The 63,005-nt window shown below is 40.9% G+C and overlaps 2 protein-coding genes across 7 annotated transcripts; one reads left to right on the forward strand and one right to left on the reverse strand.

The window, feature by feature from the left end:
* The first annotated feature begins 12,869 nt into the window (after window positions 1-12,869).
* Window positions 12,870-35,017, forward strand: mier3.L (mesoderm induction early response 1, family member 3 L homeolog). 5 transcript variants are annotated; one of them, XM_018266016.2, is made up of 14 exons: window positions 12,871-12,997; window positions 15,636-15,660; window positions 19,556-19,615; window positions 21,575-21,720; window positions 22,506-22,637; window positions 22,842-22,962; window positions 27,364-27,449; window positions 27,536-27,608; window positions 28,639-28,775; window positions 28,982-29,063; window positions 29,380-29,474; window positions 31,692-31,819; window positions 31,927-32,072; window positions 33,728-35,017. In XM_018266016.2, the coding sequence occupies exons 4-14, from the start codon at window positions 21,622-21,624 to the stop codon at window positions 34,180-34,182; spliced, it is 1,554 nt and encodes a 517-aa protein (XP_018121505.1). In that variant the 5' UTR covers window positions 12,871-12,997; window positions 15,636-15,660; window positions 19,556-19,615; window positions 21,575-21,621; the 3' UTR covers window positions 34,183-35,017. The 5 variants fall into 5 exon arrangements, with proteins under 5 accessions (XP_018121489.1, XP_018121505.1, XP_018121481.1 ...); XM_018266000.2 differs by lacking the exon at window positions 19,556-19,615 and having other exon boundaries at window positions 12,870-12,997; XM_018265992.2 differs by lacking the exons at window positions 12,871-12,997; window positions 19,556-19,615 and adding an exon at window positions 13,026-13,263.
* A 5,894-nt stretch (window positions 35,018-40,911) lies between these two features.
* On the reverse strand, window positions 40,912-56,325 carry setd9.L (SET domain containing 9 L homeolog). Of its 2 annotated transcripts, none has more exons than XM_018266051.2 (6): window positions 56,136-56,325; window positions 52,937-53,292; window positions 51,431-51,554; window positions 47,647-47,762; window positions 45,028-45,133; window positions 40,912-41,426 (listed from the first exon to the last, which is right to left on the reverse strand). In XM_018266051.2, exons 1-6 carry the CDS (start codon window positions 56,237-56,239, stop codon window positions 41,339-41,341), a joined length of 894 nt encoding a protein of 297 aa, XP_018121540.1. In that variant the 5' UTR covers window positions 56,240-56,325; the 3' UTR covers window positions 40,912-41,338. The 2 variants fall into 2 exon arrangements, with proteins under 2 accessions (XP_018121540.1, XP_041425230.1); XM_041569296.1 differs by lacking the exon at window positions 56,136-56,325 and adding an exon at window positions 55,680-56,072.
* Window positions 56,326-63,005: the final 6,680 nt, after the last annotated feature.

The following is a 63,005-nucleotide window of genomic DNA, read 5'->3' on the forward strand; positions in this document are numbered from 1 at the left end:
TTTTAAAACACCTGCCAAGGCCGGGGCCGGTATTACAAATTTACCGGCAAGACAATTGCCGGTAATTTGTAATACCCTTTAAAAAAGCCCCTGGCCTGCCCCCAATTCGCAAAGAACTTACCTTTTTTCCAGCGCTGTGGACGTCTCTGCGGTGTTGCTCCGCCCCTTTTGTGGCACACTGTGTAGCTCCGCCCCTTTTTAGCATCACGGACCGCCACCTTTTGGTGCCTGCCCCCCACTGGCCGGTAAAATTTTTTAATAAAGGTGGTAACCCTACCCACACGTCACAACGTTACAGATGCAACTCCATAGCAATTATATAGTTACATAAAATTACTGAACATTTGTCATGAATTTGTATCAGGAAGTGGTTTGGAATGTCAATTTCTTTACTCAGTTCAGTTTTGGGGTTTACATTCCGTTTCAGTCTTGGTACAGAATAAACATGTTTTCTATTTAGAATGGAAGCCAGAGTTGCTATATGGCTAGGGTTACCACCTTCTCTGGAAAAAAATACCGGCCTTCCTATATTCTTGCTGCTTTTTCCTATTAATAACATTGACATCAAGCGTTATTTTTACCGGCCAGGCCAGTAAAATACCGGGCAGATGGCACTCCTGATTAGCGGGGCCCGCAACAAATTTTTCTGGGCCCCCCCTACAAGTTAAAAGAAACCATTGGTGGCCAGGGCCCCCTACAAGTTAAAAAAAAAACAATTGGTGGTAGGGTTGCCACCCGGCCGGTGGTCAGGCCCCCCCCCCAACAAATAAAACCAAAAAAAATCACTGACCCCCCCCACACACACACACAAGTTAGAAAAAATTGGTGACCAGTAGGGTTGCCAGCTGGCCGGTAAAAATTATGCTTGTTTGCTTGAAATGTTGTTAATAGGAAAAAATGGCAAGAATATAGGAAGGCTGGTATTTTTTCCCAGAAAAGGTGGCAACCCTAGTGCCTCTTCAACCCTAGTGCTTCTTCTTCGGGCGACTAATCTCCTCTAAATGCCTTCCGGCTGGCTAGAATGTAAATTGCCGGCGGGATGGCACTCGGATCACTTCGGCTTTCCGAAGTCACCGAAGTTTCCTCGTGAGGCAACTTCAGCCGACTTTGGAAAACAAAGTGATCCAAGTGTCATACTGACAGCGATTTACATTCTAGCTATCTTGAGGAGATTAGTCGCTGGGTGACTAATCTCCCCACAATCGCCGCATCTGCCACCACCCTTATCTCTTTAGAGCACAGTTTGATAAATAAAAATCCCCTTATCTTTTTAGAGCACAGTTTGACCTATGGGGAAAAAATGTTATATTCTCCGTTAGGCTTTTATTGCATTGCGAATCTTAATTGTGCATTGCTACCTGATCTGGAGTTTCGTTAAATATTTTGTCGCAAAAAAAAAGGTTTGTGATTGCAAAATTTTAATAAATACACTGCGAACTTTCGCAACAGCAGTTTGGTCGCAAACTGTGCGAGGAAGTCATTGAGGTCTTAATCAGTCAAAAATGGTTCAAACAGTCTAAAAGTTATTTGTAAAAACAATTGCTATTGGAAGCAGCATTGGTTATTACTATTTAAGCAGTGTTGCAAAAGTCTTGGTTCCCCAGCAAAGACAGGTCTGTTAATCAGCTGCCTTGTCTTACATTGTATCAACAGTCTTGGACATCAGAACAGTGAATAGAAAGGGACCAACATTGCTTTCAATAGCAAAATATATACAAATAATTTAAAAACCATAGAAATTTTGTAATGAATGTATATTGCATTAGAATAATGTTTTCTTTTATTAGGCAAATTTTTATTTTGGTATTGACTTACCCTTTAAAGCTATACATCTAGTTTTGGAATTTCGAACTAATTCCACATTTATGCTTGTTCCATCATTTGCCATTGCTATTTTTCTGTCATGCTGTACTAGGAATGGCATTTGTATTTGAAATGTCCTATTTTCGGTGCTACAGACTGCCAAACTTTGTGATTGATTTTATGCAACAAGCCTCCATATGCTTCCACTGAGTGGACATCTGATTAGTGGTTTAGTGGGTTAAGTGGCTCAGACAATGGATAATCCTTGTAATAAGCTACAGTACAAAATTCAGGTCTACCGATTAAATATTTAGACCAGTCTCTAACATAGAAACCCACAAGTTGTTCAAGCCTGCTGGTACCTCACCATTAGTATATGGATTATATTTAGCCCTATGTGAATGGAAAACCCAGAGACCTAATTTAAAACGGTATGTTCTCAGTTGTATCACTCACTGCTGAGTTCTAAGCTGTCTGCAGATGCAATATCAGAACTATTTGCAGGGATTGTGGGGGTAGGGTTGCCACCTTTAAAAAAAATAAAAATTACCGGCCATGGTGGGGGGGGGCGGAAAATAAAGGGGCACAAAAGGGGGTGGAGCCGACGAGGGGCGCCGCAAAAGGGGCGGACCGTGTGGAGTAGCGTCACAAAAGGGATGGGGCCACGGGGAGTAACATCACAAAAGGGGCGGGGCCACCACCCAAAGCAGACGAAAATGTAAGTTTTCATCGGTGGGCAGGGGATTTTGTAAATGGTATTACAAATTACCGGCAGCTACATTGCCGGTAAATTTGTAATACCGGCCCCGGCCCTGGCAGGTGTTTTACCGGCTAGGCCGGTAAAATACCGGCCGGGTGGCAACCCTATTTATGGGTGATCAGAGTTGAACAAACCTAACATCACCATGTGCAATGCTAAGCATAGACTGGAAGGCCCAGGACCGCCATCAGAAATCGAAGGCCCCATACGACAAAATTTCCTGGGCCCCCTGGGCTGCGCCCACCGCAAAGATGGGGGCCCAGCTAATCAAGTAAGTGTGGCGTGGCCAGGCCCCCCTTACTCTCCTGATGGCTGCCCTGGGAAGGCCACTGCCATTGGACTCTGAAGCAGTGATAAACAGTTCTCTGGAGTGATAGACAGCATTTCCCCATCTGGCAGTCTGATGTAAAAATCTGGGTTTGCAAGCCGGGATTTGTGAGAAGGCCACAAAGGCATAGGCCTAGGGTGGCATCGCGCCCACAACTGATAAGGAGCTCTAATGGCTACTCTGCCCACTTTCAAACCTCCTGTTCCCGGTGCTGCCCATTTCTCCTGTAGAGCGATGCACTGGTTAAGGGGAGGAGGTAGTGGGTACAACTCCCTTGCAGTTCTCACATGCAAATAAACGAGGGAGGGCCGGTTAGAATGGGATCACAGGCTGGCCTAGGGGTGCATAACTTCAAAGTATTGCCCTGTGGGTTTGGGAAATGGCAAAAGAACATATCTGCCTCACTGCATAATGGTCCTTCCTGTGTAGCACAATAGCCGGCCGCTATGAACAAGTATGGATGGTGGAGAATGGGTTTGCAGAGATTGAAGTAAAAGAACTTGACTGGCCTGTGCAGAGCCCCATCCTCAACTCAACTGAACTCCTGTTGGATGAACTGGAAAACCAGCTGCAATTTAGGTCTAATGCTCAACTTCAGTGCCCAAACACATTAATGATCTGGCTAAATCCCACCAACAATGTTCCAATATCTAATGGAAATCTCTCCCAGAAGAGTAGAGGCAGTTTTAGCAGCAAATGGGCAAACGTCATCAATATGCCAACATTTCAAAATGAGATGTTGGACAGTGAGATGCCCAAATACTTTTACCCATATAGTGTATATTTCTGTATGATTTATGAAATTACATTTCACATTACATTCAGGAGATTTTTGTTTCAATGTTTAAGCCATAATAGTGCCTATTGCCAAAAGAAATCCTCTATACAGATGTCAAGTTAACTTTTAATAAGGACTCCAGAAGTAAGATATACTTTCAGGAATATATCCCGTGACCTGGACGCAGTTGGGAAAGGAGTAATTCACATTTTAGCTACATTTTTATTTCTATGCCTATATTGCCTATAAGTGGAATGTGTTTATATAGGCATTGAACAATTCAGTATCCTCATAAGTGAACATAACAGACATGTTTGCTCTCAGACCATTATTTAACCACCAAATTATTTTTCCCTTAAATCTGGCCTTTAAATGGGGCCAAAGACCATTTTAAAGGAATAGTTCAGTGCAAAACTGGGTAAATCGATGTGCAAAATAAAAAATATTTCTAATGTAGTTAGACAAAAATGTAATCTACAAAGGCTGGAGTGATTGGATGTGTAACATAACATAACAGAACACAACACAACTTCCTGCTTTGAGTTAGTCAGCAACTTTAAAGGGGGCCACATGGGACATAATTGTTCAGTGAGTTTGCAGTTGACCCTGCATGCAGGTCAGATTCAAAAGCAAACAGTTCAGTGTCGGACTGGCCCGGCGGGATACCGGGAAAAAACCCGGTGGGCCCCGACCCTCGTGGGCCCCCCGCCGGGCCAGAACCCTTCTCCATTTATTTCCAATCGGCAAAAATATTTTTTGTTTTCGGGCGATGCGCGCCGAGTGGCGCGCCGAGCGCCGTTCTTGCGCATGCGCGCCGAGCGGGGCTGTTGCGCATGCGCGCCGAGCGGCGCTGTTGCTGGCCCGACGCGTTTTAGTAGGGGGGCGGGGGTCGGAGGGGGGCCCCTGGACAGCAGTCCCGGTGGGCCCCGGGCCCCCCAGTCCGACCCTGAAACAGTTATAACCCGTGCGCCCCTGCCCATCAAGTCACTGAGGGGCGTAACCAATTGGTGGAAACCAAGAAAGCTGCAAAGCAGGAAGTAATGTTCTGGCTATTTTTGTAGACATCCGGTCACTTCAGCCTTTATACATTACATTTTTGGCTAACTAACTATATTGAAAACATTTTCTATTTCGCACAGCCTATTTACCCAGTTTTTATTTTTATACTGAACAATTCCTGATGGTTTGTGGCCTTATTTAGGGCTATACAAAAGAACTTCCAGAAGAGTTAGGTTGTGTCGCACCATCCATGTACCAAATTTTTAGTGTAGTGAAAAGGAAAGGAAAATTGGTGAGATAATTCAGGATAAAGAAAAGTTCATTTGACTCTCTCAAGAAAGATTTTTTCACGTTGTGCTCATTTGCAATAAATTCATTGCTAACAAAAATTGTAAGTCATTCATGTAATTATTTGTAGTGAGTTCATTGAACAATAATAAATATAAAGTGCATTCAATTGATAAAGTGCCTTGTGTCAATATTTGGTATAATTCATTGGAGAGCAGACTTCATGTGTTAGACTGATATTAAAACGTAACATTTAATTAGTCGGTTAAAAAACAATATCACAATTAATGGGGTTAAAAACAATTAAAAAGTATTAAGATGCATAGATCTGGTATTGTGTGGTAAAAAGTGAATAAAGTACCCCCTCTTGTAAAACATAAAGATATTATAAGTTAGCGAGGAGTTTCATGACCATATAAACACGAGGCCGAAGGTCATGGAACTCCGAGGTAACTTCTAATATCCTCATATTTTACAACTGGGGGTACTTTATTTATTATAATATACAAGTTTCAGTGAGTCATGTGACAGAGATGACATCAGAACTCACCGTTTATAACTGATGACATCAGAACTCACCGTTTATAAGGATATAATTTACAGGATATTCATGGCTTTTGTGTATTCCAAAATATAATCGCAGTAAATATATCCCACCTAGATCATAACATCTGACCACAAAAAAACCTTTGCTGAAGAAAACTTGCTATATGGGGGGTATAAAAGTAGTGAGGAAGGGGTGTAGGTTCAATTAAAGTAGTTGGTATTACAACCGGTATTCAATGAATTTATATAGTCACATCTGCCATTGAAGTAAATTAGAGCTCACTCAAATAACTGATTCCAGTACAAACAAAATAACTGCCTTTTGCACAAATCCTGCATGTAGAGAGACATGATGGCTGGTGATTTTAATAACGTGCAGGGGTGCTTCGCCAATGAGGCGAGTTGAGGCTGTCGCCTCAGGCGGCATTGCCCCACTAGGTACCAGGGGCAGCAAAAATGCTGCTCCTGGTGCTTTAAGAGCGAATTTCCGGGGGAGGGGGGGGCAGCAGCAACTGATGCTGCCTCAGGCGGCGGAGGGGCCAGGATCGCCGCTGATAACGTGAGCTCTAAAACATCTGCTAGGAAAGGAAGCCCCCTTATAAGATATATTGGATCTAACTGTCAATGAATATCTGACACCAAATTAATGCATGAAGAGAGAATGAAGAGAAACAGATGCTGAGAGAGGAATATTGAAGATAAACTTGATTATTTCAGAAATGGTATAGAATTGTTAATTGATTATACTTAAAAACTTCTTATTTCAGTATGCTGAACTGTATATAAAACTTTAATTTTGTGATAGTTCCCCTTTAAGGGAAGAAGAATAACCAGGAAGGAATGCAAAGAGCCTGTTGTACCAGATTAATTTTAGATGAATACCACTCCCAATTAAAATAAAAATATCACGGTACTGCTTTCGATTCATCAATGTTTTCCTCACTCCCTTTATGAGTAGTTTCTAACGCCCTGTTTTGCTCTGCTTCTCACCCATCACTGCTTCTGTATGCCAGAGAAATATAATTCAGTTGTATTGAGCAATCTGAACATAACTATACCTTATAAAAGTGGTCACAACAAAGCACTGGTATGGTACATATTATAATCATTTTAAAAAAAACACCAAAACTGATGTTTAATATCTCTCTTTTAACACTTACAAACAGCTGGTATACACAATGTCACATACAGCAGCTCTTTGACAGTTACCACCCCCAAAATCTTCTACTGGTGCATTAATTGATGCCCCTTCATCATTGCTGCCACTGGTACACAAAGCGCAATGCTTCAAGTTTCCCTTCACATTTTCACATAAAACTAGACTTCACTCCAAAATATGATGCAAATAAAAATGATTTATTATGCTAAAAGTAGGGCTGCACTGAATCCACTTTTTTGGATTTGGCAAACCCCTCAATCCTTTGTGAAAGATTCTAATTCCTTGTTTTGTGATGAAAAGTCACATGATTTTAAGGATTCGGATTTGGTTCGGCCAGGCCCAAGGATTCGGCCGAATCCTGCTGAAAATGGCTGAATCCTGGCCGAATACCGAACCGAATCCTGGATTCAGTGCATCCCTAGCAAAAAGGAACATCTCAGAGTCTGAAATTCTGTCTAAGAAAATACCTCCAACTTTTTGTATTTAAAGTAATTTGAAAAGTATTAAAACTTAAATCTTAGCCGTAAAACTAATTTATCATTTTTATCGCAAACATATTTTCCCATGGGGTTAATACATGTGTTTTTTCCAGTGACGTAACTAGAGGGGTGCGGGCCCTGGTGCAGGACGCACTGCCAGGCCCCCCGCCGCCTCCATACACCTGGAACCGTCTGGGAATCGTGGCGCGTGAGCCTGAGGGGGTGCGGGCCCTGGCCCAATCGCACCCCCTGCTCCCCCAGTAGTTTTGCCACTGTTTTTTTCTGTACTAATATGTAATTTGAATTTGTTTAACATGTAAATCCTATATGTACCTTATTTCCCTTGGACAAACTAATCATTTATGTATTAAGGGGAGGGGGGTCGGGAGTCAGAGGGGGTCGCGGAGGTTGTCAGAGGGGGTCGGCGTCCAATTCGGGGGCCCAGTTGAAGACTGTCCCGGCCCGGTTGTTGGGGACCCCTGTGCTAATACCTGGTGCAGGTGGCTATGTTGGGGCACACGCATGCACATAAAGAGCCAGTGTTGCAACCTACTCATGTGCATGCATGTGACATCAAATTGCGAGTGCCATAAAGCTGGCCATAGACACAAAGATCCGATCGTATGAATCCTCGATTCATATGTTTTTGGACCTTGTGTGGAGAGTCCCGACATTTTTCATCCCATGGAGATCGGTCATTTGGATTTTTGTCGGCTGACGATAATATCTCTTCATGTATTGCTGATCTGACGATATTGCTATGAGATTCCTAGTAGAATTTGTTGGCAATACTTCTGCATGATTGCTGTGACGGGCAGGACATCAGCTGGTTTGTTCTCTTTACTTCTTTATTTTATCTGAATGGTTAGTGGCAGGTCAGGAAAGGGCACCGCTGATATGAAGGTAAAATCTGCACATCTATGGCCACCTTAAGTCAGAAGCTCATTACACGCATGCACACTACACAACATGGCTGCACGCACCGGGAGCACCCTGGTGGGGACGTTTTACAACTATTGTTTCCTCCAACCAGAGTGTGGGCTCTCTTAGCCACATCTGGTGTTGATATAGTTGTGAGAGGTCTCTGGTAATGATATAGTTGTGAAAGGTCTTTGGTGGTGATATAGTTCTGAGAGGTCTCTGGTGGTGATTATGTTGTGAGAGGTCTCTGTTTGAGATATCATTGTGAGAGGTTTCTGGTGGTGATATAGTTGTGAGAGGTTTCTGTTTGAGATATCGTTGTGAGAGGTCTTTGGTTCTGATATAGTTGTGAGAGGTCTTTAATGGTGATATAGTTGTGAGAGGTCTCTGGTGGTGATAAAGTTGTGAGAGGTCTCTGTTTGAAATATCGTTGTGAGAGGTCTCTGGTTGAGATATAGTTGTGGGAAGTCTCTGGTTCTGATATAGTTGTGAGAGGTCTTTGGTGGTGATATAGTTGTGAGAGGTCTCTGGTGTTGATATAGTTGTGAGAGGTCTCTGGTTCTGATATAATTGTGAGAGGTCTTTGGTGGTGATATAATTTGAGAGGTCTCTGGTGGTGATATAGTTGTGAGAGGTCTCTAGTGATGATATAGTTGTGAGAGGTCTCTGGTTGAGATATAGTTGTGAGAGGTCTCTGGTTGAGATATACAGTAGTTGTGAGAGGTCTTTGGTGGTGATATAGTTGTGAGAGGTCTCTGGTGGTGATATAGTTGTGAGAGGTCTCTAGTGGTGATATAGTTGTGAGAGGTCTTTGGTTGAGATATAGTTGTGAGAGGTCTCTGGTTGAGATATACAGTAGTTGTGAGAGGTCTTTGGTGGTGATATAGTTGTGAGAGGTCTCTGTTTGAAATATCGTTGTGAGAGGTCTCTGGTTCTGATATAGTTGTGAGAGGTCTCTGGTGTTGATATAGTTGTGAGAGGTCTCTGGTTCTGATATAGTTGTGAGAGGTCTTTGGTGGTGATATAGTTGTGAGAGGTCTCTGGTGTTGATATAGTTGTGAGAGGTCTCTGGTGTTGATATAGTTGTGAGAGGTCTCTGTTTGAGATATCGTTGTGAGAGGTCTCTGGTTCTGATATAGTTGTGAGAGGTCTCTGGTGTTGATATAGTTGTGAGAGGTCTCTGGTTCTGATATAGTTGTGAGAGGTCTTTGGTGGTGATATAGTTGTGAGAGGTCTCTGGTGTTGATATAGTTGTGAGAGGTCTCTGGTTCTGATTTAGTTGTGAGAGGTCTTTGGTGGTGATATAGTTGTGAGACGTCTCTAGTGGTGATATAGTTGTGAGAGGTCTCTGGTTGAAATATAGTTTTGAGAGGTTTTTGTGATGATATAGTTGTGAGAGGTCTCTGGTGGTGATATAGTTGTGAGAGGTCTCTAGTGGTGATATAGTTGTGAGAGGTCTCTGTTTGAGATATAGTTGTGAGAGGTCTCTGGTGGTGATATAGTTGTGAGAGGTCTCTGTTTGAGATATAGTTGTGAGAGGTCTCTGTCTGGGATATCGTTGTGAGAGGTCTCTGGTTCTGATATAGTTGTGAGAGGTCTTTGGTGGTGATATAGTTGTGAGAGGTCTCTGGTGGTGATATAGTTGTGAGAGGTCTCTAGTGGTGATATAGTTGTGAGAGGTCTCTGTTTGAGATATAGTTGTGAGAGGTCTCTGGTGGTGATATAGTTGTGAGAGGTCTCTGTTTGAGATATTGTTGTGAGAGGTCTCTGTGGTGATATAGTTGTGAGAGGTCTTTGGTGGTGATATAGTTGTGAGAGGTCTCTGGTGGTGATATAGTTGTGAGAGGTCTCTGGTCGTGATATAGTTGTGAGAGGTCTCTGGTGGTTATATAGTTGTGAGAGGTCTCTGTTTGAGATATAGTTGTGAGAGGTCTCTGTTTGAGATATCGTTGTGAGAGGTCTCTGGTGGTGATATAGTTGTGAGAGGTCTCTGTTTGAGATATAGTTGTGAGAGGTCTTTGGTGGTGATATAGTTGTGAGAGGTCTCTGTTTGAGATATCGTTGTGAGAGGTCTCTGGTTCTGATATAGTTGTGAGAGGTCTCTGGTAATGATATAGTTGTGAGAGGTCTCTGGTAATGATATAGTTGTGAGAGGTTTCTGGTAAAGATATAGTTGTGAGAGGTCTTTGGTGGTGATATAGTTGTGAAAGGTCTCTAGTGGTGATATAGTTGTGAGAGGTCTCTGGTTGAGATATAGTTATGAGAGGTCTTTGGTGGTGATATAGTTGTGAGAGGTCTCTGGTGGTGATATAGTTGTGAGAGGTCTCTAGTGGTGATATAGTTGTGAGAGGTCTCTGGTGGTGATATAGTTGTGAGAGGTCTCTAGTGGTGATATAGTTGTGAGAGGTCTCTGGTGGTGATATAGTTGTGAGAGGTCTCTAGTGGTGATATAGTTGTGAGAGGTCTCTGTTTGAGATATAGTTGTGAGAGGTCTCTGGTGGTGATATAGTTGTGAGAGGTCTCTGTTTGAGATATAGTTGTGAGAGGTCTCTGTCTGGGATATAGTTGTGAGAGGTCTCTGGTTCTGATATAGTTGTGAGAGGTCTTTGGTGGTGATATAGTTGTGAGAGGTCTCTGGTGGTGATATAGTTGTGAGAGGTCTCTAGTGGTGATATAGTTGTGAGAGGTCTCTGTTTGAGATATAGTTGTGAGAGGTCTCTGGTGGTGATATAGTTGTGAGAGGTCTCTGTTTGAGATATCGTTGTGAGAGGTCTCTGTGGTGATATAGTTGTGAGAGGTCTTTGGTGGTGATATAGTTGTGAGAGGTCTCTGGTGGTGATATAGTTGTGAGAGGTCTCTGGTCGTGATATAGTTGTGAGAGGTCTCTGGTGGTTATATAGTTGTGAGAGGTCTCTGTTTGAGATATAGTTGTGAGAGGTCTCTGTTTGAGATATCGTTGTGAGAGGTCTCTGGTGGTGATATAGTTGTGAGAGGTCTCTGTTTGAGATATAGTTGTGAGAGGTCTTTGGTGGTGATATAGTTGTGAGAGGTCTCTGTTTGAGATATCGTTGTGAGAGGTCTCTGGTTCTGATATAGTTGTGAGAGGTCTCTGGTAATGATAAAGTTGTGAGAGGTCTCTGGTAATGATATAGTTGTGAGAGGTTTCTGGTAAAGATATAGTTGTGAGAGGTCTTTGGTGGTGATATAGTTGTGAAAGGTCTCTAGTGGTGATATAGTTGTGAGAGGTCTCTGGTTGAGATATAGTTATGAGAGGTCTTTGGTGGTGATATAGTTGTGAGAGGTCTCTGGTGGTGATATAGTTGTGAGAGGTCTCTAGTGGTGATATAGTTGTGAGAGGTCTCTGGTGGTGATATAGTTGTGAGAGGTCTCTAGTGGTGATATAGTTGTGAGAGGTCTCTAGTGGTGATATAGTTGTGAGAGGTCTCTGTTTGAGATATAGTTGTGAGAGGTCTCTGGTGGTGATATAGTTGTGAGAGGTCTCTGTTTGAGATATCGTTGTGAGAGGTCTCTGGTGGTGATATAGTTGTGAGAGGTCTTTGGTGGTGATATAGTTGTGAGAGGTCACTGTTTGAGATATAGTTGTGAGAGGTCTCTGTTTGAGATATCGTTGTGAGAGGTCTCTGGTGGTGATATAGTTGTGAGAGGTCTTTGGTGGTGATATAGTTGTGAGAGGTCTCTGGTGGTGATATAGTTGTGAGAGGTCTCTGTTTGAGATATCGTTGTGAGAGGTCTCTGGTTCTGATATAGTTGTGAGAGGTCTCTGGTAATGATATAGTTGTGAGAGGTCTCTGGTAATGATATAGTTGTGAGAGGTTTCTGGTAATGATATAGTTGTGAGAGGTCTCTGGTAATGATATAGTTGTGAGAGGTTTCTGGTAATGATATAGTTGTGAGAGGTCTTTGGTGGTGATATAGTTGTGAAAGGTCTCTAGTGATGATATAGTTGTGAGAGGTCTCTGGTTGAGATATAGTTATGAGAGGTCTTTGGTGGTGATATAGTTGTGAGAGGTCTCTGGTTGAGATATAGTTATGAGAGGTCTTTGGTGGTGATATAGTTGTGAGAGGTCTCTGTTTGGGATATAGTTGAGAGAGGTCTCTGGTTCTGATATAGTTCTGAGAGGTCTCTGTTTGAGATTTACTTGTGAGAGGTCTCTGGTAATGATATAGTTGTGAGAGGTTTCTGGTAATGATATAGTTGTGAGAGGTCTCTGTTTGAGATATAGTTGTGATTTTAGTTGTGAGAGATCTCTGGTGGTGATATAGTTGTGAGAGGTCTCTGGTGGTGATATAGTTGTGAGAGATCTCTGGTGGTGATATAGTTGTGAGAGGTCTCTGGTGGTGTCGGTGATATACAGTAGTTGTGACGTGAGAGGTCTCTGTTTGAGATATAGTTGTGATTATAGTTGTGAGAGGTCTCTGGTGGTGATATAGTAGTGATTGTAGTTGTGAGGGTTGTGCTTTTAACCAGACATTTGCTTGGAACGGAATTTCTACACTGGAACGTCCCACTTTAACAGCTGGAGGGCTGTTGGTAGAACGTTTCTGAGGTACTAGCAGCACCTGTAAACCTTTTTTTATTTGATGTGCCTTTTATTACCAAGGAGCCCCCTCAGCAAATACTCTCTTAACCCCTAACCTACAATCTGTTCCGTTCCCTGACCATTTGCATTAACGGGACGCTACAATCACTCGGAACCTGTAGCTCAGCAAGACGTACAGGTTTCGAGATCATGACGCTTGCGCGTCACCGCTCTCTCCTCCCCTCATTCTGCTCTTCGATTGTACGCTCCGCCCCCTTCCTCCTAATGGTCATAGGTCCCCCTCTGTCCAGGCGGTTTCTAATTGGCTGAATCGCTCCATCCGGGGACTTGGCGCAGTTGCAACTCGCTCGTCAAGAGGTACCAATATGGCGGAGGTAAGAAGGAAAACCGGGCCGGAGCTTGGGGGGTTGGGAGATGGGCTAATTTGAACGGCAAATCCCGGCTCTGAAACCATTCGAGCGTTTGGCTTATTTTGAACTTGGGTTTGAGCACTGGCGATATGTCCAGCAGGGGCTGGGGAAGCGGCCAAACTAGAGGCGAGAAGAGGCGCAAACACTGGGCAGCGGGGCGGGGATGTGCGAGAGGCGGCGGCTGGCTGTGGGGGCTTCCGGTGCTGGGAGAGTCCGAGGCTCGGCTTAATGTTAGTAGCGCCCGGCTCCTTCCCCTCATCTGTCCTACTGTTCCCTATTTACTGGAATGGAAGCGTCCAGCCCGCGGCCCTCCGTGTATATCCCGAATACAACTTCCAAATCGCAGCGACTGATGGGGGGGGGTGTTGTCGCTAATCAGTGAATGGGACAGGTGACGCCATTGCCCTGAGCTCAGTAATAATATGGGCTGCTGGGGGACTTATTTCTTATTAATGTTTGTTATATGAATGTTTGTTATATAAATATTTGTTATATTAGTGTTTGTTATATTAATATTTGTTATACACCTCAGGGAAGTCCATACTGAGCCCGACCCAAACTGCTGCTTTCAGCATCTCCCCGGCAGCCCAAACCAACATGTTGGCTAATCCCCAACTCCATTACTTCCCCCATCCATCTTAAAGGGACCCCCAGCCTTCCTGAAATGCCCTGGGCCCCTTCAGCTCTGACTCCAGCCCTGGGCTCACCTGTCACTGTCCCTTACTGGGAGGTGTAGTTCCACACCAGCTGACTGCCCCTACATTCCTGACTATACTGATCCAGCCTCCTTGTCATCGGACACTTAATATGGGAACTGCGCAGAAACAGTGGCGCCCTTGTGTTGTACAGCGCTGCTGCATATGTTGGTACTTTATAGATAATAATTATATAGTATCATTCATTTAAAGCAGTGAAATCATCTTCTCATTGTAAGAAATGGGTGTCTAGCCTGTTGGGCTACAGATCCTGGTATTTGTTTTGAGGGTGTCTGTCTGTTGTAGTTCATTGGTTGCTGAAGGGACACAGGATGAAGTCCTGTCATTATATACAGCTATGGGATCCGTTATCCAGAAAGTTACAAGTAATGCCGTCTCCTATAGACTCTATTTTATCCAAATAATCTACATTTTTAAAAAAAATAATTTCCTTTTTTTCTCTGTGATAAAACAGTACCTTGTACTTGATCTAATACAATACAATATAATTAATCCTTATTGCAGCCTATTGGGTTAATTCAATGTTTACATGATTTTTTGTTAGACTTGAGGTATCAAGATCCAAATTACGGAATGGCCCACTATCTGGAATACCCCAGGTCTCAAGCATTCTGGATAACCGGTCCAGTACGTGTAATTAAAATATGCTTACTATTGGTATTCTGTACTTTTTATCTTTGTGATATGGTGATACTGGTGTCTTTATCCTTCATTTATATAGAGCCGACAATCTGCTCTGCTTTAAATCAGTCAATGTCCCAATGGAGCTTACAGTTTAAGGTCCCTATCCCTTACATTAGGCTGCATGTATCAGGAGCTAACTCCTCGGCCTTGTATGTTTTTGGAGTCTGGGAGGAAACCGAGTCCCCCTTTTTTTTTTTTTTTTAAACTTGACAATCTTAAAGATTTTTTTTTTTTTTTAAAGTAATGATTAGAGGTCATTGGGAGGTCTGGAAGCCTTAAGGCACCAATACAGGGGCAATAAAAGCTGTCTGCAGCTTATTGGCCCATGTGTGGGGCATCCGACGGGCTTCCCCGATCAATATCTGGTCGAAAGTCGGCCAGATCTCGATCGGGTAAGTCAAAAGATCACATCCGATTGCGGCCGCGTCTGTGCGCTTATATGGTCCCGCAATCTGACCGCCCCTATCGGATACATTATGATAGGATCAGCTCAATATCACCACTTCAATGGGGGCATATCGGGGAGAGATTCACTCGTTTGGCAGCCTTTAGAAATTTTATAGATGGACAGGTATTTCCTGCAGGTCTTCTGTCAAAGTGCCCTGTAGTGGAAGTTCCAAAGGCAATTCTGAATGGACCCTGATTTAAAGGAACAGTAACATCAAAAAGAGTGTTTTAAAGTAATGAAATTATAGTTGCCCTGCACTGGTAAAACTGATATGTTTGCTTCAGAAATACTACTATAGGTCATATAAACATGCTGCTGTGTAGCATTATGTTCTACAGAGCTCATATGCTGTTTAACTTGAGCCTTTTCTCCTTTGAATGGCTGCCCCCATTGCCACACAGCAGCTTATTTATATAAACCATAGCCATGTTTCTGAAGCAAGTTTTACCATTGCAGGGCAACACTGTATTTTACTTTTATTACTTTAAAACACTTTAATTTTTTGATGTTGCTGTTCCTTTAAACTGTTGCGCATGTCAGATGGTCCCTTTCCAATAGTGAAGTTGTGTGGGTTTATCATTGTACTTACTGTTACTAGTGGAATCCCAATCCCTAACAACTCTTCTGCAATGCCTTTGCTGCTGTTCTCTGAAGTGATGCTGAAACTATTCCATCAATATTAAAAACAATTACTTAATAAGAAATGTACTTTTCAGCCCTGTCATTAATGTTTCTCTTGTTTCCTTTTGTCTAGGCGTCCTTTGGCAGTTCGAGCCCAGGTTTGTCCTGTTTCTTGCCGTCTGCTGTGTGCTACACTTCTTTTCTGAGACCTTAGATCCAGCCTGGAAAATCGACCAATTAGAACTCTACATTGTCTGAGCTGTTTTTGGATTTCATTTAATGCTAGTGGTGGGGAACATACTATGTTAACCAAATATAATTGCAACCCCTGCTTGTTTTATTTTAGAGGTGATCTTGCTAAATCACACCCTAATAAGTACCTTATACTGGTAACTATTTATAAGGCTTATAGTACAAGGGGGACTTTTGCTGCTGGCTGAATTTGCTGGTAGACAATTTCCAAAACCCTAAAAGTATTCTCAACAATGTCAAGTACCTTTACCTATCCTCATTGGCAAACAATTTGAACATTTAGTATTTCTACAGTTCTCCAATTTAAACTACTTGGTTGATCCCTGCAATTGGAATACTGGTTTGTGTTTTAAAGTTACAGTAACTTCAAAAAATAAGTGTTTTAAAGTAATACAAATATAATGCAGTTGCCCTGACTGGTAAAACTGCTGTGTTTGCTTCAGAAACACTACTATTGTTTATATAAATAAGCTGCTGTGTAGCAATGGGGTCAGCCATTCAAAGGAGAAAGGGCTCAGGTTACACAGCAGATAAGCTCTGTAGAACATAATAGTGTTATCTGTTATCCACTATTTAACCTGTGCCATTAAGCTTTTTTTTTTTTTCAATTTCCACCATTGATACACAGCAGCTTGTTTATATGAACTATAGCAGTGTTTTGAAACAAACTGATCAGCTTTACCAGTGCAGGGCAACATAACATGATATTGGCACTTTAAAACACTTTCTTTTTTGGTGTTACTTTTCCTTTAACTAGAGACCCTTTGTTGAAAGCCTGAGTCACTGGGGGGTACTAATTTGTTAGGCATCCCCAGTGACTAATAGCTTCTCTCTTACCCTGCGACAAGCCACTCTTCTTTTAACAGTGCTGCATCTTGGGGTAGTTTGCTCAGGGTGGGCCTCCATCATCTTCCCCCAGTTTCACAGGCCTTTTCAGACTTGCAGTATGGACAATACTTGTGTCATGTCTGAAAGTTTCACTAAGGTGCAGGGGATGCATGAGAAACTGGCAGCATCTCTCCCTGTGTTAAACTACCCTAGACCAGTGCACTTTTTAAAGAAAAGGAGTCCCAGTCCTGGATAAGAGGTAAGCAGGTAGTCACTGTGTAAAAACAAAAAACTCCCCACTCCCCTGTGATTCAGGCTTTACTTGTCCTTTAACATAAATCTTGGGCATAAGAGAGACCAGTGGACACTCGTGTGTTTTTGATCAGATTTTTCATTTGTCAATGTTATCAACTTTTAATATTCATTAAGAAACACATCAGGTTATAGTTCAGCCAGGTCTGAAGATCCCCATTTCATTAATATCCTTTATAAAGAGTCGGACATCAGTATTTACTTAGTTATTCACAAGAAGTGCTGATTAGAAGTGTCTCACAATGTTCACGTCTTTTGAATAATGATTTGCTGTAGTTATTGAGTTTGTATAAACAGAGAGGGTCAACCTTTAGCTTTTTTCAGACTGAACCTTGTTTAAGTCCAGCATCATCAGTGCTGTGACCATGTATTTAGTTTAGAATTGATGCTATGGCTCTTTTTTTATCTCCTCCAGTCTACCCATAAAGTGTCATATAAGGTTATAATACTGTGTCAATGGGGATTGGCAGACTGGGGGCAATGAATTTTAGGAGCCCCTGAGCCATTATTTTTATTTCCATCTAGTACTGAACCCAGATTGTAGCTTAAATATGGATCAAAGTGCTTGTAAAGTGCACTGCTATTACCTAGATTTCTGTTTTACAACTTACAATAAGTCAAGCAACGGTCATTTTGAGAGGCAGGACAAATAAGTGCCACTCTAGCTCACACTGTAAAGTCATGAGACTGCTACATACTGCCATTTCTAATTGCTGTAATTCATGGAATTTATTTATTTCCAGTCTAAAAATGTATATGTACAGCTTTAAATACAACAAATAAGATCTATTGTTGTAATCTTGTAATGCTACAAGTGTGTGTTTGTGCAAGTACCAGGATTAGTATCAAGTTATAGTTAAAGTAGGTGTCCTGGTCAAAGGCAGACATGGAAGTCATATTCATTTTGTCCACATGTGATCTGTAATGGGAAGGATCCTTTTATGAATGTTTGATATGAAATCCTAAATGTTCTCCTAGCAATAACATCTTTTAAAGGGGCAGTTCACTTGTAAGTTCAATTCTCCTTTCTCTTCTGCCTCTGTCCATCTTTCAAATAGGGGTCACTGACCACTGCCACCCAAAAACTGATTGCTCTGTAAAGCTGGCCGTACACCTGAAGATCCACTTGTTTGCTGAGGTTGCCAAACAAGTGGATCTTTGTCAGATATGGCCACCCATGTGCCATACAACTGAGTCTGATGTGGTCCTTGCATTGATGGGATTTTAAACCTGCCTGATAGATATATGGCTATGTTTTTTCTCCTATTCTCTCCTATTCATCTTCCAGTCTCTTATTCACACCACAGCCTGTTTGCCAGGGTAAATTGGACCATAGTCACCAGTTAGCTGCTGACATTCCAAACTGGAATTTTCAATCGCTGTATGTATCCTACTAAATGTTAATTTAAAGGTGAACTACCCCTTTAACTTGGCAGTGAGCATCCTCTGTTTTCATCCCATCATAGGCTAGACTTTTTGGGGCTCATTTATAAACACTGGGCACATTTGCACCTGGGCAGTAACCTATGGCAACCAATCAGATGTTTCCTTTCATTGTTCATCCGGCAGCTGCCTGTAAAAAGCCAAATCATTGGTTGCTATGGGTAACTACCCAGGTGCAAATTTGCCCAGTGTTTTTAAATGAGCCCCTGTATGTTGTTGCTGCTGATAAGGTATCTATGGTTGACTGTAACATAAACATTTAATAGCACCAGTCCCACTTAGCAAGGTGTCTCAAAGTTTCTATAAGAGCCAGGAGTATGTTTTGTTGGCTTTTATCTGATTTATATGAGCATTATCCAAATTGTTTTTAAGAGTTGCCAAAATGCTAGGAATGATGTATATGTCATTAAATATTATTGTGATGCAGTGGTCTGTATAGAATCAAGCTTTCAGTACCCCAAAACACACGCACCCTATGTCTTTTTTGAGTTCCATCAGATCTGCACTTTAAAGGGGAAGGAAACCTAGTTGGCGCAAAAACCCCCCCCCCCTTCCCGTGTGTTGCCCACCCTCCCTCCTTCCCCCTGGCCTACCCGTCCCGCTGGGCAAATGCCCCTAACTTGTTACTTACCCTTCTGCGCAGGTCCAGTCCAGGGAGTTCACAGACGACATCTTCGATCGTCTTCCTGCTTTGATCGGCGCATGCGCAGTAGGAGCATTTCGCTGGTACGATCTACTGTGCATGCGCCAAAAGTCACGAGGTTTTCCGATTTCACTTTGTGACTTTTGGCGCATGCGCAGTAGATCGTACCGGCGAAATGCTCCTACTGCGCATGCGCCGATCAAAGCAGGAAGACGATCGAGTGGAAGAAGATGTCGTCTGTGAACTCCCTGGACTGGACCTGCACAGAAGGGTAAGTAACAAGTTAGGGGCATTTGCCCAGCAGGACGGGTATGCCAGGGGGAGGGAGGGAGGTGGGCAACACACGGGAGGGTGGGAGGGTTTTTGCGCCGACTAGGTTTCCTTCCCCTTTAAGCATAAGAGTTTTCCCCCTAATATCCCCCCCCACACACACACAAGCCTAGTGTATGGGTTAGTGTGCATGGAAGAATGGAGTTTCCAGTGGAAGGCAGAGTAGGCTGCAGTCATATCCAGTTGTTAGAAACATCATCTGAGTCTCGAAAATACTGTTTTATTTCAATTTTTTTCTGAAATAGATAACTACTGAAGCATTTCACAATGAAATATTCAATCAGAATGACAAAGAGAAAGTAAAGGTAATTTGTGACACCCTTGTTTTATTTTTTTCCCCCCTCTTGTTTACGAGTGCTTAAAGGGTAACTATAGCAAAAATAAAATTTTAATTCAAGCTTCCTCATACTGACATAAGAAACTTTATAAATACAATCCATTAAATATTCTGCTTCATATCTGAAATAATCACGTTTATGTTCACTATTCCTCTCTCGGCATCTGTTTCTCTTCATTCTCTGTTTATGCAGCAGTTGGGTATCAGATATTCGATGACATTCAGATCCAATATATCTTATGGGGGGGGGGCTTCCTTTCTAACTAATGTATTCGAGCTCACTCAAATAACTGATTCCAGTACAAACAAAATAACTGCCTTTTGAAACAAATCCTGCATGTAGAGAGACATGATTTCTGGTGATTTTTACAGGGAGTTCTTATACATCTTCTAGGCAAAAGGAGCCCCCCTATAAGATATATTGGGTCTAAAGCTGGCCATAGATGTTGAGATTTTTAAAAGATCAGATCCTCATCGTGAGACCACGATTTTCTCGGAACGATCGTACGAATTTACCATCAACTAAAAAGACCAATTTGCCAGGAAAACAAAGGGGAGCTGTCTGCTTGGCCCTGCAAACATAGATAGATTGCACTGGGACCGACAAAGATTTTTTGACCTGGCCGATCAATTTCCTGACAGATGTCGGCCGAAAAATCGTAAGATGTACGATCATTCGAATCCCACTAACCGCACGATAATTTCGAAGGATTGGTCGGACTTCCCTAAAATCGGTCGTTCTGCAAGAAGAATCGTCGCGTCTATGGGGAGCTTAACTGTCAATGATTATCTGTCATCCAACTCCTGCAAGAAGACAGAATGAAGAGAAACAGTTGCTGAGAGAGGAATAGTGAAGATAAACTTGATTATTTCATAAACGGTATAGAATATTTAAAAGGGTTGTTCACCTTCCAAACACTTTTTTTTTTTTTCCAGTTGTTTTCAGATTGTTCCCCAGAAATAGACTTTTTTTAGTTACTTTCCATTATTTATTTTGTACTGTTTTTCCAAAATCCAAGTTTAAAGTTTAATTTCCCTGTGGCGTTTGTTTGGCAGCTCAGTAATTCAGGCGCGATTCTGAACTGTTACAATTTTGCAACATTTAGATGATACATTTCTCAGCAGCATCTCTGGAATATTAGCAACTATTGTATCAATTCTAACAGCTGCCTGTAATGAAACCCAGAGATTCTGCTCAGCAGGGACAAAGATAAGAAACGTATCAACTAAATGTATCCATTTAGAACAGTTTACAGGGTCGGCGACCCCCCTCCCTCCAAGAGCTGCTTTAGAAGGTAAAAAAAGACACTTTACACTTCAATATTAGAAAAACTGTGACACTTCGAAAATAGAAAGTAATTGGGATTTTTGGTGATCTATAGGAAAGCAGCTAGTTGTTTGAAGGTGAGCAACCCCTTTAATTGATTGTATTTAGAAAGTTTCTTATTTCAGTTTGCTGAAGCTTATATCAAATTTTCATTTTCGCAATAGTTCCCCTTTTAAGTAAGGCTGGTGCTGTAAGGATCAAAAGACAATGATGCGTCGATTAGATTTCAGCAATGTTCTTATGGTTTCTCTTTAATACTTGTGTGACTTGGGCCAGGCAAAACAATCTCCTCCACTGCAAGGAAAGGCACACTTCATTTCTTGTGGCCCCAAGATCCGTTCCTAGTAGCAGAATTCATGATACCCAATTGCTTTTACTTACCCAACACCCATAAATGATGCCTATGTCTGTGCTCTGTAAACCTTGTATCCTAATGTGACTTCTCCATGTTCTGTGTATTCATTGCTGCTCTAAGTCGGCTGCTTTCTGAAGCCAAATATTGCACTGGTGTATAATTGCATGGTACATTTCTAGTGCCTTAGTTCTCGCGTCTCGTGGATCACAATGGGTTTTGTAAGCTGTCGCTGTTTTGTTTTCCAGTCGGCTCCCTGTCTTCTGAGGATCATGACTTTGACCCTACTGCTGAAATGTTGGTACATGACTATGATGATGAAAGAACTCTCGAAGAGGAAGAAATGAAGGACGACGGCAAACATTTCGCATCTGAAATTGAAGATTTAGAAAAGGTGCTTGTCACGGATGTTGAAAGGGGTGGTTCACCTTCGAGTTAACTTTTAGTATGTTGAAGAATGGCAGCTTTTCAATTGATCTTCATTTTTACTTTTTTACAGTTTTATTTTCTTCTGACTTTTTTTTTTTTTTACATTTTTTTTCTTACAGATTTCAATTTGGGGTCACTGACCCCATCTAAAAACACTCTAAGGCTACAAATGTATTGTTATTGTTACTTTGTATTACTCCTCTTTCTATGCAGGCCCTTTCCTATTCATAATCCAGTCTCTTGTACAAATGCATGTAGGGTAATACAATAGGGTAATTTGGACCCTAGCATCCAGATTGCTGAAATTGCAATCTGGAAAGCTACTGAATAAAAAGCTAAATAATTCTTAAACCACAAAAAAAAAATGAAAACCAGTTGCAAATTGTCTCAAAATATCTCTCTACATTATGTTAAAGGTAAACAACCCTTTAACATGTCCACTTGTCTTTCCTTTTGGATACCCCTTTTTTTTTTTTTTTATTACATTCAAACACAAACACCATATTATCAGCAGCTCTACATTCTTAGCAAATCTTTCTGACACACAAGAGAAGTTCTGTGTCTCCGTAATCTCTGCTATTGTGAACATACCAGGGGGCACTGGTATTCGACAAGTCATTCTGCCTATTTAAACTAGGTGTCGGTAGGACAGACTTGCTTGTAGGCGCTCCTCATAGTAGTGCATTTTAAAGGTTCATTCCCCCCCCCCAATTTATGCAAATGTTCATTAAGAAATTTCTATTTTCACAGGAAGGAAACATGCCCTTGGAAGACTTGCTAGCGATTTATGTGTATGAAGATGCAGATCCAGTAACTGTTTCAAGTGCAGGCAGCTCCCCGAGTGAACTTGCTGATGAGCTTCCGGATATGACTCTGGATAAAGTAAGTGCCTTTTTGTGTTCAATTAATCCATACCTAGGGGCTTTACATTGCATCACTGTTGGCTGTATTGAAGCCTATGGAGAGTGCATGCAAGTTAACCCTCTTTCTAAGTGAAGGGTCCTTCTATAAGGGAAGGGCAAAACCTGCTGCTTTTTTTTTTCTTCTCCTTTAAAATTACAATAATCCACTTTCTTTTATGTGTAGGAGGAAATCGCAAAAGACCTTTTGTCGGGTGATGATGAAGAAACCCAGTCTTCTGCTGATGACTTGACACCGTCTGTTACATCACATGAAGCAACAGACTTCTTTCCACGTCCTTTAAGATGTAAGTAGCCCACAGTTATTTCTCTACATCAGGAGTGCCCATACTTAACTTATGCGAGGTCTACTTTTAGTGGTGATGTCCCATTATGATCTACATCCATAAAAGCATTGTTAGCATTCTGTTCCATGGAAAATATTACTTAAATAAATAATTTAACAAACTATTTCTATGTAATGTAACATAATAAATATCTGTATGAAAAGCATGAAATAGGACAGTGATTTAGACAAGCTGTTTGGCAGTGTCTTGAGATCTACTGATCACCAGCTAAAGGTCTACTGGTGGATCCCAATCTTCCTTTTGGGCACCCCTGCTCTACATCCATTTTATATGTTTTCAGAAGTTTCTGCATATAATGAATTTCTTTCTTGGTAATGGTCTTTACCGGCCCAGTTGTTCAGGAGCCCTATAACACTAATGACTCTTACCACTAATGATACATTAAAGGGGAACTATCTCAAAAATTTACATTTAATATAGGCTTCTTCATACTGAAATAAGAAACTTTCTAAATACAATCAATTAAAGATTCTGTACGGTTTCTGAAATAATCCTGTTTTTCTCATACGTCCTGGGGGACACATGAACCATGGGGTTAAATCCCCTCCCATCAGGAGGCAGGACACAGAAAATCGGATCCTCCCCTCTATATAGCCTCCTTCCGCCTCCAGCAATTTAGTTTTTAATGTGTCCTCGCAACGTCAGGAGGTTCTGGACAAGGCCCCCAGGGGGCCCATCACAAGGAAACCTGAGTCAGCGCTTGCTGTGCTCGTTGAGTCATTCCCTACGCCACCAGGAGAGAGCCGCAGATCCGTCTTCGCTAGAGGACACTTGGTGAGGCAAAACAGGGGCAGGTAGGAGCGTGAGGCTTCCTCTAGACTCTGCGGAGCACCGGCCTTCCCCAGGTACCTGCTATCGGCCTGGGTCAGCAGGGCACTTGAATCCTGATCAGATATGCTCATTTCAGGCATTTGTGAAGATTTGCCCACAGAGGAGCTTGAGTCCATTGCTATTCGAATGCAGGAGGCCAGCTCCTTTGTGACGCCTCATTAGACTCCTTGAAGATCGTAGCTTGGACCTCCGCGCTATGAGTAGCTGCCCGGCGTGCCTGTGCCTCCAGTTGTGGTCCGCTGACTTACTGTAAGAGTTTTCTTAGAGCTTAATACCCTTCAAGGGTTCATGACTGTTCGGCAGGGAACTGGAGAAGATTATCTTCCAGGCTACAAGGAGCAAGAGCACACTCCTGCCCCATATCAAAGCCCAGGGATTTTCACAGAGACTTTCACGTCCTTTTTGTGGCCGGGGATTTCTTTCCTCCAGAGGCTCCTCACCACCCAGGCAGTTTTCCTCAAGGGGGCGCTACTCCTCAAGTGGAAAGACCACCTGGCAAGCCAAAGAGATCAATATTAGAGCCAGCAACGACAAGCAGACATCGGCATGACTGGCTGACCCAGTCACAGCCGGAACTCCCAGTGGGCGTAAAATTTAGACATTTTGCAGAAAAATGGGCACGAGAAGTAGACTATCAATGAGTAGTCGAATCAGTCACAAATGGCTACCATCTCAAGGTTCGACAGCTACTTCCCCCGAGATTCTTCCTATCCAGGGTCCATCGGGATCCACCAAAGAGATTGGCCTTTCTAACCATCATAGACGAATAGGTATGTTCAGAAGTAGTCACTCCTGTACCTCCATCTCAAATGTTCAAAGGGTTCTCCTCGAATCTGTTCATTGTACCCAAGAAGAAAGGATCTTACTGACCAGTTCTCGACCTATACCGCCTCAACAGGTGGATTATGTACCGTTGCTTCAAAATGGAGTCTGTCAGGTCAGTCAAATGGGCCATGGAACCAGGATAATTCCTAGCTTCTTTGGATGTCAAGGATGCATACCTGCATGTTCCAATCCCCCCCCCCCCACACACACACCAACAATTCCTCCTGTTCGCCTTCCAAAAACGCCATTTTCAGTTTGTGGCACTGCCATTCGGGCTGTAATCTGCCCCCAGAATTTTCACCAAGATCATGGCATCTATCCTCAGAGTCCAAGGAGTATCTATTACTCCATAGATGACCTTCTGTTCAAGGCTCGGACGAGGCACCTAGCGGAGAGGTCCTTACAACGATCTATCAGAACCCTCCAATAATTCTGCTGGACGATTAACAGAGACAAGTATTGTCTGACACCGTCGCAGAGAAGGACTTATCTAGGGCTTGTCTTCAATACGTCCCAGTGGAAAGTTTTCTTCCCGAGAAAAAGATTCTAAAGTGGGTATCACTGGTGCACAGACTTCATTCAACAGAGAGGCCATCAATTCAGTTCTGCATAAGAGTTCTGGGGGTGATGGTGTTATCGATCAAAACCATACCCAAATATTGGCTGTGCACATCCCAGGGGTATTCGATGAAGAGGCGTATTACCTAAGTCGCCTTCAGCTGTATACGACAGAGTGGGAACTGAACGACGAGGTATTCACCTATAGCAACTCGTTGGGGGGCTACCAGATCTTGATCTAATGGCTTCCCATCACAACTGGATGTTAAACCGCTTCATCGCAAAGACAAGACATCCTCTAGCAGTAGGAGTGATCACCTGAATAGAAATCCTCTCTGGCCTATGTGTTCCGCTTGCATGGCTTCCTCGTTTCCGCAAAAGGATAAAGAGAAAGTGGAACACCTACATTGTGTTTGCCCCACATTGGCCAAAATGATTGTGGTTCACGGATATGATTTCTATCGATTTTCTATCGAACCACCTATTCCTCTTCCACCCAGAGCAGACCTCTTGTGTCAGGGTCCCATTCTTCATCACAATCCAGGAATGTTCAATTTAATTTGAGGCCTCGATATTGACACAAAAAGGTTTTTCTATGGACATAGTTTAGACGATGCTTTTTTTTTTTTTTTCAAAATGAATCAGTTAATAGTGCTGCTCCAGCAGAATTCTGCACTGAAATCTGTTTCTCAAAAGAGCAAACTGATTTTTTTATATTCAGTTTTGAAATCTGAAATCTATTAACTGATGCGTTTTGGAAACCAAACGTTTTCCGATGACAGGATCCCTTTAAGGCACGAAAGGCAAAATTTATTACAGGATTTGGAAAATTTTCATCTCATGGTGTTCAAATTAAAGATTTTTGTATGAGGACATAGGCATCCCAGTTCTCCTTCAGTTCAGGACAGATTGATTGAGTTTGTGTGGAAGGTGGTGTCGCTGGTTGATCACGTCAGCTGGAAGAGTTTCTGAACTTGGGGCATTGTCGTGTTCACCACCATATCTGAATTTTCATGAATAAAAAGCTGTGATGCGGACAGTACCTTTGTTCCTTCCTAAGGTGATTTCTGCTTTTCACCTAAACAAGGAGATTGTTATTCCTTCCTTTTGCAGTTCTAAGAATCCTAAGGAGGGGAGGTTTCACAATTTGGATCTAGTTTGAGTGCTACATACATACGTGCAGCGCACAGCTACATTTTGCAAATTTTACTCTTTTTGTGGTGCCCTCCGGCAGTCACAAGGGTCTCCCCGCCTCCAAACCTACCAACACACGATGGATTAAGGAAGCGATCCATAGAGCGTACATCTCCATTTAGAAGCCTGTTCCATTTGGCATGAAGGCTCGTTCCACACAGGCGCTCAGCACTTTATGGGCGTCCAGAAATATGGCCTCTGCTGAGCAGCGGTTTTTGGGCGTAAGCTCCTACAATCTGTTGTTTCCTAAATACAGTTAGGTTTTTGCTTACCTGTTTCTCCCTCCCTACAATGGGACAACTTTGGTAAGTCCCCATGGTTCCTGTGTGTGGGATTTATTACCTACCGTTAAATAATTTTCTCTCTAGTCCTATGGGGGACACAGGACTTCCCACCTCGAAACACGGGGTACCTTTGACTCGGCCATATGTTAAGTTTAATACAGTTGGGTTATTGTTGCTCGGTTCTTTGTGATATAACCAATTAGCTGGAGGTGGAAGGAGGCTATATAGAAGGGAGGATCCATTTTTTCTTCTGTGTCCTGCCTCCTGATGGGAGTGGATTTAACCCCATGGTTCCTGTGTCCCCCATAGGACTAGAGCGATAAGGATTTAACGGTCTGTGTAGCTGGGCTGGTACAAGGCAAAAGATTTAGCAGGCTTATACTCGCACTTTGTTGAGCTTTAGTTCTCCTTTAAAACATGGAAGGGACTTGCAGGCATAAGGGCAGGAGCAGGTATATGAGTAGAGATCAACCCTGTTGCAATCCAACAGTTAATGTAAAGTTCCTCACATCATATATTCATGAAGGATTTTTTTTTAAATTGAATTAAGTTTTAAAAGCCAATTTGAAACGCTTCCTTAATTGATCCTGTAGCTGCAGCTGTTTATCCTTGCTAATAAGCGCCCTTGTTTCTTTAATTCCAAATAAAGCAAACACTACCTATGATGGGGATAAAGAATACGAGAGTGAGGATTTGGAAACTGACTTTGGAAATTCATCAGAGGACCTCAGAAAGGTAAGTGTTCATATTGTTTTTCATTCACAGTTCAACATACAACTGAATAAGCGTTTCTCTATAGAATTTTTTCTTTTTTTTGTTAGGAAATCATGCTTGGGCCACTTCATCAAGCGGAAATTCCACTGTTTCAGGGGAAATGCTTGCCGGATTGCATTGGTATGTTTCGGCACATGCTGCTTGAAATTAGACCCATTTTCCTTTATATGGTAAAAACCAGGTTGTTCACCTTTGAGTCAACTTTTTGTATGGTGTAGAGAGTGATATTCGGAGACAATTTGCAATTGGTTTTCATTTTTTATTATTTGTGGTTTTAGTTAGCTTTTTATTCAGCATCTATCCGATTTGTAATGTCAGCAATCTGTTTAAGTTCCAAATTACCCTAGCAACCATGATGAGGGAATAAAAAGTAGTGATAACAATACATTTGTAGTCTTACAGAGCATTTGTTTTTTAAATGGGGTCAGTGACCCCCATTTGAAAGCTGAAGAGTCAGAAAAATAAGGCTAATAATTAAAAAAAAAAAAAAAAATGAACACCAGTTGAAAAGTTGCTTAGAATTGGCCATTCTATATGATACTAAAAGTTAACGGTAAAGCACCCCTTTAATAAGGTCTAAATCATATTAAAGCTTCTTTATAAGCCAAGGTTCTCGGGTAATTTGATGAATTGGGGAAGCTTACAATCTGTTACATTTAAACTACATACAGTCGGCACATCCTTAATGATCTGGTCATTTTTTTAGGCCCAAAAATGCATGTGTACCAAAACAAACTCACAGGCTGAATAGATTGAAATTGATTTAGTTAACACCGTAGCACGTAGTCCAGTGTGTGCAAGTTAATATTTTGTCTTTGTAAATACGTCAAGGGAAGTTCAAACCTCAATGTAGGTCCAATCATTGACCAGGGCCCATTTAGTTCATATCAAGGTGACGGGTATAGGGAAATCCGTGTAAAAATATCTAGGACAGCAGACTTTAATTCCAAAGTTCAACCCAATCACCCCAAGCTCGGCTTCAGGTGTATCTAGGACTGCAAATAGGAACTTTCCCAAAATCTCGCCCTAACTGGCCTGTCTGAGCCCCAACTACTGCTCCTCGCTCCCGTTATGCCTGCCAAACATTCTCATAGAACCTGGCACAGTGCAAGTCTATAAAAATTGTTATACTTGAACTATCCCATTACAGATTATGAACACGAGGATCAGCTGCTCTGGAGTCCAGATGTTCTTCCAGAAAACAAAGTGAAGGATTTTCTACGTGAAGTATCAAGAGCTATTAATGAGAAAGATGCTGGCGGGGTTCTGTTGAGAGACAATGAACAGGTAAGCTTATATTTTATTTTCATAGGTACTAATGAATGAAAAATGTATAGGTACAAATGAATGTTAATCCTGCTCTTTTCCTGTTTCTTATACAAGTTAATTGTATTTATTCTTGTGTCTGTTATAGCCAGCAAAGGTTGTTGACCCACTGATATTAATGACGTAGCACTTAAATGCTCCATTGTCCAACCTTTTTTCTTGTGTAGGCTTTGCAAGAACTCTTCAAGTGTCAGTACAACGTGACGTATGCGTTGGAGCGATACTGCAACAGCTGGAAGGCATCACAAGGTGAGTTGGATGTTATTACCTGCTGTAAAAATAACATGTCCTAAAAGTGCATTTTCTCTATGTAGCTTTTTTTTGTATAGTTGGTATTGTGAGTTACAGAGGAGATTCATGACCATATAAAAACAAGAGGCTGAAGGACAAGTGCTTTTATACAGGTCATGGAACTCCAAGGTAACTTCTAATATCCCTCATATTTTGCAACTGGGGTACTTTATTATAATACACAAGTTTCAATGAGTCATGTGACAGAAATTACATCAGAACTCACCGTTTATAACTGATGACATCCGTTTATAATGTTTTTTTGCATTGATAGATGAGATTAAACCTTGGACTGAAGAGGAATGTAGTAATTTTGAGCATGGACTCATGGTGCATGGAAAGGACTTTCATCTCATACAAAAAAATGAGGTAAGCATCTTCGTTCATCATGTCCAGCTTTTTAAAATTTTCTTTCGGATGCGCATGTATAATTTGCCTCTTTCTGGGATAATAGCACATGGCCCAATTTTCTTCACCCACACTTGTATCATAGGGGGTTACACAGAACAGCAATGTAAGTACTTAAAAATGCAAGTTTAATAATGGTCCTGTTTCTTGAACTTTCTACAAAATTAGCCACAGAAGTGGCTGATCCAACCTACAGGCTAACAATTGCATTATAATGGGTTCTTCAGCAAACAGCTGCATCCATGGTGAGAGAAGGTCTCCTAACAATTCACATTCAGAAGTACTTTGTAGCAGCTGTTCTTTAGGCCTCGGTTAAAGGGATTCTGCCATGATGTTTTTATTTCCAAATTACACTGCAAATAATTCACTCTACCATATAAAATTTAATTCCTGACCAGCAAGTGTATTTGTAATATTGGTTTATAGGCGCCATCTCCTGTCATTTTGCCTGGTCATGTGTTTTCAGAAAGCACTTTAGGATGGAACTGCTTTCTGGCAGGCTGTTATGTCTCCTACTCAATGTAACTAAATGTGTTGCAGTGGGACATGGATTTTACTATTTAGTTGTTCTCTTAGATCTACCAAGCAGCTGTTATCTTGTGTTAGGGAGCTGTTATCTAGTTACCTTCCCATTGTTCTGTTGTTAGGCTGCTGGGGGGGAGGAGGGGTGATATCACTCCAACTTGCAGTACAGCAGTAAAGTGTGACTGAAGTTTATCAGAGCACAAGTCACATGATTGGGGGCAGCTGGTAAACTGACTATGTCTAGCCCATGTCCGAAAATAAAATCTGTTTGCTCTTTTGAGAATAAATTTCAGTGCAGAATTCTGCTGGAGCAGCACTATTAACTGATTCATTTTGAAAAAGAAACATTTTTCCCATGACCGTATCCCTTTAAGGTACTAACTCCGTATGGTGTGCTAAATCCACCTGTGACTAACACTGCATGTTAATTGCAATAAACCAGATTCTCTATATCTAAAAAGACAATATATCAACTGAAATTCAAAGACTGTTGTGTACCTTATTACATGTAAAGAATACTCCCAACAGTATGTTGGTCAAACAAGTTGCACTTTAAAGGAAAGAATCCGAGAAAGCATATGTAATATTAAAGACTTAGAGGAGAAGGAAAGCTACCAAGGCAGTTTATTGCCAATAGATTAGCCACAACAGTGCAAGCTGTAACACTATATATATTCTGCAGAATGCTTTACCATACCCAAGTAAACAGCTTAGGATAGCAGCTGCAGTATTAGCTTGTTGTGATGTAACTTCCTGCCAGTCTCTCCCTGCTGGCTCATAGGTCTGTGCTCAGATTGCTGCTGTGAGGGGAGGAGGCAGGGGGAAGGAACTAACTGAGCATGCTCAAGCCCTACCCCTGGAGGTTTAAGATGAAAACAGTAAGTCTGATACATAAGCCCATGAGTACACAATAGAAGGAAAGAAATGTGTTTCTTTTCACAGAGGACTGAGCAGCGTTACTTTGAGGGTTTACTGGTATATTTATATAGACCTTTCTGATAAAGTTTACTTAATTTTAGCCTTTCCTTCTCCTTTTAAATAGCTTTACCACTGTAGCAAAACACTTTGTTGAGTGTACTTATAGATTTCTTTTCTGTAACTGGCACAGAGACGATATCTCCACATATTGAGGTGGGATTATTCTAGACCAACTTTTTTTTTCTTCTTGGAAACTAGAGAAGCACTTGGATTATAATGTCTCTTGTTTTATCTGAACACTATCTATACATTATTTTATTCACTGTCACTACTAAGCTGTTTGCTAAAATATTTCTTATTAGTATATAACCTATTGTATTTGTAATTCTTTGTATAAGATGCAATTTATGATAGTCTGACCCAATTTGTAATGGGATTGGCTATCCTAAGCATGTTTCTGATTGGTCTTTTCCACTGATCTTTTGGATTGGCTGGCTGGAGCATGTCTTTGATTTGTCCTTTTTCATTTAAATATGACTAAGGGCCGGCAAGACATGAAACCACGTAAGGCTCCTGTGAGATTTTGTTTGCTAAAATAAATACTTTTTAACTGCATCAATTAATGGAGTGTGGTTGGGTTTGTGGCAGCCTATCACTACACATTAGCATATCGGATGTAGCATCCACAAACGTTGCTCAAAATAAATGTTATTTTTCTGGCTTTTTAACTTCCAGGTTAAGTCTCGGACGGTTGCTGAATGTGTGGCCTTTTATTACATGTGGAAAAAATCAGAAAGATATGAATATTTTGCTCAGCGAACTAAATTTGGCAAGAAAAGATACAATCATCACCCTGGAGTAACGTAAGTACTGCCCCCCCTTTCTAAATCATTTTCCAGAACAGGAGCAGATTTTGTTGAGTGGAGCAGATAACACACCACTCACAATTGTTTGGAATTTTTATTTTCAGTGATTATATGGATCGTTTGGTGGATGAAGCAGAGGTTCTTGGATCTGTAGGAAACTCGTCCGCCTTAACCTGCCAAAGTAGAACAGATCCAATACCTGAGTCGCAGCTTAATATACTGAACTCGATTACTGCTAATGACCTGACAGGTGAGCTGAGGACTCCACAACCCATTGCTTTGCTCATACATTTATGGTTTCTAGTAACCTCCATTGCGCCAACTGATAAACCCATTGCAAAAGTCCTTGAATTTGGCTCTATTTAATAGGTTGAATTGGCTAATCTCAGTACAGTTCTGTATAAGAGATGCTTGATGATAATCTAAATACAGGTTTGGGACCTGTTATCCAGAATGGTCGAGACCTAAGGTTTTCCAGATAACTGATCTTTCCGTAATTTGGATCTTCATACCTTAAGTCTACTAGAAAATCATGTAAACATTAAAGGGGACCCATCACCCAAAAAAATTATTCCAAATCCTATTTTATCATCAATATGAACTTTAATTACACTGTATAAATTATTTGAATCTTGTTTCCTTCAGTCTGGGAACTCATAATTATAACAAGCAGGCAGGAGCCATTTTGTGGACACTGTTATTAAGACAAGTCTTGTAATCAGAATCTTGTTTGTGCACCAGAATGGGGGACCTGATGTCCATCCCCATGCCCTGGTTACACAATTAAATGGTGAAGAGAACGGGGGAATGTGGGGAGAGCAGTGACATCTAGGAAGTGCTGAATGGAAAGTGAAAGTAATTGTTTGCCCCGCCTCTATGCCTAAGGCATAGAGGAGGGGCAGACAATATTTGATTGACAGCCTAGAATTTTAAATGAGCTTACAATAGCTATGAATGCTTCAATTAAAAAAAAAAAATTTGGATTTCATGTTTAATTTGAAAAGTGCTTCTATTATACAGATTTTATTTGTCTGGGTGACAGGTCTACTCCTCACATTCCCCCAGTTCTCTTCACCATTTAATTGTGTAGCCAGTGCATGGGGATGGACATCAGGTCCCCCATTCTGGTGCACAAACAAGATTCTGAGATGATACAAGACCTGTCTTAATAACAATGTCCACAAAATGGCTCCTGCTTGCTATAATTATGAATTCCCAGACTGAAGGAAACAAGATTCAAATAATTTATACAGTGTAATTAAAGTTCATTTTGCTTGACTAAAGTGATCAAATAGGATTTTGAATAATTTTTTCGGGTGACTGGTCCCCTTTAAATTGACCCAATAGGCTGGTTTTGCTTTTGCTAGTGATGTGTGGGTCGGGTAAAACCCGCACCCGATCCTAACCTACCATTCGCCAACCTGCCTGAGCTCGGCTTCCATTTTAAAGTGCGCGTCTTTAAAAAATGAAGCCGGCAGTTCCGTGTGGTGGGCAGGGAGAGCAGGAAGAAGAGCTCAACCCGGACCTGCCCGCCACCCGCAAATGGAGGTGTGTGATCGGCCTGACCCCCGGCACAGGCATTGGGCCTACCCGCACATCACTATTACTTATATTTTGGGATGTTATTACTTGGGATCAAGTACAAGGTACTGTTTTATTATTACAAAGAAATAGGGAATTTTTAAAAATGTTAATTATTTGGATAAAATGGAGTCTATAGGAGACGGCCTCTGTAATTGGGAGCTTTCTGGATAACTGGTTTCAAGAGAACGTATCCTATACCTGTACTAAAACTAGACTATCCCATTGCTGTCGTTTTTATGGTAGATGTAAGTCAGAAAGATGAACTTATGATCTCTCTGGTGTGGTTTGTCCATGTATTTAATGTTTATATATGTCTTCCAGCACTGACCAATAGCGTAGGCCCAGTATGTAATCCTGCAGATGTCAACTGCTTGAACGATGGCTTCCCTACTTTGGATGCTTTACCCCGAGTCCCGGTCAATCACGTGCCAGTTGGAACAGAAGACTTGCTCTCCTTGCCCAGCAACGGGGAAAGCGATTGTTTTAATATATTTGAGACTGGATTTTATCCCTCCGAGGTCGGCGCCTTGAGCTTATGCAGCGAGGAACCCGAGAGGCCGGCAAAACGGATAAAAATGGGAATCTCCGTTCCAGAATCCTTTATCAGTGATGTTTCTGTAAATAACCTCGGCGTGGACTTTGAGACCCACACGCACCACATCACCAGTGCCAAAATGGCCGTATCCATGGCAGACTTAAGCAGTTTATCCACAAACGAGACCAGTAGTTTTATAAACTCGCACACACTACACCACACGGCCCTTCAGTCGGAATAATTTCAGGAGTCTCAAAAAAAACAAAAAAAACTGACGATGGAGTTGCAGTAAATCTGATCAAAACTTCGGGTTTGCCTAGTCTTTCACTGGAAGTTTGAACTTTATTTTTTTTTCTTTTCCTATGACATCAGTGATGTCTTTGTATGTAAAGAACTATATCTTGATTTGTCAAGAACTTTATTTCGGTCCATTTATGTGGCAACAGACTATGCTCCGCAGATGCGGGAGTTTCGAGTACTATCGAGGGGGAGGGGGGGTTGCAGCTTAATGCTTCTATTTTTGTTAAATTCTGTAGATATTCCCCCATCTGAAAACCAGCTCAGAGGTTCTGTATCAAATGTATTGGCTGCTTCTTCTTTTTTTTCTTTTCTTTTTTTTTTTTTTTTTTTTTTACAGCAATGGGTTCAGTGGAAAACAAAAATGTTTACAGGTACCAATTCCGATCCCTGCTAAGTGTAGCTTATTCTTTTATTTTTGTTTTTACTTTTTAATGCGGGGCTGGCATATTCCAATATGAACTGTGCATTCATCACTTTTTCCCCCCTTACTTTTAATACAGGTCTGAACTATCTTGTAAGTGGTACTTACCCAGAGCCAATCAGGAAGCTCGTCCTAACCAAGTGGGCTTCATATAGAGAAAAGCCTGAGCTCGGGTTGCTTTGCAGTTTACAGGGCAGGGATCTCGGAGTCCGACTTTCCTGTTGCATTTGTCATGTACTTCAGTAAATCGGACAGTATTTTTAATTTTTTTTGTAAAATTTGTGTTTTTGGTTGAGATTTGGTAAAGCTGTCCTCTACTTTGACGATTGTAAAATAAATTACACATTGATCTGTGTACCGTAACCTGTTCCCGAGGCGGCCGACCCTGTCCGAGAGCACAGTCTTCTGCCTTTCGGATTTACCACTAAGTTTACATGACTAATAAACATTAGCATTTCATTTTTTTGTTCAGTAGTAGGACAGATACCTCCCAGGAATAAACAAAAACGTGGCGTGTCCCCCTTTTAGTACAATCTAATATATTCCATAAGCCGCATCGTATATAGTAATGATCTAGAAACTCTGACCTGAACATTTAATGGTTCATTTTGGTCACTGATCTCCAATACATTGCCGTCCTCCTTGTGAGGTTCTATGGTGCGTGTGCAGGTCTTACAGATTTAGTTATAAAAGGCACACGTCTGTTGTGTTACCTCTGCCAAAGAGTCTCTCGCATTGCTCCTCACTTTGCCTTTGAAACCATTTTTGCAGTCTATTTGCCAGTAAATGGTTTAACCCCACCCGTCGATGCTGTTGGTAGCGGTTTTCCAACCGATAGGTTTATCTAGTGGTTAATGTTTACGTTTTTCGTTAACGGAAGCTTCAGCACTGATTCGAAAGACCATTTAGATGCGTGTAAGTGATACTACATCCGTGTTTCATGTGTTGGGGGGGTTTGTGCTAGAAGTGTTTAGAAGAAGGAATGCCGCACAAGTGGCCCTGAGCGATCGACCGCACGGAGGGATCCCGGGAGCTGGAGGGCTGCATGTGGCAAATATTTCCTTGTGTGTAGATTTTGAGAGGGAGGGTATTTATTAAGTTTACTGTGAAATGCATTAACATCAGTCTTGAGTGGCTGCTGCTTTGGGTTCTTAGAGCATTGAAGAATTTTTTTTTTATGTTTACACAGCGGCAGATTCTAGAGAAGACAACGTCTGTATAGTTTCCCATGATCTCCTCATCCCTTCCTAGATGCGTATACTTTTCTCTCACCCCAAGTTTTTTCTTCTTTCTCCTAGTTAATCAGACTTGCTTTTCTTTATGGCCTGAAATAACCTTTGGAGCAGGCACTCAAAGAGGCAAACTTCCAACTGCCAGATAAATTCAAAGGGAAGAGTTTACTATGTCCGCAGCCTTACGCGTTTCGTGTCAAACACTACCATAAACAAATTGATAAATCTGGAGTTTAGGGTCTCCAAGTAGAAAGTGATTACTCACCACATATAGGAAGAGGCCCACGTGCACCGCCCTCAGCACGGGGAGCGGACAAACCGAAATAACCTTTGGAGCAGGCACTCCAAGAAGGCAAACTTCCACCAGGCAGATAAATTCAAAGTGAAGAGTTTATTGTGTTCACAGCCATACGCGTTTCATGTCAAACACTTAATCATAGGCTCTCTTTACAGAGCCATGCTTCAAGTATTTAAACAAAAATACACCAATTTAAAACATTGCACCAATTCGAGAAAAAAACCAAACAATCCAAAAACATTTGCACAGGTGCACCAATCACTATTCAGTTTAAATAGGAGAGGTTAAAGGTTACAACCAAGACTATTGGCTCCTAATTGGAGTCTAGGATTTTTTCTAATTGGTGCAATGTTTTGATTGGTGTATTTTTGTTTAAATTTGTGAAGCATGGCTCTGTAAAGAGAGCTGATGATTAAGTGTTTGACACGAAACGCGTAAGGCTGTGAACACAAACTCTTCACTTTGAATTTATCTGCCTGGTGGAAGTTTGCCTTCTTTGAGTGCCTGCTCCAAAGGTTATTTTGGTGTGTCTCCTCCCCGTGCTGAGGGCGGCGCACCTCTTCCTATATTTGGTGAGTAATCACTTTCTACTTGGAGACCAGATTTATCAATTTCTTTATGGCCTATCCAGTGTGCGTAGGATTGTTGTAGTTGCCCCCGTTGTTTAATCATTTTCCTAGCCATGTTTGGCTTCCCGTGCTGTAGAATTCTGGATTGAGGGTGGCTGCTTTATCATTTTTTCCATCAAAACGAGTGTCTGCTTGTATACCAGTGATGCTTATTCTGCCGTGATCGTTCTCCGAGGCTAATGCAGTAAAATTCAGCTGATCAGTTTATCTATGCATTGCTAGACTTTCAGTGACCCATGAAGAAACTGTTGCCTTTCTCATCCGTAATTTTGATGGTCGGCAAGTCGTACAGACGCTTTCATTAGGCGGTCGGTGTTCTCTTCGTTTTTTAAACCAAATCTTAGGAACCGGGTTCTTCAGGTTAGCGAAATTACATGTGATTTTATGTTTTTCTTTTTCTATATAAATCCCTTCTGTCCGTTTAGCAAGGCTTTGGAATAAGGTCTAGGCCCGTACATAGTCTAAGTCCATCTAGAGTTGACCACATTTCGCAGATATTCTGTGATCGAAGATGGGGAAACCCCTAGATCCATCACTATCCTCTCTCTACTGGACAGTCCAGCGCCTATTTACAAAGCACTGTTTTTTGCTGCCTGACAGTTGTAAAGGTTCCGAGAGCTCTAGCATAGAATATTTACCTCCAATACTTTTCGAGGCAATAATTTGCAAGACATTTTGTAAATATCTGTAAATTCTACTTTCTCTTCGATTATCTATTTCTGTAAAATTGTTTTCAGACTTTCTGCCGTGTATAGTAACATTTCTGTGCATGCCTAAAGTGACACAAACGTGTACCACTATTAACTATACCCGTGTAAAATAGCTATTTATTGTTTCTTTGGGGGGTTTTTTGTTTGAAATCTTTGGGGGGGGGGAAAAAAAAAAAGCTGGGCTTTCTGTTGAGATGTCATTGTGGGATTCACCTCCGAGCTGTCACGTGGGACTTGCACCGCTAGAAACCGACTGCATTAACTGTTAATCCAATACGTAGTAAATTCAGTAATTTTTTTAAAAAAATGTTAATCAGTATTGCAGTCCTATTTGGCAAGCAAAGGAGTTTAAAGAAAATTATTTTTTAGGGTTGGCATGAAAAGTCCTGCAAACACGAAGAATCTCTTGCCTTTTGAACTCTTTAATATATATATTAAAAAAAAAAAAAGCACAATTCCTCTGGGAAACAATTCTTTTTCTTCAGTATTTTTCATGCGGACAAACCAAAAACAAAAAAAGGCTAGATTTTTATATAAATATATTTTTTTCCATAGAAGTGTTCGTTTCCAAGGAGTCTGCCGAGAATCGTGTTTTTTTTTCGGAAGTGAAACTGGTGCTGTGCCTAGAGCAATACTGTGTGTCGGGGAGCACTGATTTGTAGGCCGACGAGATCTGTTCAGAACATTCTTCCCAATAATTGAATGCTTGCTGTGTTTGAGTGTAAAATATTTAATGATGATTGAGATGTAACCGCCAATACCTTTTTTTTAGTTCCAAGAAAGAAGGACCTGCTTAGGAACGAGGCCTGTACTGAGAAACGGGTCTGGTCTTGGGGCAATGGTGGAGACGCCGTAAATGATGGCTCTCCGCTGTTCATAAATATTTTTAAATATTCAATTCTTGTGTTAATTTTCTTTGGAGAAGCGATTTTTGGCTCTGCTTATTAATGGTGAAAGAAGGAAACCTCGTTCAATATTCATGTCCCTTCCGATGGAAAGTCATCATCTCCGAACTAAAACGAAACTTTTGTTAGAAAAGTATCCAGCAGTCGTCTTTAGTGAGTGAAGACCATGGCCTGGCACGGATGTCCAACCAACGAGCCTTAAGCTGCTAGCACGGCAGAGGGTATTTTTGTACGGCCGCTGATAGACTTCTGGTTGGACATCCCGGTGGATAGAATGGTCTTCTGCGTATGAGTTGATCCGCAGAGCATGCAAACATTACTGAAGAAATCCGAACGTTTGTACAACTAGGTGAACACTTGTGCAATGTCTCTTGTAGTCTTTATCTTTTCGGTGTTTTTGTCTCTTCTCTGTGTTCCGACATGGCAGTGAACCTGAACCATTTCACGTTTCTAGAAAACCAATCCAATGTAAGCCTAGAGTTTATGGGAATGTATTGCCCTTTTCATTCTAGAGGGCCGGCTATATATTGACCAAGCATATGTACAAGAAATCCTGAGAATTCTATTTTTTCTAAGACCTATAAATGAAACTTCGTTTAGACTGGTTTTGTTTAATTGAAAGATTATCTTTTTAAAAGAGTGGGGGGAGGGGGGAAATATCATGTATTGTTTGATAAACGGTCTGAATATTCCTCTTGTATATGACCAGTCCCTTTTTTTTCCAGATTCCGAATAAAGCTTACAACCCTGAGGAATATTGGTGGCAATCGCAAGGACCTTTAAGATTAAAGGCTCGATGTCACAGTTCATTGGTTTTAATATTTGTACATAAAACACTGATTATTTTTCTTTAACATTATTTTGTATTTTTGTTGTATTTTAATATCTGGTGTACAGTTCCAGCAATAAAAGACTGGAAAACATTTTCCTCCTGTGAGTAAATAAGACTTCTGAGTTTTTTTGTTTTTTCTCTCTATATTTGTATAATGGGCCCGAGCTTAAACCAAATCCCGTACAGATGGAGCTTACTGAGGGATTCAGCGGCAGTGCCTCAGTATTTGCACAGAAAGTCAGCTATACCATTAAAGTGGACCCGTCAAACAGACATAAAAATCTGTATAATAAAAGTCCCTCTTAAATTAAATATGAAATCCAATTTTTTTTTATTAAAGCATTCATAGCTGTTGTAAACTCATTTAAAAATATCAGCTGTCAATCAAATATTGCCTACAAAAGTTAAGTTATTTGGTCATAACAAAAAGCGTTTTGCATGGCGGAAGCAGAACACGGCATTCCAAGAAAAACACCTGCTGCCTACTGTCAAATTTGGTGGAGGTTCCATCATGCCGTGGGGCTGTATAGTTGTATAGTTCAGGGACTGGGGCCCTTGTTAAAGTCGAGGGTCAGATGAATTTAACCCAATATCAACAAATTCTTCAGATAATGTTCAAGCATCAGTCACAAAGTTGAAGTTACGCAGGGGTTGGATATTTCAACAAGACAATGACCCTAAACACACTTCGAAAGGCTTTGTGCTTAGGGAGAAGTACAATATTCTGGAATGGCCGTCACAGTCCCCCGACTTGAATATCATGGAAAATCTATGGGATAATTTGAAGCAGAATGTCCATGCTCTGTAGCCATCAAATTTAACTGAACTGGAGAGATTGGACGGATGGTCAAAAATACTGCCATACAGAATCCAGACACTCATCAAAGGCTATAGGAGGCGTCTAGAGGCTGTTACATTTGCAAAAGGAGCTCAACTAAGTATTGATGTAATATCTCTGTTGGGGTGCCCAGATTTATGCACCTGTCTAATTTTGTTATGATGCATATTGCATATTTTCTGTTAATCCAATAAACTTTATGTCACTGCTGAAATACTACTGTTTCCATAAGGCATGTTATATATTAAAAGGAAGTTGCTACTTTGAAATCTCAGCCAATGAAAAACAAAACTCCAAAGAATTAAGAGGGGTTCCCAAACTTTTTCATATGACAGTTGCTACAGAACTTGTGAAAATATATTTGTGGAAACCCTCTAGTTGTTTTCTATTTGATCTGCAACAGGAATGTCAGTAGTTTTAGCTTGGAGACAGGAGGAGGGGGAGGCACTGGCAGGAAGAGGCCCACAGATCTATATACTTGAGAAAATGTATATTGGCGAGCGGGACATCGTGGTCTAGGGTGTTCCTGAGATTTGAGGATACCTTCCAGATGGTTGTTGGCCATAAATACAATGAGATTTCTTTAGCCTTTTGAAAACATTTATTCCAGGTCTGAGGTCTTGTGCTCCAGAGTTTAGCCTCGACTCAAACCTTCCAATCTCTCTGTGTCAGATGCAGGATGAGGGTCCAATTTTGCACCAACGGCTTCTTTCCTTAGTTGGGATCAAGTACAAGCTACTGTTTTATTATTACAGAGAAATCGGAAATAATTATTTTAAATTTGGATTACTTGGATAAAATGGAGTCTATGGGAGATGACCATTCCGTAATTTGGAGCTTGCTGGATAACGCATCCTATACCTGTATATAAAATAAAGCATTTACTTCACCTTTAAAAGTTTGGTGAACTCCTGTGCTATTTGCGCTTACACTAGACTTACTGTGTGGTGTCTACAGTCCTCCCCTACCATTTAGTTAGAATTTATTTTATTGGGAACATCCCTTTGGAGCATGAGGATTAGACTTTACTCCATTGTTAAAAGGAGCAGCAACAGCTTGGTTAGAATATTGCTCTATGGCTCTTATTATAACTTCCCACGATAAGTCACGGCCATAAAAATATCCATTTAATACAAAGTACGCAAACAAAAAAAGCGTATATTGCCCTGCAATGAGAATATAATTCCGTGAAATAACTGCATGAATGCAGCTCCTGCCAAGGCAGATTTTTCCTACTGAACAATTGTGAAATAATTTGAGAAAAGTTCCTCTCCGCAGTCAATGTCTCTGAGAGCAATAAGAACGACACATCGCAGCGGCCTGCAACATAAAGAAAAGGAAGATTCAGCCAACACCAAGGGGCAGATTTATCAAGGGTCGAATTTCAAATTTGAAAAACTTTGAAATTCAAAAAGACCAACCAAAATGAAATCTAAGGTTTTTTTTTGGCTGATTATGTCCGTTTTCAATTGAATAGTTCCGAATCAAAGTAATAGCGCATTCGATTTCGATTCAAAGTTTTTCTAAAAAAAAAAAAAACTTTGATTTTTCAAAGTCCACAAATTGACTACAAATAGGTTCTAGGACAGGGATCCCCAACCTTTAGAACCTGTGAGCAACATTCAGAATTAAAAGGAGTTGGGGAGCAACACAAGGATGAAAAATGTTCCTGGAGTGCCAAATAAGTGCTGTGATTGGCCATTTAGTAGCCCCTATGTGGATTGTCAGCCTACATTGAAGCTCTGTTTGGCAGTACACCTGGTTTTTATACAACCAAAACTTGCCTCCAAGCCTGGAATTCAAAAATAAGCTCCTGCTTTGAGGCCACTGGAAGCAACATCCAAGGGGTTGGAGAGCAACATGTTGCTCACGAGCTACTGGTTGGGGATCACTGTTCTAGGAGGTCCCCCTAGTCGAAGTACACAAAAATTAGCTCGAAGTTCGAAAACGGCAATTGGGCAGGTTTTAGATGGCGAATGGTCGAAATCAAATTTTTAAAGAGACAGTACATGATAAATTTCGAATTTGGACTATTCCCGGGTCCAAGTACACAGAAATTCAAATTTTTTAAATTGCCCGCCAACTTAGTGCAAGAAGAAGGTTCTCTGTATATAGAACATAGAGTGGAAATGAAACAGCAGCATCACATGGGAGGGGACCAGGAGGGTGTGGAGAAGGCTCAAGAGAGAAAGTGTATGGGAAACCTCAGTGACCAGGAATTGGCCGAACACTTGTAATTCTTACATGGGGGTGACATAACTGTATTTCATTGGTGGAGTAAATAAACCAATCAGAAACAGTTAACTGAGTTGGAAATAGGGTTCTTTGCAGCCACTGTTTAATATTAAACTTTTCTATCCAAATATAAAGGGGTGGTTCACCTTCAAACAGATAGATCACCAGAAATATCGACTTTTTCCAATGATTTTCTATTTTCTATGTGTGACGGTTTTTCTAATATTGAAGTGTAAAGTGTCATTTCCCTCCTTCTGAAGCAGCTCTGGGAGAGGGGGGGTCACCGACCCTGTAAACTGTTCTAAATTGATACATTTAGTTGATACATTTCTTATCTTTGTCCCTGCTGAGCAGAATCTCTGGGTTTCATTACAGGCAGCTGTTAGAATTGATACAATAGTTGCTGATACTCCACAGATGCAGCTGAGAAATGTATCAACTAAATGTTGTGAAATTGTAACAGTTCAGAATCTGCACCTGAATTACTGAGCTGCCAGACTCAAACACCAGAGACACCAACATTCAACTTTAAACTTAGATTTTGGAAAAAACTTTAAAGTCTTTATTTCTGGGGAACAATCTAAAAATAACTGAATTGAGAAAAGTGTTTGGAAGGTGAACAACCCCTTTAAGGTGAATTGAGCACAAGTGTGTTGCTACAGTAACGGGCTCACTAGTGCTTCTTTGGGGTGTCAATAGGGTGACACTTCCTGACACACCCCAAATTAAGTTCTATTTATACTTTCTGTAGCAGGCTCCTCCCTGGATAAAACTACATGAAATGATTTGTCTGTAGCACCAGCCCCAACATCCAAACACAAAGCCGCTCTTATCTAGAGGAGTCAATCAGTCGCCTCTTTATAGATTTGCTCGGTCACTAGTCCTTCTTGACTGCACTGAAAATTCCTTTACTCCTGTTTTTACTGCTGCTGGCAGGTCACCGAGTACCAAAGTCCAGATTTCGTAACATATTTTTTAGGGATGCACCAAATCCAGAATTTGGTTCAGGATTCAGCCTTATTCAGCAGGATTTGATTCGGCCGAATCCTTCTGCCTGGCTGAACCGAATCCAAATTCTAATTAGGGGCGGGGAGGGAAATTGCGTGACTTTTTGTCACAAACCAAGGAAGTAAAAAATGTTTTCCCCTTCTCACCCCTAATTTGCATATGCAAATTCGGATTTGGTTCGGTATTTGGCCAAATCTTTAGTGAAGGATTCAGGGGTTTGGCCGAATCTAAAATAGTGGATTTGGTGCATCCCTAATATTACTACATGTTTTGGAGTGCTGATAGCTGTTGGTTCCACTTATATAATTAAAGGGGTTGTTCACGTTCCAAACACTTTTTTCAACACTTTTTTAGATTGTTCCCCGGAAATAAAGACTTTTTTCAATTGCTTTCCATTTTTTACGTTTTTTCCAAAATCTAAGTTTAAAGTTGAATGTTGGTGTCTCTGGTGTTTGAGTCTGGCAGCTCAGTAATTCAGGTGCAGATTCTGAACTGTTACAATTTTGCAACATTTAGTTGATACATTTCTCAGCAGCATCTCTGGAGTATTAGCAACTATTGTATCAATTCTAACAGCTGCCTGTAATGAAACCCACAGATTCTGCTCAGCAGGGACAAAGATAAGAAATGTATCAACTAAATGTATCCATTTAGAACAGTTTACAGGGTCGGCGACCCCCCCTCCCAGAGCTGCTTCAGAAGGAAATGACTCTTTACACTTCAATATTAGAAAAACCGTCACACATAGAAAATAGAAAGTCTTTGGAAAAGTCGTTATTTCTGGTGATCTATCTGAAACCAAATAGTTGTTTGAAGGTGAACCAACCTTTAAAACGGAAAAACAGCAACTGTTTAAAGGAACATTAACGCCAAAAGTGTTGTCCCATTGTATACTACAGAGCTTATCTGTTATCTGTTGTGTATCCTGAGCCTTTTCTTTAATGGCTGCCCCCATGGCTACAGATCAGCTTGTTTATATAAACTATAGTAGTGTTTCTGCAGCAAACACACCAGTTGTAAGAGTGCAGCTCAATTGGTACATTTTATTTTCATTACTTTAAAGGCAAAGTAAATCCCCCCCCCGTAATGTCCCCCCCCCTGCACAGTCTTACCCAGAATTCTGTCCCCTCTTGAATAATGACCGCACATGCAGAGTGAGCGCAGCGGAGCTCACGGGTGGCATCTTCTTCTCTTCGGTAATGTTCGTGAAGTGATCGGCGTAATGACGCATGCGCAATTGGAGCAATCTTTCGGTCCATTACAACTGCGAATGCGCCGAAAGAGAAGGAAATTGCAGAAGGGGAGGAGGAAGACACGAAGATTACCGAAGAGAAGAAGATGGCGCCCGTGAGCTCCGCTGTGCTCACTCGGCATGTGCAGTCACTATTTCAACAGGGCTCTCAACAGTTATCCTTTAATACACTTACATTTTTTGGTGTTACTGTTCCTTTAAGTGGAAATCTCTGTAGACAAACATGTTACTTGTGAGTCACTCGTTGGGATCACTTCTATGGATGATGCCTTAGCTAAGGAAGACAGTGTGGCATCTACTATTGTATCATTCCAGCGCAGACAAATGGCCTGAAGTTTTATTTTCCCTTTATTTAGTTACTGTTTTTGAGGAAAGCCGATGAAAGAAATATCCAAAGGTACCAAACCATAGAAAACAAATACTCACCCTTGTGAGTCGTGGGAATAATTGATATTTGGAAGATACTGCCTTAGCTCAACAGGGAAATATTCCGGCACATCAAATTCCTGATAACATACATTAGCTGCTCGTTCTGGAAATAGAAAAGCGAATTGTATGCGTTCAAATACAAGGCTGCAGGTATGTATTAAATTACTGCATGGAAATACCCACCCAATGTCCTGTTATTTATACTCAAAATGATTCCATAGTCTCTGACCCTTCAGCCATATTGGCACAATGTGCCCGAGTAAGCAGAGGCTCCATGCTCCCCTTTGAGATAGTGTCCTTCCTCTGAGACAAATTGACTTTAGATGGTTGGAAGTAGCAGATTATATTTGGAAAAAAGGTTGAACTAAATCCAACATGACCACAAAAGGCCCCTTTATATTTTCTCACTGCCAGTACAATAGATTCAGGAAAGAATTCTGCAGCTTTAAAGGAATAGTTCAGTGTGAAAATAAAAACTGTGTAAATAGATAGGCTGTGCAAAATAAAAAAAATTCTAATATAGTTAGTTAGCCAAAAATGTAATGTATAAAGGCTGGAGTGACTGGATGTCTAACATAATAGCCAGAACACTACTTCCTGCTTTTCAGCTCTCTAACTCTGAGTTAGTCAGTGACTTGAAGGGGGGCCACATGGGACATATCTGTTCAGTGAGTTTGTAATTGATCCTCAGTATTCAGCTCAGATTCAAAAGCAACAGATATGACCCATGTGGTCCCCCTCAAGTCTCTGATGACTCTCTGTTACTGCCTGGTAACCATTCAGTGGAAACCAAGAGAGCTGAAAAGCAGGAAGTAGTGTTCTGGCTATTATGTTACACATCCAGTCACTCCAGCCTTTATACATTACATTTTTGGCTGACTAACTATATTAGAAACATTTTTTATTTTGCACAGCCTATTTACCCAGTTTTTATTTTTACACTGAACAATTCCTTTAAGGGGCTGGGGAGGAGGACTGGCATACAGCAGGACTGCTCCTTTATTCTAATCTCAAGTATAGATTAAAGGAGAACTGAACCCTAAAAAGGAAGATGGCTAAAAATGTCATATTATATAGTGAAATTATTGCACCAGCCTAAAGTTTCAGCTTGTCAATAGCAGCAATGATCCAGGACTTCAAACTTGTCACAAGGGGTCACCATCTTGGAAAGTGTCTGTGACACTCACATGCTCAGTGGGCTCTGAGCAGCTGTTCAGAAGCTAAGCTTAGGGCTCGTCACTAATTATCCAGCAGAAAATGAGGTTGGTCTGTAATATAAGCTGATGCTACAGGGCTGATTATTAAATTCTGATGCCAATTGCACTGGTTTCTGTGCTGCCATGTAGTAATTATCTGTATTAATTACTAATCAGCCTTATATTGTGACATTTCTATTCTATGTGTACTGTATATTGTCGGTGGGTCCCTAAGCTTAGTAAGTGACAGCAGCACAGAGCATGTGCAGTGAATCAGCAGAAAAAAAGATGGGAAGCTACTGGGGCATCTTTACTGCTAAAGGGCTGTGGTTGCCTTGGGCTGGTATAGCCCATTTATAGCTGTGGGCACATGGGCTGAAGGACCCTGCTGGGCTCAGCCTGCAAAAAATACAAAGTGAATCCACTCTGTGTCCCTGCTCAATTGATTTGAATTCCATCTACCTGTGAGCGCACAGGTGAAAGGAGGCATCTCTGGGCTGACATCCGCTGTATGAGTATGCACACAGAATCAAAGGCAGTGGCACTAAGGTCCTCTGCACTCAACCCATTATCAATATATTAAGGACATTGAAACATTTTGTGCTTTAAGCTACTAAAAATGCCTTACCCTTTAAATAAAACATGGATTGGCCAGTCCTACACTCAACTTTCATCTGATTCATTAAGAATTCTATTGCTTCATTATACATTTTACACAGGGACTAGTTTTACCTGCAACTTACTTGCTGCTTTCAAAGTAAAACTCCCAAACTTGGCTGCCCTTTTATTAGACACCAGTGGGATCACCTGACTATAGTTGGAGAGGGTGGGAGCTACAACATGGAGCTGGTCACTGCTCCTGTATAATCTATAGATTTGGGATGACTGACGTAGTTGGCCAGCTTAAATATATTGCAATATATGGACAAACAATCCCTGTTTTGTTTAAAGGGTAAGGCATTTTTCAGTAGCAGTATGCACAAAATGTCTCTGTCTTAAATATATTGATAATGGGTTGAGTGCAGAGGAATCTTGTATTTGACTATATGTATTTTGTGGTCACAGCCTCATTGCACCCCCGCCTAATGGTTTTAAAAATGAGTGGTGAGCACAACTTTCCCTTGTTTGGCACTAAGGCACTGTTATGGTAAAGCTGATTCTATGGCAGATAGCACTCATTTTATTTCAAAAGAAAAGAGGTTGGATTGTAAGATTCACATTCAAGAGCATGGATGTGTATATTGTGGTTCTCATTGCTCTTTCTGAACTAGAACTCCCACTGCCCCTGAATGTTATTAATAACATGCCACTTAAAAAATGTGGTTAAGTTACCCTTGCAAGGCCCTACAAAGCAGAGAGCTGTTTAGTGAGGAGCCAAGTAGAACTAATCCCCCAATGACACCCTTTCAATTGTGATTACCATTTGAACAGTTATTGACATACTGCCCAACAGCCAATGGGTTCTGTGGGAAAGCACTCAGCCATGAAGCATCACACATTTTCAAAGGTCCAAGCTGATCCCTTCCACTGCATGACCTGAAACGCAAAGGAAAAGTGTAATATCAGGGAGAGAGAAAGGCAATAAAGGGCTGTGAGGGGTGGGGGAGATATATTCTATATATATATATATATATATATATATATATATATATATATATATATATATATATATATATATATATATATATCAAACAAGGGAAAGTTGTGCTCACCACTATTTTTTAAAACCATTAGGCGGGGGTGCAATGAGGCTGTGACCACAAAATACATATAGTCAAATACAAGAGTCCTCTGCACTCAACCCATTATCAATATATTTAAGACAGAGACATTTTGTGCATACTGCTACTGAAAAATGCCTTACCCTTTAAAAAAAACAGGGATTGTTTGTCCATATATTGCAATATATTTAAGCTGGCCAACTACGTCAAAGTCATCCCATATCTGGCCAGTCCTACGCTTAATTTTCATCTGATTCATTAAGAATTCTATTGCTTAATTATACATTTTACACAGGGACTAGGTTTTACCTGCAACTTACTCGCTGCTTTCAAAGTAAAACTCCCAAACTTGGCTGCCCTTTTATTAGACACCAGTGGGATCACCTGACTATAGCTGGGAGGGGTGGGAGCTACAACATGGAGCTGGTCACTGTTCCTGTATAACTATAACAAACAAGGGATATATATATATATATATACACACACACACACACACACAGACAATGTGCCCTTCTGTAACCACATGAAATGTACAAGGCACCTGCAACTCGGGGGAAATCTCTGCAACTTCAGAAATATAGGGAATTTCTCATACAGAAGTAGCCATTGTGTAGATATACTGCAGAATACCTCCATTACATGAAGCATCAGTTCAGTGTAGTCATGAGAGACCACTGCTGTTACTATCTATCACTATTGTAGTGTTACAGTAAGGGGAATGGCATAATGTTACTGGGGCTGCTGCCAAAAAAACATGGCTGGTAATATAAAAGTCCAGGCATAGATATAAATTATATCTTGAGGCTCTCCTGTTGTTCCTGAACCAGAACCACTCAACTTTGCCAGTTCATAGTACAAACCTATCACCACCTTTCAATTGTGACGTAGCACTGGAACAGTTCCTGGCATACTGCCCTATATCCAATGGCACAGACTCTGAGGAAGAAGAAAATACATCCAAGTCTTTAAACTTTAAAGGAGAACTAAAGCCTGTACCAGCCCAAAGCAACCACAGCCTTTTAGCAGTAAAGATCTGTGTCTCCAAAGATGCCCCAGTAGCTCCCCATCTTCTTTTCTGCTGATTCACTGCACATGCTCTGTGCTGCTGTCACTTACTGAGCTTAGGGTCCCACTCACAACATACAGTACACATAGAATAGAAATGTCACAATATAAGACTGATTAGTAATTAATACAGATAATTACTACATGGCAGCACAGAGACCAGTGCAACTAGCATTAGAATTTAATAATCAGCCCTGTAGCATCAGCTTATATTACAGACCAACCTCATTTTCTGCTGGATAATTAGTGACGAGCCCTAAGCTTAGCTTCTCAACAGCTGCTCAGAGCCCACTGAGCATGTGAGTGTCACAGACACTTTCCAAGATGGCGACCCCCTGTGACAAGTTTGAAGTCCTGGATCATTTGCTGCTATTGACAAGTTGAAACTTTAGGCTGGTGCAATAAGTTCAGTATATAAAATATGGCATTTTAAGCCACATTTATCTTTAGAGTTTAGTTCTCCTTTAAAAAGATATATTATACTATACAAGTGCTGGTATTCCCCTATACTAAGTATATTGCTGCAGTAAAACTATGGATATAGGGGTCCATAAAGAAACCAAATATGATTAAATGGTACATAAATGTAGATATTAAAATAAGAACAGAAGGCCTGCAGGATTGTTCTCACTATTCCTTAAGTTTATGTACAAACCGAACATATTTAAGTGCTCGTAGAAACAGTGACATCCCACCTAAACGTATTCTATGGAATTCCATGCAGACCACTAGAGGGCAGCAGAAACAGTTATTACCTGACCCCCTGCTGCTCACTTATGAAACAGAACATCTGACAGTATAACAATTTCAGTTATCAGGAGAGACTGAAAGCAAAGTGTTTCTCTCTATCTGACAGTCAGTATTGGGCCCCTATGAAGATATAGTGCAAAGCTCTCCCAAAGCTGCCTCCTGTGGGTCGGGAGCAGAGACTTGTCTCAGCAGGGGCAGGATGATGGGGTGCTAGCTTGTAGCATGTAGGGAGTCAAACTTGCTCGGACAAGCACTCCAAGTTTAGCTTTTTTTTTTAGTTTAGAGCCCAGTGTCAGATTGGCCCACCAGCATTCCAGAAAAATTCCCAGCGGGTCCCCCTACTCGATCAACCATTTGACTTGGCTGTGCCTATAGCATGGATATTCACAATTTCTATGAGAGAACGAAGAGAAATGGAGAGAAGGACAGATAATAGCGTGTATGGAAAAGCAATAAAAAGAAAAAAGCAAGTGAGAGTGAAGCAATGGAGAAATAGTGTAAGACAAAGGAAAACTCTAACAAGGGAATCCCTCAGAATTATTTCAGCGACAGCCCATAGGAATAGTAGAATACAGTGTTTAAAGGAAAACTTAACACTTTTGTATTCACCAAAATTATTCATCTAATGTAAATATTACAAGACAATACATGTATAATCCTGGTACATGGGCTTCTTTAGATCCTCCACTGTTCCCTTGACATTCCTCGGGGTGCACCTTAAAGGAACAGTAACACCAAAAAATGAAAGTGTTTTAAAGTAATGAAAATATCATGTAGTGTTGCCCCGTACTGGTAAAACGGATGTGTTTGCTTCAGAAAACACTACCATTGTTTATATAAATAAGCTGCTGTGTAGCAATGGCGAAAATTGAAAAAAGTCTATATGTCACAGGATAAATAGTGGATAACAGATAACACCATTATGTTCTACAGAGCTTATCTGCTGTGTAACTTGTGCCTTTTCTCCTTTGAATGGCTGACCCCATTGCTACACAGCAGCTTATTAATATAAACAATAGTAGAGTTTCTGAAGCAAACACAGCAGTTTTACTAGTGCAGGGCAACACTGCATTATATTTGTATTACTTTAACTTTCATTTTTTGATGTTACTGTTCCTTTAAAGGCCGGTTTATTGTCCTCCTAGATACCCCGGTAGCTCAGTCTATATGTCAAGCAGGGGCAGTTATCTCCTAAATGACGCTGGATGGAAAAGTATTTGCAACTCTACACCAGGCCCTGACAATGTGTAGATTCTGTCAAATGTCAGAAGGGCTGCTGTAAGATGTCATACACTCATTGTGGTAATGTACAGAACCAAAATTAGAAAAGAGTTGTCTCTGTCAAAATATTTATGGACTTAACTGTATAGTGGGTAGTTTGGGCCCCTGTGTACTTGAAATGCCAAAGCCAATTTTGAAATCCAGTCCAGGCCTGTTGTTGCCCTAAACGAGTGGAAAATTTAAAAAAGATGGTCTTGTTGTGTATAGAACCTCATACAGTAATCCATCCGTTTGGCCACAGGCTGGTTGGTATATAGGTGACTAAAAACAACCACATTCTCACCTGGCAGATATGTCTATTAGATTAATAGCTCCAATCTGTAGTTTTACTCGTTCAAGCTCAGTCGGTGCTGTAACAACAAAAGGCCTTACAACTGGTGCTCATACCTGTACACAGACTTTGAGATTCCTTTATCATTGCCGTCTATAAAAATACCATCGATACACCTGAAAACAAATGGATTTCCTATTGACTGGAAGAAGATGGGTTCGTACTGCTGATAGACGGTGCCTAGGGAGAAAAAAAGTCTGGATTTAATGTTACATGGATTCTGAGATGTTCATGTTAGAAAACAAATCAAGTTTTCTACTGCACTTCATAATTAAGCCACTGCAGGGCACTGTTCCAACACAGTCTTTCTGATGAGGTTGACCCATTAAAGGTCACTAAAGGTCATTAAAGATCACCTTTAAGTTTCAGTTCGCCTTTAAGTTTTCAATTGACATTTCTTTTTGTAGTTTTTGAATTATTTAGTTTCTTCTTCTGACTCTTTCCAGCTTTCAAATGGGGGTCACTGACCCCATCTGAAAACAAATGCTCTATAAGGCTACAGATTTATTGTTATTGCTACTTTTTATTACTCATCTTTCTAGCCAGGCCCTCTCTTATTCATATTTATTCCAATCAATGCCTGGTTGCTAGGGTTATTTGGACCATAGCAACCATATTGCTGAAATTGCAAACTGGAGAGCTGCTAAATAACTAAAAAAAACACAAATAATGATGAACCTCTTTAAAGCTCCCAGCATAACTACAGTATGTGAACAAGATGTAAGAGTGCAGCAAAATGTTTGTTAAGTTCACTTACCAATTCCATAAAAGATAAAGCCCAAAGGCCATTTAGGTGAGAATTAGGGAGAATGGGCATTAGAACTGCTAGATACACCTGACAGTAAAGATTGACATAGTAACGGTTGAGATTTTTGGTGATTATGTATTTGATGTTCTAGATATTCTTAACTATGGCTGAATTACTAATACACAGACACTTTCCTATATCTTACCCATTTCATGAGTTAAAGGGAGCTTGAGCAGAGGTGGGAGATTGGCCAATGGGCGCAGAGTTCCCCTTGAAGATCCATGCTTTATGTGTAAATTCTTACACACACTTGTATCCACACTCGATGAGTTTTAACAAGAAGGAAAGGCTAAGTAAGCTTTATCAGAAAGGTCTCTATAAATACACCAGTAAACCCTCAAAATAATGCTGCTCGGAGTCCTCTGTCAAAAGAAACACAGAATTTCTTTCCTTTACACATGGAATTCTGTATCAGACTTCCTGTTTTCAGCTTAAACCTCCAGGGCTAGGGCTTGAGCATGCTCAGTTTGCTCCTCTCCCACTCCCTCATCCCCTCTCTGCTGTAATCTGAGCCCAGAGCTATGAGTGAGCAGGGAGATACTCAGGCAGGAAGTGATGTCACAGCAAGCTAATATGGCAGCTGCTATCCTAAACAAATTAATACAGTGTCTAGAGCGGTTTACTCAGCTATGGAAAAGCATTCTAAAGAATAAATATAGTGTTATAGCTTGCACTATTGTGGCTAATCTATTGGCTATAAAGTGCTTCAGTAGCTCTCCTTTTTTCTTTAATGAAGAGAATAATATGCTAGTACCGGGGTACATGGATACGACTGCTCCTTTCTGCACGTGGCCTTTGGAAACAAATACTCCAATTCCAGCAGAATCTAAATAACTCGGGGCACGATCAATGCAGAATCCGAGAGTGCTGTGTAGTATTTCCCCGGCCTCCAGTGTCACGTGACTCTCACTTCTGTTTTTAGACTGATGATCATGGGTGAACCGAGGCCTGTATATGGATTTAGTTGCTTCAGGCAGCATACGAAGCAGTTCATTCTGACTCGGTAGATTTTGTAGGAAGATGGCCCGGAATAGCTTCACTAGTGCCGTGTGCACTTCTGTGTCTGGAACTAGTTTGTCACAGTGGCTGTCTTGTACATATCGCATGGTCCTGTGGAGATAAAAGGGACACACTAACAAGGGAACCCCACAGAATTATTTTAGCAATAGCTAACCCCCCTAATAATAACAAAGTACATTGTTTAAAGGACAACTGAGCACTTTTGTACTCTCAAAATTATTCATCTAATGTAAATATTACAAGACAATAATCCTGGTGCATGGGCTTCTCTCAGTCCTAACAAATAATATACAGATCTATTTGTGGGGTATACTATTCAACAAGAACTCAACTGTTCCCTTGACACCCATTGGGGTGCATCTTGAAGACCAGTTAGGCTGAGACTTGCTGAGAAAGTTTATTTAATCTCCTAAATACCCCAGTAGCTCAGTCTAAATGTCAAATAGAGGCGGTTATTTCCTAACTGCCCTTGGTTGGAAAAGTATTTGCAGCTCTAGATCAGGCCCAGAGCAGCAATCTGTAGATTCTGGCAAATATCAGAAGAGTTATGTACGGTGCCACAGACAGGTTTCAGAAATTAGACCCACACAGCACCTCTGTGTACAGGTATGGGATCCATTAACCAGAAACCAGTTTCGAATTACGGGAAGGCCATTTCTCATAGACTCAATTTAAATCAACTAATTCTAATTTTTATCAAATATTCCCCATTTCTCTGTAATAATAAAACAGTACCTTGTACTTGATCCCAACTAAGATATAATTTATCCTTACTGAAGGTGAAAACCAGCCTATTGAGTTTATTTAATGTTTACATGATTTTCAAGGTATGAAGATCCAAATTGCTGAAAGATCAGTTATTCTGAAAAAAACCCAAGCATTCTGGATAACAGGTCCCATACCTATCCTAATGTCAGGGCCAATTATGAATCTCTGGCCCTAGATATTTTTGCAGCTATGGCAGGATATGGCTGTACCCTTATTATATGACAAATGGGAACATATGGGATTATTTCATGCTCTTTTTCCTTGCAGCCTTAAGGACAGGTGACTGAAATTTACCCCTTTGCTTGTCACTTGGCAATGCTGAAATATTAGACTGACAGGTGAGAGACTCCATGCTTGCAGGCAATATCCAAACGAGTCAACTGGGAGCAGGGTCGGACTGGGGGGTCCGGGGCCCACCGGGACTGGTGTCCAGGGCCCCCCTCTGGCCCCCGCTACCTACTTGTTAGGCGAATCCTTGCTCGGCGCCCAGGCGGCGCATCGCGCATGCGCAAACGGAAACGGCGCGCATGCGCAAACGGCGCTGCTATGCGCCGAAATTTTTTTTATTATTTTTTTAAAAACTGTTTGGGAGAGGGGGACTGGCCCAGCGGGGCCCACTAGGGTCGGGGCCCACCGGGTATTTTCCCGGTATCCCGCCGGGCCAGTCCGACACTGACTGGGAGTGTTTTGCCCTCTGGGGCAGCAGCAGAGGCACCACCACTTTGGCATAAGAGCAACACAATCGCATAAAATTGTTTTGTTGCTTTTTTTTGTTGTTTAATCATCAGATTAAGGTGGCATAGATGTTAAAATTTTTAAAAAGAGCTTTTTGTTATCATAGGACCTGAAACGATTGTTTAAAGGAGAAGGAAAGGTTAAAACTAAATAAGCCTTATCAGAAAGCTCCACCTAAATATACCAGTAAACCCTCAAAGTAATGCTGCTCTGAGTCCCCTGTCAAAAGAAACACTGCATTTATTTCCCCTATATTGTGTACACATGAGCTTCTGTATCAGACTTCCTGCCTTCAGCTTAAACCTCCTTGCCCCAGGCATGAGCATGCTCAGTTTGCTCCTCACCCCCCCCCCTCTTTTCTGCTGTAATCTGAGCCCAGAGCTATAAGTGAGCAGGAAGAGACTCAGACAGGAAGTGGTGTCACATCATGCTAATATGGCAGCTGCTATCCTACACAAACAGAGAGCTTCTAGAGCTTTTTACTCTGGTATGGTAAAACATTCTACAGAATAAATATAGCATTCTATCTTGCACTATTGCAACTAATCTATTGGCAATAAAATGCCTTCATAGCTTTCCTTCTCCTTTAAATGTACGCTTTGTCCATCAACAAAAAAGACCATTTCAAGCGATGTCGTCTAGTTGAAGATAGAAAGCTTTGGGTAGCCGTCTGCTTGGCCCTGTAAACAATTGGACAGTGGATAAATTTCACTGTGACAGATGGAAATTTTCTAACCTGACCAATCGATTTTCTGACTGATCGTTCAGTGCCCACTGACCTCATGATAATTTGACGGATTTATCAGATTGGTAGAAGAATCTGAACGTCTATGGGCACCTTTAATGTCAGGCCCAATAGGGTTGCCACCTTTTGAAAAAAAAATACTGGCCTTCCTATAGATTTAGCTTTTTTCCTTATTAATTACATTGGGATCAACCATCATTTTTACCGGCCAGGCCAATAAAATACCAACCATTTAGCAACTCTAGGGCCCAAGCAGATTTACAAGACCACCACAGAGCCACTACTTCTGTCTTCACCAATGTGAAATTAAAAAAAACCTAAAAATGATGCAGGACTAGAAAAAGTGTCCCTTCCAGTTACTGAAGCATCAATACCCAGGTTGTGTCAGTGGCATAAACAGATAACATGGTGATGTGATGAGTGAGGAGCCCACAGACTGTTCTCCCTGGCTTTACACTGATGGGCTCATTTAATAAAAGCAACAAAAGTCTGTAACCAACAGCAACCACTTGGGCTATAAGTTTACTGCGCCTGCGCGCTACATGCCAATAAAATCCCACCGACTCCATCTGGGAAAGAGCTGCTGTCCCTCACTATTACTTTTTAGCTTCCCATTGCCCTGGCTAGTGTGGCTGTGAGGATGGCAGGAGTTTCGAACCCCACGGGCACAGTAAAAGGTTCCCACCTGCGGTTCCGAGACAGGTTTAGCGCCACCCAGGGAACGAAGCGATGTCTGTAGGATTTCCATTTGCAAATCAGGGATTGAAGCAGCGACCTCCACTGCCGCATGTCCTATATGTGACACCGTGGGCGGGGAGCGATGACGTATACAAGCGCCAGAGAAAGGCATATGAAGCCCAGAGGGGGCGGAGTAAGAGGGAATTGGGAGTGATAGAGGAGAGCGGGGAAAGGGTTGTAACTAGGGTTATCACATCCAGTCCCAACTAAATATGTGGAAAGTTTGTGTTGGAGGACAGTGGAGTTGGGTAGAGGACATAGTTTGGCGGGCTCCTACCTCCATGGTGCTCTTGAGATAACTCTTACTGTAATGAGCTGGGCGTGGAGATGTTGGCAGTACATTATATAGTGAATAAAGTTCCCTCTCAGAGCCGAAACGTTAGTTTTTTTGTGATCTAATAAAACACTGAAAACCTTTTGTAAGACCTGCGAGTGCAAGCTTCATCCTTCGTTTTTTATTTATATGTATATATGCACATGGATATGGAAAGTTTGCTCGGAAAGAAGAGGTGGAGAAGTGTTATATACATGAAGAATGTAGAGGCATTAGAGAAGGTTATAGAGAAAAGGAGAGAAGAGGAAAATAGGGGAAACAGAAGAGAAAATGTATGTATTGAGCAGCAGCAGATTAAAGGAGAACTAAACCCCCCTCCATAGCCAAAAGCCCCCACTAGCCCCCCTCCCTTGCTAACAGTATCACACCAGAACAAGTGTCCCCTCTAGCAGCACCTACACACACATACACAACAGCACGGGGGCGCCATGTCCATCAGCCTCAGCATCTTCTTTAAATCAGTGCCGACACTTCGGGGCAGATTTATTAAGGGTTAAAGTGAAAATTTGAATTTTGAAATTCGAGTTTTAATTAAAATGTTGAGATTTTTCATTCTCTGGCCCTTTAAGAACTCAAATTCGACTATTTGCCACCTTAAACCTGCCGAATTTCTGTATAAGGCTAGGACTACATGCCGACTTTGATGCGATCCAACGCTGGGCAACTAAACGCACATGTCATGTCGCGTCGGATCACCGTTGCAACACTATCCAACCAAGGGGGTTGGTGAGCAATATCTTGCTCCTGAGCCACTGGTTGGGGATCACTGATGTAGAAAGTGATATTCTGAGTAGCAATAAAAATAAATATGTAGCCTTACAGAGCATTTGTTTTTAGATGGGGTCAGTGACCCCTATTTGAAAGCTGAAAGAGTCAGAGGAAGAAGGCAAATAATTCAAAAACTATAAAAAAGAAAAAATGAAGACCAGTTGAAAAGTTGCTTAGAATTAGACATTCTATAACATACTAAACGTTAACTCAAAGGTGAACCACCCCTTGTTTGTACTTTGTAACTCTCTGAACTGCTCATACTGACTGTGTGTGCCATTGTATTGGTAGTCGTCGAAATAACTCCAAATCCCACAATGCTTTGCATGTTCACAAATGTATGTACTGCAATGTGAGAAGTAGAGTCAAAAGGCAGCCATCTGCATCATTGTTTCAATCCCATTAGTTGTCTGAACCAGCAGTGCAGATAAATAGCAAATACATTTACAAATGACTTTAACGTGATACATTTATATAAGGAACTTGCTTAGAATTACACCTGCTTTCATAATGCAATATAAGATATATCATTTTGAGTTTTTTTAATGGTCAAAACTGTCAAATTAGACTAGGGATTTCTTCAAATTCGATTAGAGTTTTTTTTAAAAATTCTAATAAAATTTTTGAGATTTATCACACTCTGGCCCTTTAGGAACTCAAATTCGACTATTCGCCACCTAAAACCTGTCAAATTCCAGTTTTAGTCAATGGGCAACGTCCTGGGATCAATTTGGAGTTGTTTGCAGCCTTCCTGACATTCAAGTTTTTTTTAAGATTCAAATTCGATTCGAGTTTTCGAGTTGATCCTTTTCACCCGAGTTTAACAAATTAGATTCTTTTTTAAAATAATTTGCGATTGGTCGAATTGGAGTTCATGGGAGTTTGAGTTTTTAAAAACTTACATGAATTCGAAATTCGAACTTTGATAAATGTGCCTCTAATAGGAAGCACCCCTGAGGGCAAATAGCCAGTGGCAGGGGAGGTCTGCAGAGGGGGAGTCCTGCAGGGGACCTGCGACGCTGCATGTGAAATCATCTGCATTTTTTTTGTATGTTGCAGATGGCCTGTGATTTCTGCTGGGGGGAAAGGGGCCCCTGTAATTACACCACTCTATGCAGCCCATGGCACTACTGTGAGCAGCTTGATAAAACTTGGGGAGCAAAGTGTAGACCCAAGATCACTGCACTTGGGAAACTCTCAAAGTTAACAGCTCTCGAAGGCAGAATTGCAATAACATTTTAGTGCCATTACCCAACGGACAGACTACTTGGGGGGGAGAGAATTGGTCATAAAAGAAGTAAAATACTCTCGATACTCAGATGAGAAGACTGTAAAGTTAACCCTGTTTGATGTATACAAATGTCTAACCACTGCTTTCTCACTTTTGTACTGAGCAAATAAAACTGTTTTTTTTTTTTTTTTTTTTTTTTAAAAACAAACAGCAGTAAAATAAATGTAATTTTTAATAATTATGCTCAAGGTACACCACATACTGTACCCGCCTTCATCGGCACCACTTCCCAAGATTTGAATACTTTTAGGTAATAATCATGCTAATTGGAGTGCACTAAATAAAAATAACTTCAACCTTTGGCTCAACAATTCCATGTTTCTGATGTAGGGGACTGGTAGTTTCCCCTTTTATTATTTAGTCCCCTAAAGTTTGGCCACTGAGGGGCTCTTGTGAGTGAGTGGTGAGTTGTCTTCTGTTGTCCAGTGAGGGAACCAGTGTGTAGGCCTTAGGGGCTAGATCGGTCGGTCTACTTGGGTTCCACTCGGAGAAGAGAAAGGGAGAGAATCTTAAACTAATTAATTTGCTTCCCCTTAAAGGAACAGTAACACCAAAAAATTAAAGTGTTTAAATAATGAAAATATAATGTAGTGTTGCCCTGCACTGGTAAAACTGATGTGTTTGCTTCAGAAACACTACTATAGTTTATATAAACAAGCTGCTGTGTAGCAATGCGGAAACAGAAAAAAGACTATATGCCACAGGTTAAATAGCGGAGCATCTTGAACTTCCACCAAACCAGGAAACATCATGTTGCAATGTCACGCACAGAGAGCGTATGTACGGGGTCGCTAATTGTGTGCATGTGTGCTTTGAATTTTACACAGGGTGTGCGCTGTGTAGCTTCCTAGAGCAGGGAAATCGGTTAGTGTTCGGTTACTTACAAAGGCAGGTAAGTATTCTTCAGCGGCATCGGCCGATATGCTAGGGATATATGCAGCGCCTACATTTGTGAGCAACTTTTTTCAAGAATGAACACACAGAGTAAAATTAGAACCAAATTATCTGATGAGCACCTTGAGAATTCACTGAGAATTGCAACTACTTCCATTCAACCAGATACCCTCTTTTCTTTTACAATAAAATAAATCAAAAGCTAGCGTTAGTGTTTGTGTGTATTTCGAGTGTGGCCCCAGAACATTTTTCTTCTTCCAATGTGGCCCAGGGAAGCCAAAAGGTTGGACACCTCTGCTCTACAGAGCTTATCTTAGCTTATTTATATTAACAATAGTAGTGATTCTGAAGCAAACACAGCAGTTTTATCAGTGCAGGGCAACACTGCATTATATTACTTTAAAACACTTATGTTACTGTTCCTTTATTTGTTCTATAGAGGTGAATGCTAGTCTCACAGGGCAGTATAGTCAGTATATGCCAACTTACTACTTACCGTACTTACCTTTTGTGACTTTTGTGGATTGTTCTCAAACAAGTACTGGCACTCACACATTTCTACTTAACACTAGATAATAATTGGACGTATTATCCAGAATACTCGGTACCTGGGCTTTAACAGATAAGGAGTCTGTCTGTAATTTGGATCTCTATACCTAAAGGCTACTAAAAAAATCAACTTAAATAAACTCAACAGGTTGTTATATCATAGTTACCATCAAGTACAAGATGCCACTTTATTATTACAGAGAAAAGGTAAATTATTTAAAAAAAAATTAAAGTATTTGATTAAAATGGAGTCTATGGGAGACGGCCTTTCCGTAATTCAAAGCTTTTTAGATAATGGGTCTCCAGATAAGGGATCCAATACCTGCACAAGTAAACGTGTCAGCATGAATGTTCCCCCTGCACAGAGCAATGGATCCATTATCCGGAACCAGTTATCCAGAAAGCTCTGACCTATGGGAAGGCCACCTCCATACTCCCAACTGTCCCGTTTTTTGCAGGACAGCCCGATTCTGACAGCTCAGCCCGCAGTTTTGGTTTCTTACCAAAATATCTCAAGTTTCTCTTTGATAGACAAAAAAAAAAAATTCTGAAAATGTATTAAATAAGAGGCTTTTTGGCAGTGAACCCAGAAAATTCAGTGTCTGCACTTTGTAAATTTGTAACAATTTAAGATAAGCAAAGTTACAGTTGTAACTATTTAAGATAAGCAGGTCTCTTGAGACAGAGCTTATAGGGCAATTCATCTTTCTTAGCAAAACTGAAATAACACACAAAACAGGTACAGAAATCCCCCAGAAATGTGTTTGAACTTTCCAGAACCTGCCAAATTTCGTAAAATGGACATGGTATTTAGAGGGTGTGGCCATCAAATGGGTGTGGTCAAAAAATGTCACCGCAATACGTGCGGCAGATCTTTTTGTCCCTCTTTCTGATTTTCAAATGTTGGGAGGTATGAATTCTCCCACAGACTCCATTTTATCCAAATAATAACTTTTAAAAAAATTATTTCCTTTTTCTCTGTAATAATAAATCAGTCCCTTGTACTTGATCCCAACTAAGATATAATTAATCCTTATTGGAAGCAAAACCAGCCTATTGGGTTATTTATTTATTCTAGTAGACTTTAAGGTACAAAGATCTGTTGTTCCGGAGAAACCCCAGGTCCAAACATTCTGGATAAGAGGTCCCATACCTGTACTGATGTGAATGAGGCTCAAGTCAACTTTATAGTGAGTGTATTTCCCAGAATAACTAGCTGGAGTAACATTTCCTATAGTAGGGATGCACAGAATCTACTATTTTGGATTCGGCCGAACCCCTGAATCCTTTACGAGAGATTTGGCTGAATACCGAATTTGCATATGCAAATTAGGGATGGGAAGGGGAAAACATTTTACTTCCTTGTTTAAAATCACACATTTCCCCTCCCTGCCACTAATTTGCATATGCAAATTAGAATTCAGATTTGGTTCGGCCGGGCAGAAGGATTCGGAAAAAGGTGAAATCCCAAACCGAAAAAGGCCAAATCCGGAACTGAATCGTGGTTTCGGTGCATCCCTATCCTATAGACACTAGTTCTGAGATGAATGGAGATAAATGAAAATGCAGACCCAACATTTGTCCAAAAACTTTTATTTACTATAAAGACAAAAACACCAAAATAGGTACAAATTATACTATAAAATCAGTTCATGGGTTAAAAACCTTTAATAATTAAAATATCTTGATATATTTAAAATAACAAAGGATACAGTTAAGCCAAATTTCCTTAACCCAGAGATTTTTTTTGATTTTTTTTTTTTGCTTGCACAGTAAGGTGCTAAGAGAAATTAGCCCTTGAGCCCTGGAAGTCTTAGGAATCATAGTCTTACAGCAAATAAAGTCTCATTGTGAAAGTGAACTTTGGTAGAAGAGAATCTATAGGACACCTGAGGTAGTAGAGACTGGAATAAAACAGCAGTAGGCATTATTTACAATTTAAGAAAGTACCAAATAACATTAAGAACACGTCACAAAAATAATTATACAATACAACATTTTCAGTCCAGCTTTGATCCAAAGAAATTAGATTACATCTCAATCTGCATTTAAAAAAAAAAAAGGAACACCGCGATTACCAGCAAGCGGAAAGGAAAATAAATGCGGCGGGGAGAGAAGATGGCAGCGGGGGAGGAGCTAAGGAAATAATACTGATTAGCTGAGGTTCATTTCTGCCAAGGAAAGCAACAACACAATATCCAAATCTTCCAGTAAATAAAATCATGGCTGAGTGCGGAATAAGAGCGCAGGAGAGAACTTTAACGGGGTTGTTCACCTTTAAATTAACTGTTAGTATGATGCAGAGAGGAATATCCTGAGACAATTTGCCAATGGTTTTAATTTTTTATTATTTGTGGTTTTTCGAATTATTTTGCTTTTTATTCAGCAGCTCTCCAGTTTGCAATTTCAGCAATGTGGTTGCTAAAGTCCAGATTAGCCTAGCAACCATGCATGGATTTGAATAAGGGGCTGGAATATGAAAAGGAGAGGCCTAAATAGAAATAGGAAATGGTAAAAAGCAGCAATAACAATTAGGGATGCACCGAATACAGGATTTCGGTTTGGGATTCGGCCTTTTTCAGCAGGCCAAACCGAATTTGTATATGAAAATTAGGGACTGGGAGGGAAATCGCATGACTTTTTGTCACAAATTAAGGAAGTAAAACAATGTTTTCCCCTTCCCATCCCTAATTTGCATATTCGGTTCAGTATTCGGCAGAATCTTTCGCGAAGGATTGGGGGGTTCAGCCTAATCCAAAATAGTGGATTCGGTGCATCCCTAATAAAAATAAGGGGGTTATTTACTAAAATACAAATTGATCTCATAATTAAGATAAAAAAAAAAAAGCTTGACCAAACTCCCATGCCTGAGTTTGCCTTATTTATTAATAAAAAAGGCATTAAATAAAAAGGCAAAAATTATATAATTAATAATTTGAATAAATCGGATTGGGGAAGAACCTGATAAAATCAAGTGAAAA

Source organism: Xenopus laevis, chromosome 1L (assembly GCF_017654675.1).
Source record: "Xenopus laevis strain J_2021 chromosome 1L, Xenopus_laevis_v10.1, whole genome shotgun sequence".
NCBI classification, from domain to species: Eukaryota; Metazoa; Chordata; class Amphibia; order Anura; family Pipidae; genus Xenopus; species Xenopus laevis.

Bases quoted from the DNA above. Each gene is read 5' to 3' on its own strand.
- setd9.L (XM_018266051.2), bottom strand. From the start codon at position 56,239: ATGCGGCAGTGGAGGTCGCTGCTTCAATCCCTGATTTGCAAATGGAAA. The intron at 51,555-52,936 runs GTACTAGCATAT...TTTTCTCCCTAG, and splicing joins AGTCGTATCCATGTACCCCG to GCACCGTCTATCAGCAGTAC. The intron at 41,427-45,027 runs GTGAGTATTTGT...TTTATGTTGCAG, and splicing joins TATTCCCACGACTCACAAGG to GCCGCTGCGATGTGTCGTTC.
- mier3.L (XM_018265992.2), top strand. From the start codon at position 13,123: ATGTCCAGCAGGGGCTGGGGAAGCGGCCAAACTAGAGGCGAGAAGAGG. The intron at 15,661-21,574 runs GTTTGTCCTGTT...TTTGTTTTCCAG, and splicing joins CTTTGGCAGTTCGAGCCCAG to TCGGCTCCCTGTCTTCTGAG. The intron at 29,475-31,691 runs GTAAGCATCTTC...TTTAACTTCCAG, and splicing joins ATCTCATACAAAAAAATGAG to GTTAAGTCTCGGACGGTTGC.